The sequence below is a fragment of the Microtus oregoni genome, unplaced genomic scaffold (assembly GCF_018167655.1).
Source record: "Microtus oregoni isolate MIOR12 unplaced genomic scaffold, Mior012 000001F_ref0000356, whole genome shotgun sequence".
NCBI lineage: Eukaryota > Metazoa > Chordata > Mammalia > Rodentia > Cricetidae > Microtus > Microtus oregoni.
Genome location: NW_024543060.1, coordinates 67,271,921 through 67,329,596, shown reverse-complemented (window position 1 = coordinate 67,329,596; position 57,676 = coordinate 67,271,921). Strand labels below are relative to the sequence as shown.

Below are 57,676 nucleotides of genomic sequence, written 5' to 3'. Positions count from 1 at the left end.
TTCTCTTCCAGGCTGGAAGGCTGAGACAGCATTGACCATAAGAGAAGCACAGGTAGACAAATCTCAAACAGCTTGCCTACACACCACCTACTTACCAAGTACTGCTTCCGGGTTGCTACAGAAGAAATAAACTTTCATCTTAAACAAACTATTCTATTTGGGGGTCAGATTATAGCAGCTGGTCCTTTTTCTAACTTATGCAAAAAAAAAAAGAGAGAGAATGAAAATATTAGGAACCCGAGCTCATCTTTTATGAACCCCCTCTCTATGCTCAACTTTTGGCTTTTACTTTAAACAAGTATAAATAAGGAGCCTCAGATGGAACCGGCTGTAAACAAGACCTAAAAGCTACATGTGACTCTCACAGATTCAGTGTGCTTACCCTCTATTCCAGAGCCAACCTACAGCATACAGTTGCCTGTATACTCTTTGGGCCTAAATGGATGTAAGTAGTTCATCTAAATCATGAATATCAAATCGACAAATGAAAACTCAGGTTGATTAACATGTAGATTTCCTTTTATTCCAACACAGACATATGCCCATGGGCTCTTAAGGTTTACGTGTTCTCTATCATCAGTTAATCATAGATAATTGGATGAGGATAAAACAGACTTCGTCTCCCTCGGTGTGATGCCAAGATGATGATTTTCTCTGATTCCTGGTTTCGCCTTACCCGGTGCTTTAGAATAGTTCTGTGTTGCTAAGACAACAGGGACACTGCAACAGAAAACTGGGACTGAAGTCAAGGCACGGAAGCAGCCTCAAAGGATGTCATAAATAGTGTATCTCAGGCCTTATTCACAGTGAAACCTGTAACACCTGAATTAGAAAAAAAAAAAAAAAGATTGTATTCTTCCAGCGTTCTTCCAGAGCATCGGGTACCCTTGACAACTTCCACTCAGAAGGTAAGAGGTCAGTGAGGAGTGCACTGCCATCCGTTCACTTACTGGACAAAACCCTGTGGAAATAACAGAGGTGAGCCTGTCCTTAAATTCCAGCCTTATCCTGAGGGCAGCGTGTCTGCAGGGTGAGACCTGATGCTAAGCTGGAAGTGTGCATCATTGCACCTGAAGGAAGGCTCGATTCTGGGCGGTAAACAGGGTGGATCTGACATCTGCTGAGACTCACGATTGGTGTTTGGAATTTGAGTGTATGAACAGATGCAAAGGTGATGGGTTTTCCGGTGCGCTTTTTTTTTTTTTTATGAGACAGAGTGTCTCCGTGTACCTCTAGCTGTCCTGGAACTCACTATGTAGACCTTGCACACAGAAAAAAATCCATGTGTGCCCCCATGTCGGGCTTTGATGTACTTTTGAAGGTACCGAAAGCCCAGCAGCAGTGGGGTGAGCCAGGCTGCATCCCCAGCTCTGTCTGAGCAAATTGAACAATGGCAGGGCAAGGAAAATGAGATGCTTGAATGGACTTTGTTTAAAGTCCTAAAAGAAAAAAAAAAAAAAAAGAAGGAAAACGGCACTTGACTCTAAACTGAAGAGTGTTCTTCATGTCATGTATATTCTACTGCCAAAAGGAAAAAAAAAATGAACAATGAGGCTGGGGATATGGCTCAATGGTCTGGAGATTGTCTAACATGTGCAACGCCCTTGTTTGGATTCCTAGCACTTCAAATAAATGAATAAATTGCATGAAGAGATGAATGTGAACTCTGTGTCCCCAGAGCTTGGAAAAGCCTTCTTCAGAATAAGGTCCCTCTCTCGCAAAGTCATAGGGCTGGAAATAACAGCCACGCAAAGGCAGGCAGTGGAGGATCCTTCCTCAGTCCTCAAAGGAAAAGAAACAGAGTGGCCGGAGGCCGAGTTACCACCATAGAATTCCTTTTTCAAGTAGGAGTCAAGGTACTATTTACTCAAGGAAACTGGTAGTCGTGGAGTAAGGTCAATGGTTCTGCAGATTCGAGTGATGAATTTCACCTAGCAGAGTCAAGTGAAAACCATTAGACCCTTGTTTTAACACCCTGGTGATCTAAGTGTAAAAAAAAAAAAAAAAGAAAATAGAAAAAAACCACAGAGCACTGCATTTTAATATCTGTAAGAAGCATAAATCATAATGGTTTGTATGCTACACTATACAAATAAGATAACTGTACTTTCCAAAGAAAACCAGCTTCTTAGAGGGTTTTCCAAACAGTCACTCCATATAGCTAAGAGCTTGACCCTTTAGCTGCTGCTACAGCACGGGGGATACAGGTGATAAGTTCCCGACTCTTCCAGCTGTGCCTGTTTCTGCCACCACTGAAGAAGGGGCCTCGCGGAGGCCTGCTGCAGCCCCTTCCATCTCCTGTGCCACCAAATGTGGGCTCTGCGGGGCAGGCGAGCGCTGACCTGATGGGACAGCCTCTGGGCATGGCTTCCCACAATCCTCGTCCCCGTTAGGAGAACTTGCGCTTCTTCATGGCTTCTGCCTTGACCGCCAGGCTCTTGGCACAAATGGTCAGGACCACAATGAGCACGCCCACCACAAATGTCACCACTGGCCAGAGGAAGCAGTGCAGGAGGACGATGTCATCATGCGTGCGACGTAGGAGAACGTCCTCTGGCCTGTAAGAGTGGAGGGCAAGGAAAGAAGAGCAGTCAGACTCTCGTTACAGCATCGGAAACTCTACGACCCACATACGAACTGGATTTCTGGCCCAAGGGGATAATCACACTTGAAAGTCAAGACTCTGATTAGGAAGACACTGTACTTTATGCTTCAAACCCATTTCCAAAAGCTGTGAGCTCTTGAATCAAGCAATTGGTGCAAATCTGCATATCATTTATTATATCATTTGCATGCTGCAAAATGTCAAAGGTACAGCATTATTTTGCTGTCATTTTTTTTTTCACCCAAAATTGCTATCTTTTTCTTCCTTTCTTTTAACCTCACTGGTCAACAGGTATAGATGAAGCTGAATGTGACTGACGGGTAGGTATTCTCAGCAAACCTACACTCAGTCTTGGCATTGTGCTAGATCCCAAATGATTTTAATTTGAAGGGAAAAGATTAACACCATTGTTCAGGTGAAGGCGATAGAAGGTATATAGCCATCAGGTGTGCCTAACCTGCACCGTTGCTTAACCATGAATGCAGACCAACACCCTGAAATACTACTACATCATATCATAGCATCCAAAGCCTGGCACCCTTGGTATTTCTTAGGATAACTCAGCTGTTGCATATGAACCAAAGGTTTCACTCGTAAAACATTTATTAATAAAATAAAACAATGGACTGAATGCATCATCTATGTTTCTACGTGAAACTTAGCATCCATTTGAGCCACTGCCCACTGTCTTTCCGCTGATCCTGCAAAGCCGCAGTAATCAATTTCTCTCTTGTCAGTGGGAACATTGTTTCAGTTCCCACGTTTGTCTCTGATAGAAAGCAAAGACGAGACAAGCTCCACAAACCACGCTCTCCCACCTTTCGTGATTAGACAGATGTCTGAGAGTTCAATTTTCATACAAGAGGCTTGTATTTTATGAAATATTTGCATTCCACCCAAAGCAAAGTTGGCTCTGTTCTCCTACTACTATAGGCTATGTACCTATTCTACCTTCAGAAAAATGCTGCAAAATAATGTATCCCACTATCCCCAAGAAAAATCAAAGGCTTCAGAGCCCAACGGCAGTACCTTTAACAGGGAAATATACCCCTGGGAGCTTTCACTGGTACTAGCTCTTATTTCCCAGAGGCTGATAAAGAACACTGGATATTTCTCTTTTCTGTATCGGGAAGTTGCCACACAGCATCCACAGAGACAGCTGTGCTAGCTGGATACGAAATGTGCTTTTCTTCTTTGGTGCGTAATTTCAATTTTTGTGCACGCAGTGAGATTCTAGTTGGCATTTCAATGACAAGTTGTATTAAATGAACGCAGAATAAGTGTAGCAGCGAGGCCCAGATCACCGTCAGCTTGCACCAATCACTCTTGCAGCCCATTGTCTTCAAGACCTGGGCTACCATTCATTTAAGTTCTGATTTTTTTTTTCTTATTGCTGTAAGGTGCAACAGGGCTGTGACCTGTCATTCTACATGGATTTATTATTAAATAACTTTTTGCTTCTGCTGAAGAGCTGCCTGGGCTGCAGCCTTATTGTCCACGTACACGTGAAAGAAACTTCATGCCTGCGTTGGAAGGAGTAGAGGTCAAGGCCCCAGAATAGCCGAGGCTCAAGGCAGTCGGAGTCACTTTTAGAATCTTTACTGCCAACACTGCCTCGGCTCTCTTCCCAGCTACACAGCTGGAAGATGACCCTACCTCAGTGTGCAAGAGAAGATCCAACCTGTCTCCCAAGATGCTCTTTGAGGAACACACTATTCTACGCCTTTAAAACTACTGATACGAAGAGGAGTTCTAGATTCTTCATCAAAAAGGTCAGATACACAGCAACATGAATACATTTGATACCAGGGAAAAACAAAGAAAGAGGAGAGGGAAAGGGAATTTGGATTTTCAATTCTATAGTAACTGCACGTGTAATTTGCATAAGTAATGTGTTTTTGTGACTAATTTTCCGGTACAATGCTTCTGTGTAAATCTGCTTTGGTATGCTTTCTCCAGTCACTGTTTAGGATATTATCGAATGCCTTTATCACATATCAAACAAACGAGCCGGGGAAACAGCTCCAGGAGGGACGCCGGAACTGCCATACAGGCCGTACAGACTGTCTGAAACACAGTTTGAAGAACAAGTGTTGGAGAAGATGTGAAGGAAACGGGCAGGAGAGAAGGAAGCCACCGGAAACTGTTGGATCCGGAAGCTTGTCTTCCTCAGAAACTCTCTAGAATTCTATCTCCTTGTTCCTGGGCAACACTGCTGTTTCAAAGCTTTACGTGACAAAGTAAAATGACTCATGCGAGCTGCATTTGCACTGCTTCAACAAATCCTTCTTTAGAGCTAGAAAAAAATTATCATACACATTTCCTTCAAAACCATGCATGTCTGTCTCTACTTCAGACAGCTCTAAGGTGCCCCACAATCTCCTTGGATAGGAAAACATTATTTCTCAGGTCTCAAGTCCCATGGTTATACGATTCACTGAGATCACCTTTAAATTGCTTCTTCTGGCCTAAGTTTTTCCATTTTGACTGGGCTTATCGTACTGTAATTGAAGGTACTCTCCTGCCTCAGTTATCTATGTCCTCTGGGCTGGTTGGCCAAAAACTATTTGACTTAGAATTCACTTTTTTTTCATGGTTATATGGTCAAAATGAAGAGGAACTTCAATAAGTGTAGAAAAAGGCCAGACATGGTTACTCTCTACCCGAGGGTCCTTTTGTAGGGCGTGGGAATTGTAATGGAAACCGAGTGAGGAAGGCGTGAGCATCCCGAAAGAAGAGCAAGTATAGCCGGGAACCGTGGGAAATGCCTGCGTGCAGGTTCGAATGGACCTTGTGGTAATGAAGACAACACTTTTGTTGGCTCGCTGCTTACTTACATTTAGCATTTACTAAGCACCGTGCTCCCTGGCAAACACTATGGCAGGACATTTCATTATTTCATTATTTATTTATTTATTTATTTATTTATTTATGTTTTATGTTCCTTAGTGTTTCGCCTGCATGTATGTCTGTGTGAGGGTGTCAGATCCTCCTGGAACTGGAGTTACAGACGTTGTGAACTACCATGTGGTTGCTGGGAACTGAACTAGGGTCCTCTGGGAAGAGCAGACAGAGCTCTTAACTGCAGAGCCATCTCTCCAACCCTAGGACATTACATCTTATCTTGTCCTCAAAATAACTGTGTTCGAAATTCTTTCAAGGGAGCACTGGAAGAGATTAGGTTGCTTAAATTCACACAGCTTAAAGTGATAGCATAATAATTTGAAACCATATCGGTGTGATTTTTTTTTTAGCTGTGTTATTTATTTACCTGTAAGCCAGCTTTTCTCAAACTAGGTTCGAGTGGTACCTGTTTCAACCCCTCATTCAACTCCCTCAGAATCTGAAGTTGTGGGGCCCAGAAGTCTTGTAGGAACTCTGGGGTGACTCTACCTATACTTGTGCAAGCAGTATTACGTAGGGTTCTATAAGAAAAGAAGGCAGAGTGTACCCTAGTAAGCCATTTCTTCCACTATCCAATGCTAGTTGATACCTAGGCCCTGATGCTTGTGAGCGCTTTACTGTGTACCCTCATAGGAGCAGACAGAGCTATAGGTCAGGGCAGATACGTATGGGGCAGGGCCAGAGACTAAGAGATGGACATTCAGACCCCGGTGTGGAACTGGTCATAGGAGGCCTTCGGTTCTCCTATGAGAACCAAGAAGGATGCCTCCTAGGCCAGCCTCCATTCCAACAATTGAGATAAAACCAGAGATTTGGGATACATCATCTTAAAAACAGAAAAGCGATCCCCTTTGACTTTGTCTAATCAACTAGGAGAAGTCACAATCCATGGTACTTGTTCTGTTGACCAACGGGGAAAGAAAACGGCGATTAAAAAAATATAAAATAAAATAAGGGATTTCTTTAATCTGTTCTTATCTCAACAGGGAGTGGGGAGATGTCTCTGCTGGGATGTGTTTGCTGGGTGATAATGAGGGTCTGAGTTCATGTGCCCAGCAACCTGAACTTAGTAAAACATGAACTTAGCTGTGCACGGTTAGAATCCTACAACTAGAGGGGGTGGAGACAAGTGAATCCCTGGAGCTCACTGGGCAGCCAATCTAGCCAATCAGTGAGCTTTGGGTTCAGTAAGAGATGCTGTCTCAAAAGACATCATAGCCTAGCATGACAAACACCTTTAATCCCAGCATTCCGGAGGCAGAGTGGGGGGTCAACTCAGTGAGTTTGAGGCCAGCCACAGTATAATTAGAGGAAGAAATAAGACAAGCTAGCTAAGCAATACTGAAAGACACCTGGCATCAGCCCCTGGCCTCCACACATGTATATTATGCAGCTACACACACGTGCACACACATGCACAAATGCATACACTTTACACATGCACACACGTACTACACACATCCCATAACTATGATTGCATAATTTGTGAAGATGATACTATGAAAACTGTACCAACCATGAACCAAGAGGACCCACTTAAAAGCGCTGTCTCCATGAGATCTTACCTGGAATAGAGGCCCTTCTAGAGCATCAGAAGTCCTTTCCATGGTCTTAGCACAGGATTTTTCTGCCATCATGAAAACTGCTACAATGTTAAGATTTTGACCCATTTTAGCAAGACAATGAGACATCCTTCTGCCAGCTCCAGTCCTCTTGTCTTGTCATTTAAGTTTTGTATATTTGGAATTGACCTTGATAAACCCTCCCTTGCACACATACACCCTATTGGTACTTGGTACTGAACCTGTGGCCTTGCACAATTGTGTGCACACTCGACTCCTGAACTGTGCGCATTGCCAACTCCAGTCCTCCCAAGCAATGGAAGATGTGCAACGTTTACATATTACACTTATTGTTATAAACTGCCAAGCCTGACTCGTAACCTACTGTATCATTAGACACGTTTTCACACTTGGGGGGATTTTAAATTCTAAAATATTTCATAATTACTTTAATCAAAATAATTCCACAAGCATGGCCTAAGCCCCACCTGCCAAGGCTCTGACATGGTTGCGTTGCCAAAGGACACCAAAAAATATGAAGGTTTCATTACTCAAGCCTAGTGAACAGGTGCCATCTAGGCCTGCTTTAAACCTTATTGATTATTTATAACATGACCTAGTTTCAAGAAGAGCCTGAAAAGAACAATACAAACAGAAGATTTGAATAAAACAAAGTCCTTAATCTGACAGTTGAGAAGAAGAGTAATGTAATTAGAATGGGGGTAAAGGGAAAACGTCACCAAGAAGAGCCCCCGTTCTTAGTTTAAATAAAACTTATCTATGAGCTTCTTGGTACTCAAAGGTGGTGGGGAAGGAAATACTAGCTACCCAACTGCTATTACAGAAGAAAAGGAACAAGAGAATTTGGAATTTTGTTAGGCTAACCTAGAAAAAAAATATTCTGCATGTACATTTGTTTACCTAAATGAATACGTTTACCTAAATGAATACATGTTTACCTAAATGAATAAATGTGTTGCATTTTGAAGGACCAGGAATGCAGTTCCTCAGCGTTAATGATAAAATCACTTCAGGGCTTCTCAGCACACTGAGTCCAAAGACTCAGATCAGCAGGACTGAACAGTGTTGCAGGGTTTGGTACGTCTATCACCCTTGAGAACAAACTCAGTCCAACGATGCTTTCACAACACTGGGCCAGCATCAGCCTGGCTTTTGACATTGACTGTGCCAGACCAAAACCCTAAGGCTGGAGCTCTATGCTCTTGCCCTGGAGATAACAGAATGAAAAGCCACCAGGAGAACTAGTGATGTGTTCTCTGACAGCTTAACTCAGTCTGTGTGGGGTAGGCTTTTCAGTTGGTCTTATAAAGTTTTCTACATAAGTCTAAACATGTGAACAAATATTTAAATGACATACCACCAGTGGGTCGAGGACCTGTGTGTGACCCCTAGAATACAGGTGGAAAATGCTGGCCACAGTGGCCTGCACTTGGAATTCCAGCACTGGGGAGGCCAAAACAGGTAGATCCCTGGGGCTTGCTGGTCAGCCAACCCAGTCGGTTGGTAAGCTCCAAGCTAATGAGCTGTCTCAAGGAAAAAAGAAAAAGATTGAAGGCTGTCCTTTGGCCTCCACACATAACACACATGAGCACACAAACATACACACATGAACACATGCATACACACAAACGAGCACACATACACACATAAGCACATGCACACACGCATGAGCACGTGCACAAACACAAATGAACATATCCACACATGAGTGCACGCACACACACGAGCACATGCACACACACATGAATGCATGCATACATGCATGAGCACATGTACACACATGAACACACACAAACACATGACACACACACACAAAGCTTTACTGTGGTTAGGCATGAGAAATATGGGATCCTGGAGGTGGCAGAAAGTTAAGTTAAGCTGAAGATATTTGAGATTAAACTGACAAGACAAACTCTTTCTAGAAATTTCCTCCTCTGCATAACCATGCAACTTCTGGGATCCAAGGCTACCATGCATTTCTTCTCTGAGGGGTCCAGTTTTCACAGACCACTCATGCTTGCAGAGACAAACACTGTCACAAACTTCCAGTCTGGCCATCACTGGAGCCTTTTCTTTGCCACCCTTGTATGCATGCCCCAAATCTAACCACTTCTTCTCTTAGTTGAGGTCCTTTGCGTAAAACATATTTAACAACTACAACAAAGTCCTTGAGGTAATTCATTTATGGAGAAGAAAGATCTGTTCCGTCCTATGATAAGGCACCGTATGTATCATGCTGGCAGCACATGCCAGAGCAACGGCTCTCTTCATTCACAGGGAATAAAGGGAAACACAGACGAGGGTTCAACAATTCTTGCTGTGGGACAACGGTCTGTACCCTGTCACTTATATTTTAAATAAATGCTGATTGGCTAGTAGCCAGGCAGGAAGTATAGGCAAGGTGACCAAGCAGGAAGTAAAGGCGGGGCAACAAGAATTCTGGGAGAGGGAAGTGCAGTCTGCAGTAATGATCCAGACACAGAGCAAGCAAGATATGACTGCCTTGCTGAAAAAGGTACTGAGTCACGTGTCTAACATGGACAAGAATAATGGGCTAATATAAATTATAAGAGTTAATAAGAAGCCTGAGCTAATAGGTCAATCAGTTTATAACTAATGTAGATCTCTGTGCATTTCTTTGGGGCTAAACGGTTGTGGGACCTGGTGGGACAGAAATCCTCAGTCAACAAATGCTCTTCTACACCATGACCCCAGTAACCTAAAGACTGTCTATAATGGTTTTCACCCTTCAAAAGTTACAATACTTTCTGATACAGGAGCCAAGGGGATCACTCAGAACACAAACACTAGCAGAATATTAGTCAATGTCTTGGTTTTTAGCAATACCATATTCTGCAGCCTTCTGGATGGAGACTGGATGAAAGCATACTCCTGAAGATACCAAATTTGATCTATTGATTAATAATTTAAAAACTAATCTTTGACGTTTCTTTTCAATTTAAAGCTTGGTGAATAGAAATGCTGGGAACCAGAGTTTCACAGCTTAGCTGTAGAGAGCTTACTTAGGATGCACAAGGCCCTGGGTTTGCCCTCTAGCAAATAAGAAAGTTGAACTTGATTTTAGCATAACCGAACTATCCTACTCGAGAGTAATTAGCTGATATGTCTAGTTGCTGGGGAAACAGTCATATGACCTTGCCAATAAGGTAGAAAAAGCACACTTGTCTTCCTTGTGACTGCAGGAGGGGACTTGCTCAGCTCACTGATAGTGGTGGAGAGAGGGACAAGCCACACGGGTCCTTCACAGTGAGTGTTCTTACACTGCGCTTCTCTCCTGTGGGGACACACTTGGAACCCTGGCGTAGTATAAAGTTAGCTTAAGCTGAAGGCATCTGAGACTAAACAGACAAGACAAACTCCTTCTAGAGATTTCTTCCTCTGCCTAACCACGCAACTTCTGGGATCTGAGGCTACCATGCATTTCTTCTCTGAGAGTTCCAGTCTTCACAGAAGATCACTCATGCTTGCATAGGCAAACACTGTCACAAACTTCCCCTCCCAAAAGCCAACTTGTCCGTCACTGGGGCCTTTCCTTTGTCGTGTGCATGACCAAATCTAATTATTTCTTTTGAGGCCCTATACAAAAAACATACTTACTAACACTGATCCAGGTTTGTTTGCGTTTTCTCCTGCTAATGTATTATTTGTCAATTTCATTCCGGTCCCCAGACGTTAAATCTGAAGGAGCAGAGGGGTTTTCCTCCCCTACACCATTTGGAGCTCATTTTGACTCACACAGGCTTAGCGATGATGCTATGGTCAGGGCTTTAAAAAGCCCGGACGGCAGCTATCTCGGGAGCGTGGTGATGCTCCAGAGGGTTCCTATCTATGGATAGTATGCTCGCCACACATCTATAAATGTTAGTCACACCCTCTAGTTGTCCTCTGCCGTCTTTCCCAGGCTGACTCAGAGTGACTGCACAGGGGTTACCTCTCTTTTGTGGAAGAAGTTAAGTCAGATCCAAATCTAGGGGTATGCAGAGAAACATATGCACCTGATGGCAGCAGGAGAAGGAGTCAAGTGGCAGGGGTGTTATTTTGGAGAAACAAAGGGTCGAATTAATTATAAAGTAGACAGCGTATAACTAGGTACATGCTGAAGGAAGGACCCGATAATCTACCCGTGGAGGACTGCATTTGAGAATATGCGCTTGACTTAGACAAACCTAACCCTGAGGTAAACGTTTAATCCATTCTTCACGCCTTCGTTTTCTCATCTGTAAAAGGTGCGTTCATTTACTTTTCCCAGTTGTTGTGAAAAATATCTGATAAAAATCAGAATAAAGAAGGTTGGAAGGATCTCGTTTGCCTCATAGTTTAAGAGACATAGTTCATCGCGGTGGGGAAGATGCTGGTGGCAGATGATCATATTGTGTCATTCTCAGGAAGCAGAGTGCAGACAGGAAGTAGAGGCAGGCTATAAAACCCTTAGTCTATTGAGACTCCATCTCCTCAACCGTCTACAACCTTCTACAACCTTCCAAATCAGAGACATCAGCTGGAACCAGTGTTCAAACACATGAGTGTGGGGATGATCAAACGCATGAGTGTGTGTGTGGGGGGGGGGGGGGTTGGAGGCATGTCCTATTCAAACCACAACAGTGGGATGGCAAAAGAGCTGCCTTACTCCCGAGAACTAAATGAGATATGGAAGTGAGGTGCTTCAGTAGCTTCCTGAATGGGGAGCCCCTAAGAGACAGCAGTGAGAATAATTGTCAGTACTCAGAAAAAAACCGATTCTGGAATGGTGACCATCCTGGGTCTTCTCCGGGTACCTTCTTCACCTGGACACTGTAAGGAGGTAGTCACAGGCAGTCCCTTTGATCTCATTAAAATCCTGGCAGAGAGGACTCTGTTGCTTTTTGATCACCCGTGCCATGAACAGTGAGCTTCCATCCTGCATGGCGGGCTTACAGGGAGCAAAGGCGACCAACAGGACAGGTTCCACAAGCAAATGATGTTTTCCAATTCTACCACATACGTCAGGCAGAGGCAAGAAAACAGCCCCTAACATCAGAGCCTTCATTAGGAACATAAACAGGAGTTATGCGCTAAAACACATCCTACAAACATCCTTTCACAGAACTAGATGACGCCGAGGGTGGTCCCCAGCTACAGATGGGGCCCGTGTCAGTGACTGTCTCAACAGACAATTTCTAAGAACCCTGAGGGAGCTGCTGCCGCTCTGCACTTACACAGTGACATGCATCTTTTGGTTCGAATCATGCTAAGTGCTCACTGCTTTTCTTTCTTTCTTTCTTTCTTTCTTTCTTTCTTTCTTTTTTTTTTTTAGAACAACCTGTCTGTCTTCTCAACCTGACTCTTGAAGTGCTGGCATCAGATACTTGTTAGGTGTAACCCGTGTCTATGAAAGCTCCTAATTTCTCAGGAAAAAAAAAATGCAGGCACCACTGTCAAGATTTGCAAGCAGAAAGTATGAACTTTTGACTTAGAAAAAAATAATACTAGTTTTCATCTCTTTGCTTTTGATCTGCAGAAGCAACATGGCCAGCTGCCTCTGGCTCCAGTCATACAGCAGCAACGGCCTTCAACACTGAGGCTTCTCTGCCATACTGGCATGGACTCTCAAACTGTGAGCTGCAATACAGCTGCATGGACTCTCAAACTGTGAGCTGCAATACAGCTGCAACTCCTTGAGGTTGCTTTTGTCAGGTGTTTTCCCACAGCAACAAGAAAGTAACAATGCCTCCTAGGTCCCTCCAACACTGGGATGCTAGCAGCTTAGTGTTCAAATCCGCTTGTTTCCAGGGACAGGGGCTGACACCAGCAGAGCTAGCAGCTTAGTGTTCAAGTCCGCTTGTTTCCAGGGACAGGGGCTGATACCAGCAGAGCGACTGCACACGTAAAAAGAGACCGTGTTTGGAAGCTCACTCTAACAGCCCCATTTTCTGTCATTTCCCTAAGCTGAATCATGTTCTCAGCCCTCGCTGCAGGCTCGGAGGACACGGAATAATCGCAGATTGCACACTTGCAACGTGGGTGTGAGAAACCGTTTCCCGGGAGAAGAAGACAAACACACGGATGAACCCAAAATAAGCACACGAGCCGGGATTCCATTGGGTGCTTGGAAGGCTGGCAAGAGCTTCAACATTTTGGTTCTCAAGGAAATGAGCAGGGTAAGGAATCCCCTCAAATGTCACTGTATCTCCTTCCCATCTGAACACGAGTGGGCCCAATGCGTGCACCAGTGGGCATCTTAAAGGAGGTCAAGAAACACTTTCGTCCCCATGGTTCCCGGGAGAAAAGTCAAGATGGCAAGGGTGTCACAAGTCAGGGGTAGAAGACAGCAGGCTCAGCCACACCCAGGGGGTTTCTCACAAAAGAATGGACCTGGACCGAGCATCTGCTCAGCTCCACTTAGATGATCTCCCTGGGGTTCCCGGACCTAGAAGAGCTCTGCATTCTGCTAAGCTCAAAATGTGAGCTCGACAAATGTGAGCGGCGTGGCAAAAGGCCTCAGAGGATGGAGTAAAAAAATCTATGTCCCCGAACCGCAGCTGAGCAAATCCGGAGGGGGAAACGCGATCCTAGCCTAAAGGCCACGTCTATTTGTTGGAAACTGCAAATGCCAGAGCTGTGTTCGCCCAAACAGTCATGCGTATTTACTTGTGTTTCTACAGATTGTGCCAACTATTTTCAGATAATCTCAAAAACAAGTGATCATATTTACTCCTCTGCTTGCCTCTCTGCCTTTTTGTTTTTTATGAGTGGGTATGCCTATGTATGTTCACGTGCGTAAGGGTGTTGTGTATGAGTGCGTGGGGAGGGAAGTGTGCACACGCACGTGCGTGTAAGCCAGAAATCAACCTCGGAACATTCCTCGGGCACTACCCACACTCTTTGAGACCGGTTGTGCTGGGGTAGTTTTATGTCAATTTGACACAGCTGACGTCATCGGAGAGGAGGGAAACCTCAATTAAGAAAATGCCTCCCTAAGATCAGGCTGTGGGCAGGCCTGTACAGAATTTTCTTAATTAGTGATTCATGAGGCAGGGCACAGCCCACCGTGGGAAGCGCCCATCCCACCTGCCTGAGTTTCCTGTCCTGACATCCTTCAGTGATGGACAGTGATGTGGAAGTAGAAGCCAAATAAACCCTTTCTTCCCCATGGTGCTTTGGCCAAGGTGTTTCATCACAGCAGCAGTAACTAAGACATAGGGTCTCTCACTGACATGGGACTTACCACGAAGCTGAGGATGGCTGGCTAGAGATGCCCAGGGAGCTGCCTGTCTTGTATGCCTCCCCAGTGCTAGGACTAAAAGCATCTGTCACCACCCCGGGTGCCTCCTGGGAATCAAACTCAGGTATTGACTGAGCTATCTGCCCAGACCCCTCTCTGTTTGTTTACAAAATCCACATCTAGCCCAACCTCTCCCACTGTGGGATAGTTTCTGTTCTTCCAGCTCATCCTGCTGAAGGGCTCTGCCTGCGCGGGGACACCTCCGAACCTGCTCCTCGCGGGTACATCCCTATTCTGGCCTCGCGTGCCATGCAATGCTGCTGGCATGGGAACGGCCACATGAGAAGATACCAGGCAGGCACATGGCTATTCAGACGCACCCCACAGCAATTCGCTCCACAATTCTCTTGGCTAACCACCAGTGCTGTCTGACTAGGTTCAGTTCAGTTCTCTATCATTAGATCCTCAATGAAGAAAAGCCACTCACAGGTCCATTTCTTCACGTTTATACCCCTTGCATGTCAGTAACGCATTACTATTCTGGCAGCTGTGGGGAAAAAAAGATTTTAAAATGTGCCTTGGGTTGGAAAAGAACAGCTGAGTATCTTGTTTGTTTGCAAGTTTGAAGGAAGGGTTACCTTCTACTCGAACGCTGTCAGTTCTGCAAGGTTCCCAGTTATTAGAAGCCCTGTCTCACTACAATGTGTTGTAAAAAAGCAGCTATTTTTAAGTTAAATAATTAGAAGAGTATATATATATATATATATACATACATACATATATATGTGTGTATGTATATATGCGCTTTGGTACTGCACACAAAAAAAGAGAAGCAGGCCTAGCATTTCCACCCAGGCAACCAATGACTCACACGTCTGGACCCCCAAATTGCATCCTACAGGATACATGAATAATAATAGCTTTTACACTCAGTGTTGCTGTTGTCTGTTGTGCAACTGTGTCTCTTCGCCACAATGCATTAAGCAGATATTAAGATGTTTCTGGATTATAAAATTAGCTGAATTAGTTTTGAGGCTCTATTCCCACAGGATAAGTCTCTCCTTAACAAGCTCCTACAAAGAACATGCGACTGAGAAACATGCATGACAATTAGAGCAGTGACCAATGACTAAATAACAATACCTGTGTGTGCCAGCAGCTTAACGTCATCCCTGGAGCATATGATAGCCAGTGTTCAATAAGACAATATGCAAATAATTAACAGCAGAGTGGCCATCCGAACATGTTTTTTTAAAAAAAAAAAAATAAGAGTTTGAAGTTCACAGAAAACTTCTACGCATTGAGCAGTATGGATTCCTAGGGATATCATTTTCTTTTCTTTTGCCATCTGACCACCACTAACATTCCAGATGGGGACTACGCCGTAAAGCTGTATAAAACCCAAGACAGATGTGCATACTCCCCTTGTCATAGACTTCCAAATCTAAAGGGCACAGCTTCCAGACATATACTTGGGCATTTAAAAAGGCTTTCTTGGGATTTGGTTCTCCGACATTTGCTCAACACCTACGGCTGGCAGCCATCAGGGCCACCCTACTCGCCGGCTTGCCCATGAGCAGTAAATGTGAGGGTGAGAACAGTCTCTTCTGCCTACACTCCCACCGCCCAGCCCGACACTGGCACATGCTTGTTTGGGGTGTTCTGTGGATGCTTGCTCTCCCTTATGGCAATGATCCACTTCAAGATGCAGTGGCCATTTGCTCACAGTGCAGAGATAACAGAAAAGAAGGGGTGCTTAAGTGTGCCCAGGGGTGGGGGCGGGGAGGAAAGACCTTGTGAGCAGATATATGAAAGGACAGCAATACAGGTTTTGGGGAATAAATGCACACAGAGTTTATTGGGCGAGGGGGGCGCCATGAAAAGGCGCACATTCGGCAGGCTGGCATTTCCGATGACTTTGCCATCGGTAGTAACCACAACAAAAATGTTTATGGTAATGAGTCACTGGTCAGAATTAACAGAAACTCTTGTGTTATCATATACCAACACGGGCTAGTACTATGGTCTCTGTTAGCAACTCTTCACTGGGGAGGTTAAGAACACAGACTCTGGAAACAGAGCACAGTGGTTGGAAGACGAGGAGAGCAGAACAGTGGGTTGGGGAGGCTGATAAAGAAATAGAAATGGAGACAGGGAACAGTTACCACAATAAAGTAGACAGAAGGAATGGACTGCAGGATTCTACAGCTCAATAGGATACGTATAACATACAATAGCGTACTATATATTTTATGAAGAACCTGATGAAAGAAGTTCCCAGGCTTTAAGGAAACAATAAATGTCCGAGGAAGTGGGATTAGTACTGTTGATTTGATTGGCATCCACTGGATTAATGCGTTGAATCGCCTCACTGTCTGGACTCTAGATATGTACACTTATTATTCACCGATCCTGGCTACTCTTACCCAAGCACGTGGTTCAGATAGGCTGCTCAACCTCTGGAGGCTTCAGCTCTGCCATGTGCAGAATGAGGACAATGGACAGAACACCCTGCAGAACTACACAGAATAGGGAATTAACGTCTATGAAGCACTTGAGCAACTTTTGACACAGAGGCAGCAGGATGGATAGAAGTTGGCTCATGCTGGCTGGGATGGTACAAAATAGGTCTCTTAAGTTCCAGTGGGTTTTAGCATCTTTATTAACAGAAGTTCTCCTGACTTACAATTACCATGGTATCTAAGGGTTCGGTCAGTAAAACGCTTCACAAGTGCAAACACAAGCTCATGAATCTGATCCCTGGAACCCACACTTACAAAGACAGGCATGGTGGCACACACTTGTAATCTCAGTGCTGGGGAGGTGGAGACAGAGAGATCCCTGGGGCTCCCTAGCCAGTGAGAAATGCTTCAAAAAAACAAAACAAAACAACAACACCAACAACAACAACAATAACAACAACAACAAATGGTGGATGGTACCTGAGGAACAACACCCAAGACCATCCTCTGGCCTCCTTGTGAATGAGCACACATGGACATGCACACAAGTATACCAACACAGAGATGTGTACACACATATACACACACACATACACACACGCACACACATGTGTTGGAATAAAAGAAGTAACCAGCTCAACAGGTATTAGAATCAAGATTCAAAACAATCACAAGAGACTAAACGATCCACTACAATCAATAATATATATTTACAGAAAACTAAATTACAGTTCTTGTACTTAGGCCCAGAATGCAAGTCTTGCAAGTTTACGAACTGGGGGAAAGTTGCTTTCAGAGAAGCTATAGGGCTAGGATGAGCTCAAGAGTGCGGCTTGTGCCTAGCGTGTCAAGTCCCCGCTTTCATCACTAGCACTGAAAAAGAGCGAAGATGGGAGGTGGGGTGTGAGGCATGTATAATGCAGACACGAATGGAAGAAGCCTTATTGCCAGCTGTGTGTGCACTGACAGTTGTCACACCTACTCAGAGCTAATGGCAAAGGTGCCCTGTCCTGAACTCCGTTTTAGTGTCTAGACTCAACACTGGTGATGGAAAGTTTCTGATTTGTGATGAACAGGTTATCTCAGGTCACGGAAAGAAGGGCATCACAGCCAGGCATGGTGCATCCCTGCTATCTCAATACTCAGGAGGCAGAAGCAGGAGAATTGCTATAGTTTAAAACCAGCCAGATCTACAGAGCATGGATATATTTCAGAGAACAGACCAACAAAGAAAGAAGGGGGGAGAGCAGAAGGGAGGAAGGGAGGGAGGGAGGAAGGGAGGGAGGAAGGGAGGGAGGGAGGGAGGAAGGGAGGGAGGGAGGGAGGGAGGGAGGGAGAGGAGGAGAAGCAGGAAGAGGAGGGGCAGAGAGGGCAGGAGGAGGAACAAGAGAAGCAGCAGAAGGAGGACCAGGGGAGCAGAGGGAGGATGGAGGGGAGAAACAAGAGAAGAAGCAGGAGGAGGAGGAGGAGGAACAGAGGGAGGAGCAGGAGGAGGAGCAAAGGGAGGTGGCTCAGCAGTAGCACAAGTTGGCTCCAGCCTGCTGCTCCGTGGCCTAGAACCTGAAAGGTGTTATGTCTGCCACAAGACTCAGACAGCACAGTCTGCCTCCAGAGTGAGACACAGCACTAGCCAGGACTGTGGTAAAGCTGGCCAGTCTAAGCGCATGCTTTCAAGACGGCAAGGCGAGTGTCATCGCTGTGTGCTAACATCTGTTCGCGACTCCCCAGGGGCCCCCCTCCCCAGTTACCAATGAGTCACTCCCTTTCTGCCTCTTCTGCTTGCTTAGTGGAGATCCGGAAATTCAAAGAACTAATTAAAAACAAACAAAAACAAACAACAAAACAAAAGTTCTTATTAACTGAAAATGTGTGAAGATGGATCGGCAGGCTGAGGGGAAAGAAGAGGAGATATCCACATCTATCAGAGCTGGTCCAATACAGAAAACGATGTGGTAGAAATCTGTTTATCTGGGATTTGTCTTGCCTTGAATATGAAATCTCCCCCACGGGCCCAGCAGGCGATGCCTGTTCTCCTTTTGGGGCAGACAGAACATCACTATGTAGAGCAGAATGGCCTCAAACTCCGAGATCCCCCTGTCTTTGCATCTGCCTCCCAAGCATGGGAAATAAAGGCACGCTCCATGGTACCCACCCTTCTGTTCGTTTTGGTGGTGCTATTTGGAAGGCTACAGAAGTTTTGGGGGTTGGGAACATCCCTTGAGAGAGAGGGTCACTAAGGGAGGGCCTTGAGGTCTCACAGTCTGGCCCCACTTGCTGTCTGCTCTCCGCTCCCTCACTTCCGGAAGAATCCACCAGCTACCCAGCAGCTGATTCATGATTGACAGGCCAGCCGACGATGCCTTCCCCGGTGTGATGGACTGCATTCCCTCAAACGATAAACCAGAATAAACCCTGAAGACGCTCGCTTTTTGACAGCCAATTAGTTTCAGCCCGCATTTTATTTAACCAGGGATTGGAGTAAAGGACTGAACAGATGTCAGCCTGTGAGTCTGCGGGCTCCACATACACTCTCCGTGTGCCACAAGCGCCTTCTGGCCCCATTGTATCTGATATGAAACCGAGGCAAGAGCGCTGCTGCGGTAAGTGGTCCAAGGTCATTCACTGAGTCAAGAACAGGAGCTATGCATAGAACTGAAGTCTCCTGACGCACAGCCCTGCCCTGCATTCCACCAGCCGGTGATGCTGCACTCTGTGACCTACTTGTCCTGTGCCTCTTGTAGTTTTCCTCCCCAATTCCCCCAGGGCTCTCTTTGAAGGCTGCATAAAGCACCTTAAATGAAAAGTGATTTGATAACATCCCATTTGTGATTTCATTGCCATGACGATAAAAGCCGTTAGAGGATGAACTCGCCCGGCGCGAAGACATTCTGATTAGCCATCAGAAAAGAGAATCTCAATTGCACATTTTAAATAATGCATGGTGTTTAGACGTCAGGCGGAGAAGGAACGCTGGAATGAATTCCATACATATCCTACAGCTTGCTGGAGACAGCAAACACCACTTTTATAAAAGTACAGATTTGGAGACTAAACAGAGCCTTCAGTTCTGATGTAATGTCTCAATATGGAACTAGACACGAATGTACATGGGAAAGACTAAGATTTCAAATTCACTGTTCTCTTCTTGAAGACTCATGCTATGTCACTGAACTCAAAGTATAAAGAGAAAGCCAATATGCTTATGAAAAAAAAACTATGGTGGGGGGCTGGAGAGATAGCTCGGTGTTTGAGAGCACTGGCTGCTCTCCCAAGGACCCAGGTTCAATTCCCAGCACCCACATGGCAGCTCCCAGCTGTCTGTAGCTCTAGTTTCCAGGAGACCTGACACTGTCATACAGATGTACATGCAGGCAAAACACCAATGTACACGAGATAAAAAGAATTAAATAATTCAAAAATAAACAAACTATGAAATCAGACCCTTCTTTAATCAAAGATTAAGAAGTACCTCTCACAGAAACTAGAAAATAAAATTAGTGATGAAAATTATAACATAAAACACCAATTCAACGGTTTATTTAAAATTCAGATCTGGGCCAGAGAGACGGCACAGCAGGTAGAGGTGCCAGCTGCACAAGCCTGAGGCACTGAATTCGATTCCCAGAACCTACCTAAGAAAGCTGGATCTGTAATGCCAAGACTCTGGGGTTGAGACAGGGGATGAAACTCACAGGCCGGCTAGCCTGGGGTACACAGTACAGCAGCAGAAAGAGGGCAGCCTTGAACCCACAAGGAGGAAGGAGAACACTGCCCAGAGAGTGTCCTCTGACCTTTACATGTGGGCCACAGATGTGGGCCACGGCATGAACCACCACCACCCTCTTGCCAATGAAAATAACTAACTAAGTAAATTAAAAACCAGGTTCCCATTTTTGTATGCAAATTAATCCTAAGAAGCCCACAAGTGAGAAATCTTTTTCTTTAGAAATTTGTCCTAGAAAACATGGAAAGAAAAAAGAAGGAAAGAATATCTTCATAGCCAATGATGTACTTAAATCCCATCTATAAATACATTAAAATAAAGATATTTATTAGAACAAATCTTGTATAATGTGTTCCTGCCTGGCTCCTGGCCGCCTGGCCAGCTTATTCCCCGAAATAACAACACACAAATTGTATTCATTTAAATACTGCCTGGCCCATTATCTCCAGCTTCTTATTGGCTAATTCTCACATCTTGATTAACCCATTTCTAATAATCTGTGTAGCACCACGAGGTGATGGCTTACCAGGAAGGATCTTAACCTGCGTCCATCTTGGAGAGGAGAGCTATAGCATCTGCTTGACTCAGCTTTCTTTCTCCCAGCATTCTGTTCTGCCTACTCTGCCTATATAAGTTCTGCCCTATCAGGCCAAGAAGTTTCTTTATTAACCAATAAAAGTAACACATAGACAGATGACCCTCCTCCATCAAAATCTGTTTCTGGAATGCAAGGACCTGGTTAAAAACACAATCACAAAGGACCAAGCACTTTTCACTGTGTTGGTTATAAATGTATTCAGAAGCACATATCTACATATGTGCTTACAATACCGAATTACTGTGAGGTGGTGGCACTACCTGCTCCTCCGCTGACCGTGGACCATTTGGCTCTTTCCTAACGTTCTCTCTCTTGCACCATTAGGATTTTATAAAGCATCTTCAGCTCTTCTGAATGTACAAGACTCAGAGTCATTAAAGCCACACAGCTTGGGTACGCAAAGGAGTGGTGGAGACTGGAAAGTCGTTGGTCTATTAAAGTTTATAGGTGAGAAAGCCAAGCTCCATGTAAGTGAGCAGTACTTTTCTGACCAATTGCCTTTAATTCTCTATTTTAATGGCTTTCAAACTGTGTTCTACAGAGCTCTCTACTCATTTGAACTCAGGCTGTTATGTTCATCTGTCTTTAAAATGCTAAGGGTAAAAATACACACTACAGAATTAGAATATATCCATTCAGTGGCATAAGTATAGCATGTTTCCTTTTTTTTCTGAGCAATAGACTCTTTCTCTTGTGTGTGTGTTATATTGCTTTATCCATTAATAAAACCCCATTTATTTAATCAATCAATGCCCAAGCCTCCAATGAGAGAAGAGCCAGGCTACTTGTTACTGTTCCTTATGTGCTACAAACGGATCAAATGGAAGGAGACAAACATATATTATTACTCAGGATGCACTGCTGTGAATATGCACTCTTTATCATAATCCAAATAAAAGCAAGACTCCTCAAGGTAGATGATGTCACTCTCATTACACAGGTTAGGAAACCAAGCCGGAGAAGGTGAGCCATTCACTCAAGTTATACAGTGAATCCAAGGTAGAGAAGTATAAATTCAGATACGCGGGGGCCACGTGGCTGCTGCCTTTAAGCAACTCTCAATCTGTAAGGGGTCAATGTGAAGACTCATCTAACTCCGGGAAATATAAGGAAAGCAACTGTGGAGATGTGCGAATATAGCACGGAAGTGATTAGCGACACGAGCCAAGGTGTAGACACAAGGGAAACCGAAGCACAGATAAAGTCACCCCCAGAGTCACAGGATGAGGAAATGGCTGGGTCCATCCTAGAGCCATGGTGCTATGCCAATATCTAGTAGAGAAAATAACCAAGGTGTGCCCATATGAATGGGGTGAAAGGGGCAAAGGCATTATGGGAAACAGAGTAATGAGTGGACCAGAGCAGGCAGCGGGACAATTGCAACACTTCCTACTTCTCTCCAAGGTCAACAACACACACTCTCTCACACGCTGTACTCCAGCCTCGCTGGCTTGACAGTTACCGAGCCCCACAAAGCGTCCTTTGCCTCAGAAGCCAAGCACTCCACGGTGCCCCACTGCAACGTCGCCTTCCTCTGTCTTACTTTTACCTACCTAGTTAGGAGTTCCTGAACCACCTCTGCTTCTCCCAGCGCGATTCATTCAGGTCTGCAAGGCCCCATCCTGCCATAATATCTCAAAGCAATGCCTGTAGGTCCTCTTCATTGCATTACCTGACTTTGCAATTATACAATATATAGAGACCATGTCTGTTTTGTTGTTTCATCTGTCTGTCTGTCTGTCTGTCTGCCTATATATCTATTTTTTGATTTCATGTTGACACATAGCTCAGTAACAGAATTTGGAGCTGAATTGGAAGTAGAAAAAAAATTAATCAAAGATGATGATGATGATATCAATATCATCATCATCTATATCAAATAGTCTTAAAATCGAGACACAACCCCACCAAGGGGAGGCAGCAGAAAGAAAGAACAAAGCTAAGAAAACCAGCTTGGGTTATTGCATCCACGTAGACATCTGAACCGAAGCAGCAGCGGAAGTGGAATTCAAGGGATGATACAAGGGCTGGGGCCGGATTCATTCATTCGATGAGGGTTTGTGAACACAGAACTATGATGGGAGCTGTGAATGCCCATCCGTTCAGATGCACAGAGGGAACAAATAAACCCTCTCCAAGGAAATTCCCACCTGTTCAGGTGCTAACCAGTTAAGACAATCATGAGGACCTCTCTGCACCTGTTTGAAGCAGCTTTTGGGCAGGAGAACCCCATTCTACTGCTAGAGCATGCTTGGGAAGGGGGCCTAAGTGGGTTTTACTGCAAAAAAAATAAGCTCAAGGAACAAAAAGGAAAATGTATAGTAATCCTGCCTGAACAAAAACTGTAGATACAAAATGGACACATTAGAAAGACTGTGGGGCACCAGGGGTGAGGGAGGCAAACCGCTCAGAAGCAGTAAGAGACCGTGAATAGATGTAATCCTTAGATAAAGTTGCCCAAAGGACACGAGGACTGACCTTCCATTGCTGGTGGCTGTCCAATCGTGCAGATTCTCCTCCTGAACATAGCTCACCTCAGTAAGACTCCACTAATCCCTTAGATTTTTAAAAAATCACACCTGTTTCTTGAAAATGGAAGTTTCTGGTAACGATGCCTCGTAATTTCCTGCGATGGTGTGAAATCTAAAGGTTGCTTTAAATATAAAGTTCACCTTCTCAAGAGCATCTGGGAGTGGATGCCATGCGTCTATTTTAACTTCATGTGTGGCAGTAGTAAGACACGGGGACCTGCCATCTCACGCCTCAACGGCGCTCCTGTTTCCTCTCGCGTATGTCAGACGGAAGAGCCAGCCTGAAACCCCTGCATTCCCAGAGTCACTGGAGAATTGCATCTTGTCACCAAGCTGTGGTGAACACCCTCCCTTGTCTCTGCACTTGACAGTTTGCAGACAGGTTTGGTGACAGGAAGGGTAGAGGTATGTATCCCTGCTGATGGAGGTGCGATGGGCAGTATTAAGACTAACACAAGATCTCCTCAGAAATACTTCTTTGGTCTTGGCCCTGGATTCCGGGCAGAGCTCCTATTGTACAGGTGATAGGGGCTACCTCTTGTTCACAAGAAGCCCCTTCCTGCCCCCCTGGAGTTCATGCTGACATTAATGAGGTGGCCCTGAGAGGTGGGGGCATTGCTTACAGAGGAACCAGCTTGTGATCAAAGAGCTAAAAAAAAATTCAGGAGCTCGAAAGTTTAGCACTGCCCCCTGACCTCTAGGAAGAGATGGGAGCCGCAAGCTGACTTAGCCACTAGTTATGCCTACAAAATGGGGGTTCTAGTGAGCACAACTATGTGCCCGAAGGGTGGTATGCAGGATAGGCTGTGTAATTGTCCTGTCTACATCCCATTTGGCAGTTTCTGAGCCAGGTCTCTTGTGATCACCTGGCATAGTGAGTGAGTGTTCCCTGAGTTCTGTGAGGCGTGTCTTCCAGCATGTAACTGAGCTCATGGAGGAGGGCCATGGGGACCCCGACTTTGTGCACATCAGTCAAATGTACAGTGGAGTCTTGGGACAGAGGGTTGGTGTCAGCATCGAGGGAGCGTGGGGAGCTGGAGAGCGCACTCTAACTTGTGGGACTTGATGTTAAGTCCAGGAATGCAGTCGTCAACTTGGACTGAACTGCAGGACAGTATGGTCCTGGAAGTGAACTAAAACACGGCTTAGGCGGCAAACCCTGCATGCTTGGTACCAGAAGTACACTCGAGAGCAGTGTTTTCTGTTGAGGATATGGTACAGGGCTTGTTCCTATCTGACAGCTGTCACTACGGTGGAGGGACAGTCCTTCTGAACTGGTGCTGGGGAGATTCAGGACTCAAGCCTTCATGAGAAACCCCTTTAAAACAGAACAGAGTGGGGGATGGGGGAAGCGTTATCAGAATCATCATCAGCTAGTTAGGGCAGCGAGCAGGAGTGGGCGGTTTGTCTCCGCTGTGTTCTGAAATCAGTGCCCAGTCCAGGGCAAGGGCTTCAGCAGAAACCCTGAACGGTCCTGCAGTAGAAAAGTGTGCTGACCCCTGGGGCCTGGTCCTGTCCTGGCTCCCACTCCGCAAGAGCAGAGCTCCCTGCTTATTAAATTATTCCTTTCTTCCTGGCTCCTTCTCCTCGGGCAGTGTTCCAGTTCCACCGTCTTTACTTTACACATTTAATTTCTTTCCTTTCTCTGGCCAGTTTAACTCTGTAGTTGGCTCATTTCTCTCCATGCGTCCTTGCTGCCCTTCTAGGTATTCAGTTCCTTCCCGGACTTTTTGTTCATCGTGGTAAGAATTTTAACATGGGATCCAACAGTTCAACAAACATTTACTGGCTTTAAATTTTTTTCATATGATATATTTAGATCATATTCTTTCTCCTCCCCCAACTTCTATAGTCTGTCCACTTCCCTACCCACCCAAGCTCATGTTCTCACTCTCTCTCCCCCCCCCCCAAAAAAAAGCAACTCCCAAATCAAAACAAGCAAAAACTTCCCCAAAAAACAACATAAACAGATGAAGTCTGAAGTCAGCTCTGTGTTGGCCAACTACTTCTGAGCATGGACCCTCCCCTGGAGTGTGGCTTATATAGCCAGTGTGACTCCATTGAAGAAAACTGATTTGTTTTTTCCCAGCAGGTATCTTCTTAGTTAGGGGTGGGACTAGGCATCCGATTCCCCTTCTCAGTGCTGGGATTTTGTCTGGCTTGGACTTGCACAGGTCTCACCACACCATCACAGTCTCTGTGCAATTACAGGTCTATTGGCCCTACTGGGGCTTGACAAACTCTAAAGCATAAACTACCCTGGAGTTGGACGAGAGGTACAATGTCGTACACAGCTCTGGTGGGGTCTCATCTTTCATGAGGGAAACATACACCTGTGGATTCATAACCCCCATTTTTACCTCCCCCAGCCACTAGTAACTACCGCCATTTCACGCTGTCCTCTGTGAATTTGACTGTTTCAGGAACCTAATATCAGAGTATCTGCTTTTCTGTGCCTGGCGCATTTCAAAGAGCTCAGTATCCCCAAAGTTCATCCATGTACCACATTACAGGATGTCCTCCTTTCAAAATGTTAGTATTTATCTGTTTATTGTGAGTGTACACACATGCATGTGTGTGGGTACGCTCATCATGGCATGTGAGTGGAGGTCAAATGGCAACTCTGTTCTCTACCATGGAATTTCCATATATTGAACTCAAGTCATCAGGCTGGGTAGCACTCACATTTACCCGCTAAGCCATCTTCGCTATCCCATCCTTTTTAAAGGCAGTCCACTGCATGTATATACCATGTTTTCTTTGGTGTTTGGTTTTGTATTTTTTGTTGTTGTTGTTGTTTTAAGATGACATGGCATGAACAGTCTTACTGTGTAGCACAGGCTGGTCTTAGTTTCTCGGGATCCACCCATCCTCCTGTTTTAGGTCCCCAAGGAGCTGACATTTCTGGCATGTTCCCGAGTACTTGCCACATACCGTGTTTTCTTTACCCATTCATCTGTCCACGGACATTCGGAGTGTTTCTATATCTTGGCTACTGTGAATGTAGCAGCAACAAACACAGAAGTACTGTGAACCCTTCGATACCCTTACTTCAAATATTAGTTCTGAAATTAATATTCAGAGGTGGAATTCCTTGGTGTATGGCACTTTTAATGTTTTGGAGGGATTGCCACACTGCCTTCCTCCATGGCAGCAACAGTGTGTACGCCTACTGATAGTGCTGAGCCTCCTGTTGCCTACACTGTCACCAACAGGTGTCTTTTGAAATCTTAGTCCTTAAATGAAAATAGCTACCCTGGAAGGGTAAAGTGATAGCTCAGCGTGGTTTAGAATTGTATTTCTCGGAAGATAAACAATATAAATAGAGGTTCACAGACCTACGGCCTTTATGCGTCTATTGGGGAGATGTTTCAAGTCCTTAGCCCATTTTTAAATCGTTCTCCTGTTGTTACTGCTCTCAAGTTGTGGAACTCTTCCCACACTTTGCAGATGACCCCTTACCAGATATGTGATTAGCAAATATTTTCTCTTAACCGTATCTACCTCATCAGCCTGAGATTTCTCCGACACAGAGAGCTTTACAGTTGGGTGCCCACCCTAATTGCTCTCACGGTGTCAGCCTGGCCTAATATAAAATGATTCCCATCTCTGTCCTCGGAGGCAGGGCCTGCCGCCGCCAAAGCCTTCTGAGAAGAGTTCTGGATGGCCTCCTTCTCTTCCGAGAGGCCTTTCAGGACAGCGTTTCCTGTCAAAGTGCTGTTCTTTTGACTTTGCCCTCAACCTCTGGCCGCTCTGCCTCCCTCTCCTTGCCAAGGACTGAAATGTAGTCCCTCGACGTTTCTCTTCTGGTTGTGTTCCCAGCACAAGTCTTTCTCTTGGCCTCAGCGACAGCTAGCGTGCCCAGGAGTTCCAGTTCTGTCTAACACTGCTCCCCATGTCTTGTTCCTAGACTTTTAGTTCAAGCTCCTAACTTTTTTGGAGCCCTCTAGGGATGTCTTAGGAGTGAGCGCCTCTAGCTCAGAAGCACCATCATGGCTGGACTATACTTATCTCTCATGCAGTCAAATTTGACACTTTCCACTCCCACATGATGTACATTGCCATGAAGGTCGGCTGGTCCCCACTCTAAAATGTCTTTTGCATACAGCATCCCTGTTTGCTACATCACCACTGCTGCCACTGCCGCCACCGCCACCGCCACCGCCACCACCGCCACCGCCACCACCATCACAACTACTTGCTACAAACAACCACCACCACAACCACTACCATAACCATCGCCACTACCACCACCTACTACTACAACAACTGCTACCACAACCAGATGTGGGATTCTCCTTTGTATGCTGTGAATATGACTGGTTAATTAATAAAGAAAACTGGCTTGGGCTGATAGGGCAAAAGTATAGAGCTAGACAGGGAAAACTAAAGTGAATGCTGGGAAAAAAGAAGGGCAGAGTAAAGGAGGAGCCACGTAGCCTGGCCAGAGACAGACACCAGAACTTTACCCCAGTGATGCATTTTTTTTAAATTTATTTATTTATTAAAGATTTCTGTCTCTTCCCCGCCACCGCCTCCCATTTCCCTCCCCCTCCCGCAATCAAGTCCCCCTCCCTCGTCAGCCCAAAGAGCAATCAGGGTTCCCTGCCCCTGGATGGAGGTGGGTGGTCCAGTGATGCCTTTTTAAAAGCTCCTTAGCATGTTAGTTGAAGCAAGGGTTCCAAATCTCTGGGACAAAGTTGTACATGGTTATCTATGGGACATGGAACACAAACATGGTGGCCGGCCCTTCTGTTTGTTCTGTAGCGTCTTCCTTCTGGAATATGCTCAGAAAACATGTTTCCTCACGTCACTTAGGTGATACTGCCCTACTCCAATGGTATGCTCTGATATGATTTGTTTAGGTCTAGAAAAAGGAACTGATCATGTGACGTTTGCTAATTCCCAGAAAGATACACTCTGCAGGCAGACACTAGTGTCTGCAGCATGCTGTGAAGACTACAGCCTATCCGTAAACATGACCACAAATCATCTGCAGCGCTTTCTGGGGGGCGGGGGATGGGGGAAAACTCTGTCAATACACCATGAACCGTGCTGGCTTGGCTACTTGTTTTGGCCAATAGAAAATGTTAGAAGTGGTATTTTCTACTTCTAGAGCTGAGACCTTCCCCCCATTGAATGCAGCTGCCATGATGCAATGCAAAGGAAGATACTGCAGCTTTCTGGACACTGGGGTACAGGATTACTGATGATCTTTATCAGTAACTAATATCCACCGTAAACCACACACCTATCGTAGCCTGCACCTAGCCGCACATGAGCCCTGCCAACCCACGGCTGCTGTGAGCACGAGACTGAAGGTGCACTGCTGTGCAGCAACAGGTGCCTGACATAGAGACAATGCCAAGACGTGTAAGACTACTCTGAGAACTATCTGTGACCTGATCAGACTCCTGCGCTCCAGAGCTGGCCTGCAGCAGCACGGAGAATGGCTAGTGGTGGTGCGAGGTAAAGGTGACGGGACATACCAGACGACCACAGCAATAGAAGTGAGAAAAAAAAATCCATCACCACACAGGGAATCCACAGGATGCTGAAGACAGGGTTAAGAGTAAAGGAGGAAACCAAGGACCACTTGGATGGTTCTGGACCAGGTGAACAAGTGAATGACAGCGCCATTCACCAAGAGAGAGATTACGAGATGAAGAGGAGGATTGCCATAACTGTGAGACATCCAACAATGGATGGTGGAAATTTACTTAGTGGACCACTCTAGGTGGGCAGCCAAGTGTTCTGATTGGAGGGGTCATCTTGATACAGCGCATATGGTACAGTGAGAGCTTCCCAGGCAGGTAGAGTTTGAGTAGTGTGAACACCTTTTGCTACTTCATCGGAACCGAAAGAAGGGTTAAGAACGGATGTAGTTGCAATGCTGCATAATGCTTAGGTTGCGTGCAATAGCCTGTGAGTCTTACAGCACACTGGCAGCGCATGGTGTTCCCTAGCAACGTCACTACCACTTAGTAGTGTATCCACACTGTGTATCCAGGGTACAGGTTCTCCTCCTTCCTCCCTACCCCCCCCCCCGCTGCCTCATTTTGTTCTGTATGTTCTTCATATGCCTCCCATCCAGCAGAGCAGCAAGTGGCTCTAACACTAGAAAGAATGGAGATTACAGGCTACACAACACTCGAGATTATCTCCAAGCTACACTTTCTCCAAGTGGGCACAAACTACGATTCACCCACGTCACAAGTCACACAAGCAACCAACATTAATACTCACATACAAATATTGACGTACCTTTGCTGTTGATTAAAATAGCAAGTAAATGGCTGGGAGCCGATCTCATCTTTCCAGTACTGTTGCCAGTTCATGACACTTTCCAAATTCTTCTGGTTTTCTCTCGTACAGGGCGGGATATAGGAGCACTAACAGGACAGAACACAGAAAGCCAACCTATTAGTATACAGAAGGGTCTATGGGATCCTTCTGGTTCTCAAATACTTCATTTTATTATAGTCTGTGGCTTGGGACTGATGAGAAGGTACAGGTTCAGAGGCCGCCATTGCCTGGGTCAGCATCGAATACCCGTCCCAGTGGCTGTGAAGGTGTCACTACCATGCATCGTGGTTTTCCCCGTCACTCTGGAGCCACCATTTTGATCTCAAGACAGGAAAAGGTTCTGAACACTATAGAAACCCCATGCTCATGCCCAAACGATCACAAAGCCATCTGAAAGTGGCTGAAGGCCCTTGGCTAGGACCATCCCAGGGACCCGCAATCATTTTTCTACAGAAATGGGAATGTTAGAGGTAACAAATCTAATTTTGACACAATCTTTAAATACAATCAAATTGACACTGCTTTTCAAATTTCTAATTTGGCACAAGGGCCCCAAAAAAAATTCAGTAGCAAAATTACCTTCAGTCACTAAAGAAATGAGGTACAAGGGTATAGAAAATTAGAAGTAAAATATACCTTCTCTGCCTTTGCAAAGATCTGTCAACACAAGGAGGCGAGGGGAGGGGTAATAATTAGTATTCCCAATCCCTATCTGTGAGTCTTTGCATTTTCTTCCTCTACTTTAACTAACCAATAGCTCGCAGCCACTCTCGAGGTGCCACTTTTCTCACTGAAGTTTTCATTTCCCACATTCTCCTGGACGATGGAACGAGCAGAGATTCCTCTCAAGTGTGCAGTCAATGTCCTTTGCTAACCGATGGCTTTCCTAGCCGTTCCCGTGAAGAGACTCAAGGAAGCGGTATAGATTCAGCAACACTGAGGAGCCGCTCTTAGCTGCGGATGTTAAAGCGAGCCCTGAGCATCCTAAACCACTTCTCCCACTTCAGTCGCTTTTGATGGTGAAGATGGTGGCTTCTACCCAGTGTTAATAACAGGCAAAGATCCAATGGGCCTCAACCGGCGTGCTTCTTATACGTCTCTAATGATCTCCATTGTACAAATGAGAAAATTAAGATTCCTCTGAGCCCTGCGACTAGACTCAGCGATACCATTACTCTCTTCTGAGGTGTTAACCAAGGTGTCTGATAATAAAGAACCAAAGACAAGAACTCGAGCTTTGCAGTCTAATTTGGTTCACACTGACCTATTCATTCATTCTCTTATTCGTTTATTGTTATGGGTTATGTTTATATTGTGCTTGTGTGTGCAGCTGCATGCATGTACATGTGTGTGAAAGTGTCCTTCATTGGGTACCATCCACTTTGTATTTGAGTGAGTTTCTCTCTGGTATGCAATTTGGCCAAACAGCCTAGGGCAGCTGGCCAGAAAGCCCAGATCCAGCTCTCTCCACCTCCGATCTCACTACAACTGGGATTATAACAGTGTACCACCAGGTCCAGATTTTAACATAGGCTCTGGAGACCCAAACTTCTGTCCTCATACTTTACTGACTGAACCATCTTCCCCGACTCCCCGTCCCTTTGTCTTTGCCAGACAGGATCTTGCTATGTAGCTCTGACCGGCAGGGGACTCACTCGAGGGCTAGGATGACAGGTATGTGCCACCAAACCTGGCTCAACTGTTTCATCTGCAGCATGTTAAATTCACAAGAAAAAGAATTTCTCCCCATCGCTCTCTGTTAAAATGCAAAACCGTGTTGATGATGTGTGCAGCTCTTCACTCTCCTCCTGCCTGCCCATCCTTGCGGAGTCCTGGGAGACGGCCAAGTCGAAGCGCTTGGTCCTCAGATCTGCCACAGCTATCACAGTATCTATGCGGCACAGACTGTTACCTCCTGCTAGTGCTCTCTGTCCTTAGTCGCCTCTTTTTGAGAGTCAGCTCTAGTGTTACCCATCTGTAGGAATCTTCTTGTTCTTGTTCCAAACCAAATGTGTTGACCCAGGAATCAAACCAACGGACTCACAGCTAAAATCACACAGCAGCACACTTGTCTGCCCGTGTCAGGGCTCTATCTCTGGCTGCTGAGTTGAGAGCAAGAGCTCTCTCTCTCTCTCTCTCTCTTCTCTGTCTCCTCTCCTCTCCTCTCCTCTTCTCCCCTCCCCTCCCCTCCCCTCCCCTCCCCTCCCCCACCTCTCTCTCCTGTATGTTCACCCTGGTCCTGGTGATGATTTTAAAACAAGTCTAGAACATACAAAGACACGTTTCACTCAAGATAATGAAGTTTATCTTGAGTAAACTTCCTCAGAACACTGCTTTCCCATGTTAGACATTTTAAACTATAAATGTACATGTATTTTAAATTGTAGTAAATTTCATTATTCCCCATCCTACATAACAAACTCGTGTTACATAAATAGGTTTTTAACCACCGAATAGCTGAGTACGAACCCCATGGACACACAGCTTCCCTCTCTTTCCAAGGGAACAGCACAGTTTTGTGGCAGAGTCTGGATTATGAGTTTTTCTAAAGCTTCAGTTAAGCTTCAAAGCCACAGGAACAGTATGTGGCTTCCGTCTTATGATTTGTTTGGTGTTTGGTCTTGGGTAAATTACCTTTCTCTGGGCTCCTGTTTTTTGGTTGTTGTTTTTTTCTTTTCTCTAGTCTGTACAACCTCCAAAATAATTTTTAGCTCTGCTTCTGCCTCTCCTCTTGGAGGCACATCAAGAAACAACCCAGCCAGAAGCAGACTACAAATACTGTCAAAACATTTTCCCCCAGAAGTGATCCTGCCGCTGGGGAGATGGCAGGGAGACTTGGCTGAGCCACCGTTGCTGCGGACAAAGAGGACCAAAGAGGACCAGAGCGATGGGTGGGTCCAGCTCTGGACTGGTACTTTCTTTACATTAGCAAGACCATGAGCTGCCCACCCCATTACTCCACACAGTGTGTTGTGTATTTCCTCTCCTTCCATTAACACATCTTTCTACCCATGGTCAAAGTGAGACGAGGTGCCAGTTTATTGTGTTCTTTCAAGGAAGGAGAAAGTTCCAGTCCCGGAGGCAGATCTGTGAGGTGCAAACATCTCAGAAGTCATCAGGACCCTTCCAGGATTGGGCGTCATTGGCACAGGGCCACACCAAACATGTCAGGGGATAACCAAATGCAGTCAGAACACACTGAAGCTATTCATAACATAACTCAGCTCGAATTCTTTACTGTTTTTGGAGCAAAACAGGTTTAAAAGACATATCTCTCTACCAGATGGGAACTCTGGGATTTGATCAGGGGAATCACACCCGTGTTTCTGGAAACATCAGAGGAAAACGTTCATCAAGGTCCCTAATAGGCAAGCTGTGGTTTCACATGATGCGAGAGAAAAAGAGCCTGGCTGTAGGGAGCTTTCGGCGGGATTTAAAAGCAAACTATATTTCTGTATCAGGAAAAATAACCATGAAATTCTTTCCCCATGGACTCCATTCTTTCCACTGGTTAAATAATGAGTCTTTAGCATTGTAGCAATTTGGTAAAGTCAATATCGTTATGAAAGCAAGGAAAACGTTTAAAAGACTAAACTTGGGTTCTTAATAATCATTATTTTTCATTTTCTCAAATCTTGACTGCCCAGGTTATTTACCTCTAATGTCTTGTGAATTATCTTGGATCCTTCTAGAACCCTTTTCAGTTCTATATACAAGATCATTATGGATGGATAGAATTTTAAAGTCCATTAAAAAACAAAGACTTAAAGCAGTGTTTTGAAAGAGGATTCTAGAAAAGCTGTTATACAAAATCCCTTCTCTCTCAATCATGCCAACTGGGTGGTTTTTCTAAAACTTCAGAGCTCTGACCTGACTATTTCTTTGGGGAGGAATCATAAATGCACAAACCCACTGCTTAGCATTTGCATCCTTGCGGACAACACCACTGGCAATGTCAGCATTAGAATCTCATCTCCAGAATACCGAAGGGAAACTGAAGGGTAGTGAGATGGCTCAGCCGATAAAAGGGGCTTGCTGTGAAGCCTGATGACCTGAGTTCGATCCCCCAAAGCCCACATAAAGGTGGGACGAAAGAACCAACTCCATATGTTGTCCTCTGACCACAAGCAGGCCATAGAATTCACACGCCTGTGCCTACTCCCACCCCACCCAACATAAACAGTGTTTTACAAATGAAAAAGAACAGGAATGTTAGATTGAAAGCTCTAAGATAGGTTGTTCAAGGCCACAGTGGTAAATGGGGCATTTTGTGTAATAAGTACAGTTATTTTTGTTGTTTTTGTTCCGTTTTGGGGTTGTTTATTTTGATTTTGAGACCAGGTCTCACTCTGAATTGGAACACCCTAAGTGGCAATGAGTAGCCTCAAACTTACTATGGGTTGAAGATATCCTTGACCTTTTTGTCCTCTTGCCCCTTCCTCGTTATCACACCTGGCATACAGAGTATGAATCCCCCCACACGTTCTCCTTTTTCTACCTGTCTAGCTTTCCAGATCTCCCTCTTTGGAGCTTCTGAGTTTGGGCTAAGGAGATGCCCCATTCATGTACCGTGTCTTAGAAAACCAATGTTGCCTCTCTGGAATTATTGTACTCCTCCCCAGGACTAGTGATGAGACAGTTTGCTGCAAAGGTTTGTTACCCTGGTCAGAGAAAGGCAATTCTAAGTCTTCCTCCCACCTCATTTGGCTCAGGATCAGTTTCTAGTGGCAGTTATAATTGTCTGTAGGTGAACCGTTAGATACAATGTCTTTGGTGGCAGAAGACAATAGGATTCCCTTAGAGAAACTTCTTCCCTGTGATCCCGAACTATTTGGTTTCTGATTTTGCAAAGGCAGCATTTCCCACCCAAGGAACCTGCCCACATTCGGATCCTCATTCCTGGCACCTGAAATGGGACGAGATCCCTTTCTTTAGAAAGTAGAAAAGAAGGGAAGAGAGGGAGGCACACATTCCCAAAGGCAGTGATGATGGCACATCTATAATGTGTAGAAAAACAAAAAACAAAAACAGTGACACCAGGGAAAGAGGCCAAGATGAACTGAACACAACTCATCCCAGGGCTCCCCAGTATATGGTGACAGGGTGGAGGTGCGGGCCTTGGGTTTCCTCCAGTAGCTGAGTCAGCAGGGAAGGGGAATCCCCTTTTGTCACCCTGTCACTTGGATGGCAACGGGTGGCCTGCCAATATGTTAAAAGAGAACCTGGTCGCTTAAAATTCAGCTACTTTGGGGCTTTAAGACTAGTAACCAATCACAAGAAGGGAGCCTGAATTGGCTTTGCTATAGCTCCACAGGGAAAGACAGCACTAAGAGGCAACTGTGGAGAAGGGGGACCCATGGGGAGAGGGGACAGATCAAGCTGGCTTGGCTCCTACAGTAAAGTGCTCAGGAACCAGCAGCTCCGCTCTAGACCCTGGAGTGTGACAGCTCAGGGGCAGATCACCTTCTGGAGCCGCCTATCTACTGTCTGCGAAAGAGCCTGGAAACAATGATGCTCCGTCATCATCTACTCAACACCGCTGCTTCCATCCTCCCACCGGTGATAAACACTGAGAGAATCTTCAAAGTACAGGGCTGGGTTAGGGGCCTTTACAGCTCTCGGAGCTGTGCATGCTTCTCGTATGGCTGACACAATTGGGAGGCTTTCACCAACTAGGACATTATCCACTCCAGGGGGACAGTCTGGGGAGTCCCCGAGAACCTGCCTCAAAGCTAAGCATGGCGAGGAGAGGCCCCTGGCATGCACAGAAGGAAAACGATTATAGCAAACTCAGACATGGCAGACAGAGGACAACGTAGGCTCAACACCAGCAAACCATAGGAACCACATGAGTCCACAAGAACATCTGACGGCACCTGAGAGTGTAGCTAGCAGTCTCCAGAGCGTGAGGATCTAGAAAAGCTGCTCCAATACTTTAACTTGGTTTTTTCATTGCCTTCTTACTTTGCTACACCCCCATTTTTTTTTACTATAGTTCCATGAGCATTTTTACTTCATCAAATTAAAGTGTTTTTATATTCCCCTTCAAACACTTAAACTTTTGCATACCTTTCATTATAATGAAATGCCTTATAAGGTATTCTCTTTTTTGTTCCACACCCATTCCTTCATACTTTAAGTAATTTTTGTTACTTTGTAAAAAAAAAAATACACCGTGTTTTAATATATTTAGAATTTAAAAAAATTATTATCTGAAGATTTCATACTTGAATACAATGTATCTTGGATTATAGTCCCCTATCCAATTTTTCTGCCTCCCCCAACACTTCCCCTTCCCAGCTTCAGGTCCTCTTCTTTTTCTCCAATTTAATTTGTATTTTAATTGTGTGTATGAGTGTGTGTCTGTATGTGGCCATATGCACGTGAATGCAGATGCACATGGAAGCCAGAAGGGGGTACTAGACCTGCCAGAGCTGGAGCTACAGGTGGTTGTAACCTGCCCAATATGTGTTTGGGAGCCAAACTCTAGCCCTCTGCAGGAACAATAACCTCCTCCTCTTCCTTCCTCTGCCCCTCCTCCTCTTAAAATAACAACAGAGTCCAATTAGTGCTGTCTTACTACACGTGGATATGGGGCCATCCACAAGACCATGGACAACCCACCAGTAGCCACACTCCCAAAGGAAAGCAATATTGTCCCCCCCCCCCCAGAAGCCATCAATTACCAATAGCTCTTCAGTTAGGGGTGGAGCACCATGAGCCTATCACCCAGCCATGCTAGAATGATGACCGGCTTGATCTTGTGCCTGTCTTATGCAGATAACCATAGTCACTGTGCGTTCCTGAGTGCAATGTCCTCGTCAAGTACAGAAGACAGCATTTCAGGGCACCCCTCCCCATCTTCTAACTTTTATATTATTTCTGTCTCCTCATCCACAATGTTCTCTGAGCCGCTGAGGAGCTGAGCCATCTGGTCAACTGACATAAATGTCGCCTTTAAGACCAAGAGCTTGACAGTCACTTATTCTCAACACTTTTGCCAGTTGTGTGCCTCTGCCTTGATTTCTGCCCATGGCAAGGAGAACCTTCTCTGACCAAGACTGGAAATAGCACTAAATTTCCGGTTGTAAATATAAACATTTAGGGGGCAGTTTAACAACATGTACATTGAGCAAGACATCAGCAGCCAATTCCCTCCTAGGGCATACGACCTTCCCGGATATTGGCTTTTGACCTGGTTTACAGTATCATTTCCCACTTGTGGCTCGGGCTTCAAATCTACACTTGAAAAAAGTAATTGGTTGCCCACAAAACAGTCATCCACTACTGCACCAACAGGCACAACGTGTCTGGCAGCTCTGTACTGTGCAGTGCCCACTGCTGGCGAAGTCCACTGCTGACTTCTCTCACCCAGTGGCCTGCACTGTGCCTTCCATCACTAGGAAAGTAGCCAGCAGGGAAGATGCTTCCAGCTCAGGTCCAACTTGACTGCTCGATGCCCTGCAACACGAAGTGTGTCTCCATCACTCCCGCTCAGCACAGTGCTTGAAGCAAAGCAATGAGATAATGAATAAAAAACAGGCAGACAAGAACGGAAGAAGTCAAAGTGTCCCCATCTGCAGATGATGTGATCCTATAGGTCAGAGAACCTAAAGCCTCCACCAGAAAACTTCCGCCCGCTGAGTACCTTCAGCAAAACAGCAGAGTGCTGGCTGTGCACCTGGAGAAGAGTGAGCCTAGATCCTTATCTCTCACCCTGCACCAAAGGAAAGAAGGTGGGAGGGAGGAAGGGAGGGAAGGAGGGAGGGAGGGAGGGAGTAGGGAGGGAGGGAGGGAAAAAGGGAAGGAGGGAGGGAGAGAGTAGGGAGGGAGGAAAGGGGAGGGAAAGAAGGAGGGAGGAAGGGAGGGAGGGAGGAGAAAGGGGGAGGAAAGGAGAAAGGAAGGAAGGAGGGACGGAGGGAGGGAGGAAGAGGGAGGGAGGAAGGGAGGAATCAAAAACACAAATGCATGATCTGAACCCCTGAAAATGCTAGAAGAAAACACAGATAAAATATTTCAAATCTAGGCAGAGGGCAGGACTTTATATAGAGTCCCCCCCCCCACACACACACACAAAGAGCATGGGAAATAATCCAAACAAGTGTCAGAGGGGATGACATGACACTAAATGGATCTTCACAGCAAAGGAAGCAATTACCAAAGCGATGTGACCGCCTACAGAATGAGGAGGGGGATATTTTCCAACTATGCACCCACCAAGGCATTACTATCGAAAATACAAAGAGCTGCAAATCTTGAACACCAAAGACCAAATTCCCAAGTCAAAAACTGGGCTAGCGAACTTAAAGGGCAGATCTCAAAGAAGGACAATAAGCGGCCAATAAATACTTGAAAAAATGTTCAGCATCCTTGAGCCATCAGAGAGATACAAGCTAAGACCGTGTTGAGATTCCATCTCGCTCCCCTTAGAAGAGCTAATGTCAAGAACAAAAAGCTGGCAGGACGTGGGGGAAATTAAAGAGAGTTCCAACAGCCCTGACCCAGTGCTGGCTGGAACGTGAGGTGCTGCAGCCACTGTGTATGTCAGTGTGGAAGCGGCTCAAAATAGTAGAAGTAGGGTTGGTGTGACGGACGGCTCAGTGGGTGAAGACACTTAATGGGCAAGTCTAGTGACCTGACTCTGACCCCCCAGAACCCACATGCAGGTGTAAAGTTCACAAACTTGTCCTCTGACCTCCTCACAGTCGCTGAGGCATGCATAGCCATATTTAGTAATAACAAATACATGAAAAACGTTATGACCACTCCAAATAGAACCACTATACGATGCAGCTATACAACTCCTGAGCATATACGCAAGTTGGCATACCTCAGAGATCTGATACTTGTTTATTAATGTTGCACTGTTCATGGTATACATGCCAGCAAGCAAGCTCAGATGTCCACCAGAAGATGGATGATTGCAGCACATATAAATAGTAGAACTGTATTCATTGGGATGCAGGAAAATGGCTAGAATCGGAGATCATTATGTTATGTGAAATACAACAGACTGAGAAAGATGAATACCAAACGTTTTTTTCTTATATGTGGATTCTACAGGGGTGTGTGTGTGTGTGTGTGTGTGTGTGTGTTGAGTGAGAGGGCAAGTAGAGGTCTTAAGGAGAGGAGAAAAGAGGGAGCAAGAGAGAGCATACAATGTGAAATACAAACATGGGACTGCTTGGGTGGGGACCAGGAAGAGGGCTGTGAGGGAGACGGGAGCGGCCGGGCAGAGGCGACATGCACGTATGAAAACGCCCTAAATGGAACCCCTCGCTCTGCATGCTAATTTGACAGGCAGACTTCCTACAAGATGCAAAACAAAAGCCTGGGGAGAAATGAAGCACACAGTGACTGCATTTGTCTAATGCCCATCTTTAGTTTTGCTTTTTGCTTTTCTGCAGCTGACGCTGGCCTCAAACTCTCGATGTAGCTGAGCATGACCTTGAACTTCGGATCCTCGGCTTCTACCTTTCTAGTGCTGGCATTATAAGCATACACCGCATACCAGACTCTAACGCCCGTGACTTGGGAAAAAGGGGTTTGACTTTTACATTCATGAGCGAGGCTGATGGACTGAATGAGCTATTATAAGAAATACAACATAAAGGCTTCCAGTGAATTTATTACGAAAAGACATAATCATCACCTTTGACACAGAATGTTTGATTTTGTACTTATTTCTTATTTTCCATTGTTCTATTTTAGGGCTTACCAAGGCTTATAATAGCATCCTTTTCAGCATTCCACAAAGAATCAGTACTTTAATAGAACCTTTTTCGAGTAGGTTCTTTGTTATAGTCTTGAAGAGTGCATTTCAATCATACAGGTAAGGTAGGCAGAATTCTGTTTCATTCTTCACTGAGTCATTTTAAAAAATGATTGCATAAAACATGAAGTCTATTTAACCAAATATAGGGGTCACATTCTATGTGAAGCATTATATATAATTTAAATATATATATTTATATATATTTATATATATTTTTATATATTATATATTATATTTATATATTTTTTATATATTATATTTATTTATATATATATACTTATATATACATACACACATACCTATATATCGTTCAAAAAAGAAGTGGAGAAAAAAAATTTTACTCTGCTTTCCTTTATGATTTCACTTGATTATCTCTGAAAGACAATACTAGGATTAAGTATTTTCCAAATAAATTTGGCTAGAAAACAAGTTATTAATACATTATCTTATTTTTTTTTGAAGTTGTGGGTTGCCTTAATTAATTTTATCTTGCTGTGAAGAGATGCCATGACTAAAGCAGCTTCGAAGACAGAACATTTAACGGGGACTGGCTTAGTTTCAGAGGCTTCCCCCATGCACATCACGGGGAAGCAAGGCAGCCATCAGGCAAGCACAGTGCTGGAGCAGCAGCTGAGAGCTTACACCTAGCAGGAGGCGGAGAAATCTCAAAGTCCCCGCCCCAGTGGCACACCTCCTCCAATAAGGCCACATCCCAAATCCTTCCTACACAGTTCCAGCCCCTGGGGACCAAGCATTCAAACAGGTGACCTATAAGGGTCATTCATCTAAACCACCAGACATGCCTACTCAGATTTGCAGCTTTTAAAAATTAGTTTTAAAAATACAGTTGTGTATTGTGTATGTGTGTGTGTTTGTATAAAGGTGTGCAATTGCCAAGACACACACACGAACACTAGAGGACAACCTGCTAGTGTAGGTTCTCTCTCCACCTCAGTGGGTCCTGAGGATCACACTCATGTCATCAGATCTGAAAGTCCTTTACCCACTGAGCCATCTTACTGGCCCTCTGATCATTCTGATGACATAATCAGAAAACATCTGTGGGCAAAGTCAAGTCAATTGCAAACTCCACAACTGGAATTACCTATCAAAAAGACCCACCTCTCTCCTGTTGTACTTGCCTCACAAAGGCTAGGACTTTGCAGCTTTAACAGTCCTTCTATGTTGGAATGACAGAAAGGTTTTGTTGTTATTATTTGTTTTTTGTTTCTTGAGACAGGATTTGTCTGGGTAACACACTGTCCTGGAACTTGCTTTGTACACTAGACTGGACTCAAACTCAAACTCCGCCTGCCTCTGCCTCCCGAGTGCTGGGATTAAATTAAAGGCGCGCACCACTGCCACCTGGAATGGAATGGTGGCGTTGTAAAACTGATAATTTGCAAAACTGACACTCAGTGATTTCCCTAATCACTGAGTGGGACACAGAGACCCTCCCTCTCCTTCTCCCAGGAGCAGGCCGCACAGAGTGATTGGAGCATATCCACCCAGACATTTAAGATTTCAAAAAAGAATGAGAACATTTGAGCCATGATGGGGTGGGAGAAGGAGAGGGCTTCCCAGAAGAGGTGAATTTGGATGTGTATGACCAATGTTCCACGGGAATCTGCTTGTTAGAAAATGGGTTGGGAAGGTGACCTTCCAAAAAGAGACGTCGTGTGCCAAGACTACGTATGGATATTCCAGGAAGAATGAGTCAGCTTGTGTGCTGGATGGAGAGGAGCATGGGAGATGGCACTGAAAAATGCCCACATTTTCCTGGTATCCACCAAAGAGCTGCTGCGGAGGTCTTACTCCCGTCCAGGGAAGATTTCCACTCGACCACAAAGGATGCTTCTAGATTGGTGGGAACTGCTAATGCTGGTGGTTATTAAAATTCAGGAAAGTTCAGAATGACATTCCACCTTCAAGAGAAAAAAGTTCATCTAGCCTAAGCGTTAGAAAATAAAAACACCCCGTCTTTACTAAAAATAGATGCTGAATCTAAGTGGTAGCCAGACCAAAACAGGAGACTTCAATCTGGATGATGTTCAATAGGTTTCAGTAATAACAACCGTAAAAAATGTTCAGAAGCTTATGGTGATGAGTCCAAGTCCTTGAGGACGGTCTCAGGTGAGGCTCAGTGGCAGGGTATGAGTTCAGCATGCACAAGGCCCTGGGTTCAAGCCCAACAAGTTCCTCTGGGAGACAGCCAATCGTCTTATGACCATATAGAACAGCAACAAGAAATACAACCTTTTTAATGCTCGTGCCCACATTCAGACAGCCTTGCCGAGAGCACAGTGAATTATGAATACAGCAAGGTACATAATTCAGTGCGTGCATGGGTGGATGCATATTCCATTAAACATTAGCACCCCAACTTCTGCATGAAGGAGGCTAGCAAGTCCTAGTCCCCTTGATCAGTCCCCTAGTATGAGGATGGATCGCAATGATGAAAAATCTTGTGCTCCTATTTGTGGCAGAACGCATGTTCCCTATATATCCCCTCTCATCCACACGTTTGCAGTGTGCAGCTGGCATTCCCCTAATGCCAGACGAAGGGGTGGAGCCTGTCTCGTCTTCCTAGACTGTGGACGAGACAGTGGCTAGGACAGAAACGGTAAAGGTGCGACTTTTCTCGGCTGGCGTCTCTTCAGAACCCTTGTCCTTGGTATCAAAATACGGCTCCGTACAGAAACTCCAATTAACACAGCAGAGGGACCACTGCCAGGTCTGTTTGGAGGGACTGAGGTCTCCAGGCAACACTGAGCAACACCTGATTGGCAGGTGCTTCCACTTCCAGGCATGCGTCTCTCCACTGAGACCCCAGGTACCATGGCAGCACGCGTTACCCATTTCCTTGTGCTCTGCCTGACTTCCTGACCCACAGATTTTGTGAACACAGTCGAATCAATTCAATCTTCGTGATATTTGGCAATAACTAATGAACTAGAGGACTCAATAAGGCAAAATAGATACCCAGACTTTGGGGATAGGGATGTTGGGTTTTGTTTTGTTTTGTCTTAATCTGTATCCCTGAAGTTTTAGTAAACTGAAGCCTTATGTACCAGTGCAATGAAAGGTACACTTCCCTCATATTATCCCAGACTGGAAAGTGCTTGAATGCATGGCAATGGGATGCTTATCTTTGAGAAAAGACCCTGTGTCCAAACTTCAAGTAGCACCAGCTGAACATATCCTGACTTTCCCCAATGGACCATGCAGACATTGACCAGAATACCAACACAGCAGGGAACGGCAGGTGCTTACAGTACTGCTGGACGCAGGTTCGGTGCTGACCTCAACCCTTTCACTACGACTGCACTCAACGTGAGACTTCAGAGAGTGAAGGAATGAAGTACAGCGTGGGGTTGTGCCATGCTAAGCCCAGGAGTCCATGAACTTTGCTATGTTGCTTCTTTACATCTGAAAATACGGCTGCTGCCATATTTTCTGTGCAGATGTATGTCCAGAACCAAGAGTCACAGCCCACAGCTGCTCTATTCAGCTGATCTCCTTACCCATGGATGTGAGGACATTATGGTGGATGTCTCTCTAAGAAGACATCTCTCACCCAAACAGGAAGAGGAGAAACTACTTCTGCATCTCTTAGGCAATCACGGAAGCTAAAGGGGAGGGAGGATATTCCTGTAGCACCTGTATTCAACTTGTGTGTTTGGTTCCTGAAGAAGGCAAATTTTGGAGAGTCACTTTCTGGCTAAGCCATCCTGTGATGAGTCTGCATTCACACACAGTCTACTAGATCAAGTGAACTTACCTGGGACTATCCTATGGCTGCGGCTCATCAGGTCAATACGCCTTTCTCCATCGTTGTGGACTGAGAGCCCACAGAGATGAAGATTTTACCGTCTTGCTCAGAAGCACATCAGCCCCGCTGTGCTCTAGTCTACAGGAACCTGAACCTCCTCCACCACACACAACCTCACACTGCCTGTGCAGTCATGATGCTGTGCTGACTGGGCCTGGAAAGCAGGAAGCACCAAGTGTCCTAGATTCCCGAGGAAAGTGGAAATGTGTCAAGGGGGTAGAAATCCAGGACCTGTCACGTCAGCGTGGAGCTGGGCTCTATTGGTCTAAACGGTTTCTGGGTATCCCTCCCAAATCAGAGCTGACTGCTATGCTGTTCACACAAAGACATAAGTACAAAGCTTGCTGGGCTCCTTTATATAAATGATGAAACCTGTATCAACATTTCGGATGGCGACTCTGACCCATTTACCGAGGAAGCCATACCCTTGCCAGCTTTAGTGGCAGCACAGCAGAAAAACCTGTTCCAGGCCACAGGGCAGGAAGCGACCTCCACTTTCCCGTAAGGTCTTGAGCCTCCAAGAGCGAAGAAGAGGTTGGCGCCAGAAGCATATGCAGCCTCCACAGAGTCCTGGTGGTGTGCAGCGAACCATTCTTTCTTTGGCAAATGACCATTCTCCTTTTGAGAAACCACTGGTTTCTTACTGGGTCTCAGTAAGGCTTCCAGGGTTCCATATGGGCCATCAAGATACCACGTTATCCACTGGTTAGTAAGTAGACTAAGATCAAACCTCAGGCAGACAAGTTTCAAAACCAAACAGCTCTTTCCCCCAGTGCACATTCTCATGCACTCCTGTCTCCCTCAGCTCATCTTAACGTGCAATTGTTCACTGAAGCTCGTTTTTCTTGTATCGGGACATCCAGCCTATGGGGGTGTGTGGCGGGGGGTGGGTACATGAAGTCTATAGCCAGTTTTGATGAATGAAAAGATTCTTTTTCCATCTAAAAACTTACATTTACGTGAATATCCTTTCAGCGGAAGTTACACCCCTGCTACTTATCGACAAATAATGTACATTAGTAGCTAAAAGAAAAGGGCAAAATGGAAACCACATATAATGGAAGGAGTTTTAAATAGATAGAAAATTAGTGGTGTGGGTACGAACAGATGAAACCACAAGCATGTATGTTATATTTTACAAATATGAAACATGCTGTTTTGTAACCTACTTTTGAAAATAATATATAATAAACATTATTTAATAGAAACATATTTTTAGCAAATTTAATGTATAATATTTTACCATATAAGTGTGAATCTGTTATACATATATATACACATATACATATGTATATATACTTTATATATATTTTTATATCCGTATATATAAGTATATACTCTAGGTATGTATAAATATATACTTTATATTTACATATGTATCCATATTATATATATATATTATATGTAATTATTTTATGTGTGTGGGTGTTTCGCCTGCATGCATGTCTGTGCACTCACTACATGTGTGTGTGCCTGGTATCCAAGAGACATCGAATCCCCTAGAATTGGAGTTTCCATGTAGATGCTGGGACTCGAACCTACATCCTGTGGAAGACCAGTTAGTGCTTTTAACTGCTGACCCGTCTCTCCAGGCTCAGGGCGACAGATCATCTTGGTTGCCAACATAACTGCATCTGCTCAGCAAACCCAATCTGCTCAGCAGAGCCACAAGGGGTTTTCTTAAGCAGAGCATTCGAGGTGGGAAAGCCTACGCCGAAGCTGGCTAACACCTTCTGATGACCACCCACATAAAAGGACACAGGGAAGAGGGGTGGGGGGGGGAGGTTTTGCTTTCTTCCTGCTTGCCCTCATTCTCACGGGCCCCTGCTTCTGCAGCTGGATTCCAGTGTAGCCTAAAGCTCAGCAGCTCTCCAAGAATCCTCCCAGACTCCAGGACCAGATTGGGATGGTGGAGACATCCAGTCTCGTGGATCGAACTGGACCCTTGGCCTTTCTGTTAGGAGACAGCCATTGTTGGACCTCAGCCTGTAAGCCACCCTAATGAACCACCTTTTAATATGCATTCATTCTAGCAATTCTGTTTCTTTAGAGAACTCGGAGACTTTGAGTGACTCTCAAAGTCCCCTTGGTGACTTCACAAGCTGGCCTTGGTCACCTCCACACATAGAATTCTTATCTTCGACGCTCCAACAGAACAGTCCATTCAGCTTTGAGCGCCAATGGCTTTCCCAACCCAGAGCTCCAAATACTTCCATGATCCTCCCATACTAATCAGGATTTCTGGACAATTCTGAGATTATTCAGAATTTTCACTTGTCTGGTTACCAGTAATCCTCATCAAATTATCTATGCATATGCTCACATCTTGTTTCTATCGAAAAGACGGTCTTTTATTGCCAAGAGTGCTCATTGACCTTTGAATCATTTTCCTACAATAGCACCAATATTCCCTAAATGTGTCATTTTTGTTTATACTTCAGCATATTTTTAAAGCGTGGGTCTTTCCCTATTATGTATTCAAAGCCAACAGCGTTTTATGATTTCTGTCTTTGATGTTGTGTGTAGAAAGGTTTTCGCCCACCCCGGGAAGTTATCCAAATATTTATACTTTACCTAATGATGTCATATTTTGTTCTGTAACTCTAAAAATATATCCCACTAAAATCGTAAGTTAAATTAAATGTTTGGGTTTACTAATACAAAAAAATTTCAAAGTCAATTCTGCATTTCAATATATCATTATTGGGTATATACATGAGGTGCGGGGACTCTACATGTTATACGTGCAACATAGAAAGGTCAGAGGACAACTTCCGGGAGCCATCTCTCGCCTTCACTGAGGGACCCAAGGACCGAACCCAGATCCTCAGGCTGTGCAGCAAGCACTTTTGTCTACAGGGCCATCTCACCAGCCCCCAGTCATTTTTACTTAGAAAGTTGTTGTTTTCATTTTTTTTTTTGCCAAAATAATAGGGCGATTTTAGAATCATCTACTGAATAAAATATCCTCACAAATTATGCAAAATGCTGAAATTTGCAAAACAAAATAGTAAATCCTTTGTGTGTAATGAATGGCTTCATTAAAATGCAAACCACCTACCCTTCAATTCCCCCATTCAATGTGTTCAGTTCAATGATTGTTGGCAGATTCAGATTTAAGAACGTATTTTTATTATGATCTAAAGACACCTGTATGCATTAACTATCACAGTCAAATCTCTCATGTCTCCGCTAACTCGTTTCAGTCTTTAGAGTATAGGAATCAGTACTGGCAACAGTAATATGCCGCCTTTAGTGGTTGGATAGTTTGTTGGGGTTTTGTTGTTGTTTATTTGTTTGTCTGTTGGGGTTTTTGTTTGTTTTAGCTATCAGACTTATTTTTGAAAGAAATGATACAAATTCAAGAATTTCAGTGGCTGTACCAATACAATTTATAGAGAGGGTAAAGATAGATAATTCCAATATGCATATGTTGCCATGGAGACCCGAGAGGGCACCTATATCCTGAAGTTACCATCTCCCACTGTGAGCTGGCCAAAGAGACATTTAATCCATGCCAGCTTCAGAGGCTCACATGTCCACAAGTTGCTTCCTTGAAGGACACCACCTCTCACTAGGCACTGAGTCTTAATAAAGTCTCAGAAGTGGGGAGCATTTTTGTCTGCGGCTGGTTTGCCTAGTCCCAATAGTGACGGGATCATACTTTCCCCAAAGGTAACAAACACTCCCTGGCATTCAGCTCGCTCACTCTCGGTTGTCATGGTCTGGCTTTTTTATACTGTTCAGGAAGGTGGGGCTGCCTCATTGGCTCTGCACGTTCATCAGTTCTACCTCCTCAGGACGTTCTGAAAGGAAGGATTTGTAAAAGTCCTCCAAGGCCACATCATGCTGGTCCAAGTAGTCAGACACAGATAGAGACGGGGAGCTCTAAGCTAATCTGGTGGGTGAGGGCACCTTCCCAGTCCTGGTGGTAGTTCTGGTTTGCCTGCCCGGGGGTGGGAGGCTCAACTATCATGGAAGAGGCTCGAGAAATGCTGCAGAGGCCTTGGAGTGACCTGAGGCCACTGCCTGGAGGTGACAAAGAGCTGCTGGCTTGGAGTGGCCAGCTAGGGCGGAGAGTCAAGTGCCAGGTCCTGGTCCAGCACCGCCGAAGCCAGAGATCATGGCAAATCAAAGAACTTCAATTGGCTTCTTAAACTTGGCCTATTTTTGTGATTCGCTCAGTTCTTCATTTCCCATTCCATCAGTGGATTAATGCTTCGTAGTTCCCGCTTTGCTGCTATTATGAATTATGCTTTTAGCTGTTATTATTGATGTGGTATACATTTCCCACATCTTTACTTTCAACATCCTTTTGCTGTTTGTTTGTTTTGTTTGTTTTTAATGTGTTACTCCTAAAACCAGAACATATTTTATTTTGGCATTTCTGGATTAACAATCCCTGTCTTTTAATTGGGACAAATGGTCAATTTACATTTAATATATGTTCTTACACACACACACACACACACACACACACACGCGTGTGTGTGTTAGTTAAAAAACCATTTAGAAATTTTGTTCTACAGGCTTACGTTTCTTTTTCTCTCATTTCAATTATCTGTTATATATTAACTCTCTCTCTCTCTCTCTCTCTCTCTCTCTCTCTCTCTGCGTGTGTGTGTGTGTGTGTGAGTGTGTGTCTGTGTGTGTGTGACTCTTGGGGTTTGTTCATGTTAAGCAGGCAGCAAGCACTGAGTTACACAGCAGCCCATAAATCTTTTTTCTATACAGACTTGAACACTTGGACGGAATCTAGGCTGAGACAGAGAAGGAGCATTTCTATCAAGTTCACAGATGGTGTTGCTGCTGGAGCATTGACCACATTTTGGAAAACAGCAGTTTAGAAAATGAAACAGTCTCCATGAGGAGACTGGTGAAGACGTATTTAAAAACTGAAGTAAAAGACAACCATGTCTGGGGCTGGCAAGACAACTCAGCACTTAAGAGAGCCTCCTGTTTCCCCAGGGGACGCTGGGTAAAAAGTTTCACAGTCCAGGTGTCCCCGCTGCACTAATGAGAAGAATTCAGACCCTCTTTGCATGTCATTTGGTAACAGGTACCTTTGTAGCAACCTAATGTGGGCTGGGATCTGTAAACATATAAACTAATTGGAATTCATTTACTGACAAAAATAGTAATAAAGCAACAAATGTAATGATTTGCAATTATAACACAGGTTTTTATTTTTTATTTTTTTAAAAAAAGAATTGAAGAGGGCACTACTACAAATCAAAATTACAGTCTTTTGCACACTGGTTTATGTCCTAGAGAACACAGCAGGAGAAGAGGGTAGAAACATATGTAATCAGAAACACCATTCTGTTCAGTGTTTTCCTGTGAGTAATTATGTTAATTGTAATATAAATGTGCTGTTGATCTAGGAACTCAGCCGATTATGCAGTTCTACTAAAGGCTGGAAAATTTAAAACCCAGGGGAAACAAAACTTGACATCCTCATTCATGAATGAGAGCAAAAAACATTTTAAATAAATAAAATGTGTCAAGATCTCACAAAAAGTTTTATAGCTCTGAGGTGTTTGTGACAAAAAAAAAAGGTCATTTTCCACAAATTGCAAATAAAATTTAACATCACAAATCTCCTGAATTTTAGTTTCTGGTTATTTTTTTTTAATATATGATTTTGGGAGCACCTTATAAATATTTTTTTCATAAATAGTATCCACAAGAGGAGATTAGAGACCGAGCATGAAAAACAATTTCCAACACATAGATTAGATTGTTTCCAAAGTGTGTGGTGGTGTGCGGCTTTAATTCTAATTTAATTCACGTGGAAGGCGGAGGCTGGAGGAGCTCTGATTTGAAACCAGGTTGGTCTACACAGCAAGTTCTGGGTCAGCCAGAGTTAGATGGTGAACCTTTGTCTCAAAATAAGAAGATAGCAATTAATATATTCTTTCATTTGAGACAATGCCTTATCATGGCGGCCCTGCTGGCCTCAAACCTGTCATCCTCCTGCCTCAGCTTCAGGACCCTCAGTGCTCGAATCACAGGGTCTCACCATCATATCTAGTGTATTCTGGAGTACCTGACTGTATTAGTCACCTGCTCGAAAACATCCCTTGGCTGCTGGACAAGTTTGGCTACTGAGACACAAGCTTAGCAACAAAACAAACAAACAAACACAACAAAAACAACAACAACAAACCAATACATACATTTACCATCATTAAGAGTCTCGATTTTGGATGCAGAAATGGCTCAGTTAAGAGCATTGGTTGCTGTTCCAGAGGACCTGGGTGCAGTTCCCAGAACACACACAGTGGCTCACAACTGTCTGTTACTCCAGTTCCAGGGGATCTGATGGTCTCTTCTGGCTAACAGGCACCAGGCAAACATACAGACACTCAGACAGACTTACAGGAAAAGCACCTATACACATAAAATAATATTTTTTTAAAAAAATGATTCTGGACACTGGAAGGTCTATGGGGGTAATATCTACACTCTAGCCAAGCTTTATTCCTTTCTGGGTTTGGGGGAGGATCCATTCTCTGCCTTTTCCTTTGTCTTGGAAGTCATCTGCATTCAGAAGCTCAGGGCACAGCTAGAGTCAAAGCTACCAGCCAGGGCCAGTAGTGTGTTTGTCAAACAACATTATTCTGACTTCTCTCCTATGTTCCACTCTGAAAGACCCTAGCAATTACACCAGGACTACATACAGACTTCAAGATTATCTCCCATTAAAAAAAAAAAAAAACTAAAGTATGATTGCTTTATGTATATGGGTGTCTTGCCTGTATTTATGTCTGGTGTACAGACAGACCAGAAAAGGGTGTCGAATTCCCTAGAATACAGTTGAGATAATTGTGAGCTGCCATGTGGGTGCTAGGAATCGAACCCAGATCCTCCGGAAGAGCAGTCAATACTCTCAGCTGATGAGCCATCTTTCCAGCCCCTAATCTCCCAGTTTTAACACGAACCAATTCTCTCTATTAAGTCCCTCTGCTGGCTAACCAAGAGACACACAGATGATTAAGGCCAAGGAGGTGAGCCTCCATGGGACTCACCCATAGCTTCCCAGTGACCGCCAAGCCCTTCCTGAAGTCAAGGCCACCAGTCTATCAGGCACAAGTTCCCTTTCCACCTTCCCCACAGCGGTCAACTGCAGACCCCAGCACACACATCGCTCCCAGAGCCTAAAGCTTTGCTGGTGGCATTTTTCTCTCCCATGACCATATTTTCACTTCTCTTTCCCCCACCAAGATGAAGAAAGCTCTCTTCTCCAGGCAACTGTCTCCTTCTCCATGAAGCTTTCTACATAGCGTCCCCTCCAAATGTCCCTAACATCTATCTGTGCCTCCCTAACAGAACTTGGCATTTGGCCTTTTTTGATGGTTACCTATGTTCTGTATGGCTTTCTACTAGGCCAGTGGTTCTCAACCTGTGGGTCATGACCCCTCTGGGGTCAAATATTGGCTATTTACACTATGATTTAAATAACATATTTACATAATGTGGCAAAAGTATGGCTGGGAGTCACCATAACATGAGGAACTGTCTTAAAGAGTCGCAGCGTTAGGAAGATTGAGAACCTCTGTGTTAGGCCATAGTCCTGGGGGCAGCACTAGGAAGATTGAGAGGCACATGCGAAATGGAACCCTTGATTCTCACCCATATTCACCTATCTAAGTCCTCCTCTGGCCACAATAGATTTTGAGAAACCAAAAGATCAATTCAATCAATCAATCAATCTATCTATCTATCTATCTACCTACCTATCTATCTATCTCTCCCTCTCTATATCTCGATGTATCTATCATCTATCTATATATAATTACATATAATTAATATATTATTTAACAATAACATCAAAGAAAATAACATCCAAAGAAATCTACTTCTTTGTGAACAGATAAAGACTAGAGATGTATAGTGACATTTTGGTTACGATCTAACAAATACCACAAAATCTTCAGACTGAAAAGAGAGCGCGTTCCTGTCTCATCCCTCCTTTTTTTTTTTAAGATTTATTTATTTATTATGTATACAACTTTCTGCCTCCATGTACACCCACACGCCAGAGGAGGGTGCCAGATCTCATTACAGATGGTTTGGAGCCACCATATGGTTGCTGGGAATTGAACTCAGGACCTCTGGAAGAGCAGACAGTTCTCTTAACCACTGAGCCATCTCTCCAGCCCCTCATCCCTCCTTATACTCCTCTCCAGTGCTGGGATTCAAGGCGTGCACCACCACCAGCCGGCCTCTCTGGCTAACTAGCGTGGCTGCTGGGACTAAAGGTTTGTGCCACCACTGCCTGGCCTGGATGGCTGACTAGTGTGGCTAGCTTTGCACTCTGATCTTCAGGCAAGCTTTATCTGCTAGATCGTAAACAAAATATGGCTATAGAGACGTTGGCGTTACTCCACTTCTCTTGTCTTATGCAGCTCTGGTCTGATGAATTTCCCCTTGGAGTACATCAATCTGAACAGGCAGGTCAAAGCTCAGGGATTTCCTAAGGTGGCGCGGTGGTGTCCCTCCATGTGTGGGAACAGGGCACATGAGCGTGGGTCTGAAGGTCCTTTGCTAAGGTGACAAGCAGCCATCATGCCTTGATCTCTCTTCTACCTTCCTTGATACTCTTCAAGACAAATATTGTCTCCATCCCTGTTAAGGTTTTCTACCCTCTTTAATTTCAAAATACTGGTTTCTTAGAACCAAACTTTGTCTTTGCTTTGAGTTTTTTTTTTTGTTTTGTTTTTTTTTGTTATCATCAAAGGGGGCGGAACCTTCAAAACAAAAACTTAAACAGGAGAGTCGGTCTCTAATCACCCCCTTCTCAATACCACACAGCAGACGGCAGTCCCTAAATTCATCTTTCCTTTGCCATCCAAAGCAGGTAACTGCAAAACCAACACAGTTTGCAACTTGCACACTTGATTTCACTTAAACTAATCACTTTAAAATGAACTTTGCACACTGATTTTAAATGATTCCCTGCCTTCGCTTCTATATTTCTCTAGTCTGGTTTAATGCCACTTTCTATATTCAATGGCACCCACGTCTTTTATCTTGAAAACACGAACATTAATCACAGTGAATTCGTTCTGAAGTGCAGTGCTTTGCTTGCTGAGCAGATGAATGCGTTTCCCAAGACACTGGTTTTCATCTCTTGGGTAATAGTAGAATTATTTGCACAACTTTGAAAACTACAATACTCTGGCCCCATCCAAGATCAAGTCAATGTGCCAGAAAACCGAACCTAAGCACAAGAATTTATTTTTCAAGTTCCCAAGCAGTCAGTCCCAGGGGGCTGCCATTGTTGAGGACCAGAGAGCGTGGCGCACACCTGTGAGTCACCAAGAGCCAGCGCAATGTTGGGAGCGGCAGCAAGAAGCAGCTAACTCCGAAACTCAAGACCATGCTATGGTTAGTCCAGATAACGGGTCACATCCCTAATCAAATCCTTAGCTGACTTAAACACTACGTGACTAGACACAGCGATTCCCTCGCAAAATAAGGATGAAAATACAAATAAATGGATCAGGACTTAGGGATACTTTAAAGAAACCGTTAACGGAAGGGCAGCATTCTCCCCAGAGGTCCGCAGCTCAACGAGGTATGTATTTGTAACATCTGTCCCCTCCCCGTCCTTTGCTGTGCTGTTAGGAAACTCCAGGAAAAAGAGGTTGTTCTATTATCTGAGAAGGGATTTCCTAAGAGTTTCCTGTGATGGCTGGATTCGGAGAGAACGTGAGAAGTCGGTGAGGCATGAAAGGAATAGATTGGAAAACTAAAGGTAAGGTAGGTTAGGATAAAGCTCTGGGTAGCCAATGGGACCAGGCCACGAGGGCTACCTACTCGCAAGGACACCAGAGAAACTCTTATTACGCACCTGACTCTACCATATTTTGGGCACACTGAATTTTTCCATTACCCAATGCTTACAGAAATTTCCAAATTGAACACTTAATTGACAAAAAAGTGATGTTTGTTCTATAAATACTACAATACATCATAATTTGGACAATGGTGCATACTTGGCAGAGGAAACCATGCCTAAATTGATGGAGAGGTCATTCATCACTTTCTGGACCATAACGTATTGTCATTTTTCCCAGTTCTGACAATTTTGTGGACAGTCTAGCTTAAGATTTTGTTTGGTACCTCTTCAAAGCAACTACTGCCAAGTTCTTAACTGGCACTGAGGGGGGAAATGAGATTATTTACAAGTGGAGAGACAACAGAGAACTTTAGTATTACATAAAACTTCATGGTTGCTTCCAAGTGATTTAAGAATCAATGTCTTAATGATTCCAATTTATTTCTGTTGCCAGATCCTGCCTGGAAATTGTGGACTTGTTTTTTTGTGGTCAATTCTAATTTGTCTATGCCCAAATTAGTTATTAACCATCTACTAGTATGTATATGCCCATGTATAACTCATTGATTAAAGCACTATCTCAAGAATAATTTAGCAGTGTTTCAACAACTATGCCCACTCCTGCATGACAAACTAGAGTATCTTCTAAATCAGTAAACGACTACTTGACACCTTTCTTGGATGTTTTTTATTTAATTCTGATTTTTGAAAAACCTTCCAAATCCAAGAGAGTTCTTTTTCCATTACTAAGCACTAAGCAGATTAACTCACATCTGTCTTTGAGACCCTACCACTTGTTCAAGGGCTTGGCCATTAGTTTCTGTGCTAGAAATGTCTACTTCTATATTTACTGTGTGCCTGCATTATGGTCATTTTTTTTTAAAAAAAGGAAATGAATCTTCATACATTACCAGGAGACTTCCAATGAGGAGTCAATCATATTTTTTAAGAGTAATTACTTCTAACTTTCCAAATTAATTAGTTACTCTGGAGTTTCTCTGCACAGCGACGGTGAGCTCATTTAAACCCCTAATTCAGATTAATTTATCTTGTCACGTTCAACAGAACGCGCTCCTGTGTGTACAGGATTCCTTCCCTTTGGAACGGTTTCCTGCTCGGTCTTCAAGCATAGCCCTCACAAAGTAAAAAGTGACAGCAACAGACACACCTTTAGTTGGTGGCAGAAAAGACCGAAGGCATCAAAGAACCCTCCTGCAGAAGCAGACGCGCTGCAAAGCTCAATTAGTTCACGGGCTGAGGGCAGTGCTTTTTATAAGTGCTTTTTTTCCCCCCTGGGAACTTTTCTGAGTCTCCCTCTCTGCTCTCCAGAAGCTCACAAGTCCTAACCAGGTTTTATCTATTTTTTCCTCTTTTTTTTTTTTTTTTTTTTTCCTTGTGACAACAAAAGAAGTTGTCAGGAAAGGGCTGTGCTTGGTATATTTCACCGAGAAGCTTTCTATTTTCAGTAAGTTTTACTGTTCTCCAACTGCTCCTGGTTATCTCCACTTGGAAGTGGTTGGGACCCACCCCCACCAAACAAACAAACCGGACCTAATCAGAAATTTCTCACTGGATTCCTGTTGATCCCCTCCTCTACCTTCCCCTCCCCCAAATAGCCCATCTTTAGACCTCATGTTAAAAACCTCTGTTTAGAACTCAAAGGCAAACGGCAAAGAATATTCCAGGAGCGAAGAGACCCCTCCCTTCAAGCTCTCAAAGGTCAAGTCATTGGGAGTTCTTGAGGCCAGATGAAGCTCAGGCGCCGGTTGACCTTACACTGGAGTAGCTGGGTTCCCGCTAACCCGTGACTATGTTGGAGAAAAAGTTAACTTTCTTTACCCCTTGAGTTTAGGTAAACCCGTCCAGCGGGTGCTGCACCTGGTCTTGGAGGGAGCTCAAAAACCTAAGAACAGCTAATGTTTGTAGAGAGACTCTGGGTACCATCGCCCCGCGGGCAAACACACCCCGAGGACTGGAGCCCTGCAGCTCCACAGATGTGTGCACGCACCTAGTGTCTCCTATGTTCTTCTAATAAGGACAGTACACTCCGAATCTTCCCCTGGGGTCTATCCCCAATGCTGGCCTCGAACCTGCATCGTTAGGCGGGAGCTCCCGCGTCCTTACCTTGGGGTTGGTCAGGAGCTGGTGCTGGTCGCTGTGTAGCAGCGCCCTGGAGTTGGACTCGGAGTTGTTCACGTACACCTGGACGCAGGGGTACTGCGAGGTGCCCCTGCAGTCGGTGCCACAGGTGAAGGTGCACTCGAACAGCTCGCCGATCTGCTGCACCGACAGCACCGTGCAGTTGGCCGCCGTGGCTTGCAGATCCTGCAAGGCGGGACTGAGCCAGCAGAAGCCGAAGATGAAGAGCGACACGACGCCGGAGATGATGAGGAACAAGCCGAGCCGGATGCTCTTGTCTTCGGCTTCCGTGTACTCGTAAGCCACCCTGAGCTTCGCCATCGCCCCCCACTCTCCACGGCTGGCGCGCTCCCCGCCCCCTCCCGCCCCCGGCGCGGAGCTCAACTGCCTCGGGCGGGAGGAGCCGCCGCCGCCACCGCCGCCGCCGCCGCGCGACAGCAGGGGAGTGGGCGGCGAGGGGGCGCGCGCGAGAACAAAGGGGCCGAGGCCGGCGACGCCCCCGGCGGCGGCGCTGCCCGCGGCCCGGCTCCCGGGTGCCACGGTCGCCTTAGATCGTCCGGCACCCCGGGGCTCCCCGAGCCGGCCCCCGCCCCCGCTCGCTCCGCGCCCCGCGCCTGTTCCCCGGCGCTCGCCGCCCGCCTGCCATCGCCTCGGCCGCTCGCCCGCCGCCCCAACGCTGGGAGCGGCTGGGCTGCCGAGCCCGGGCTCCGCCGTGCGGGAGGCTGCTCCTCCCCGCCCTGGGCGCCGCCGCCCCGCCCCGCCCCGCGCCGCGCCCCGCAGCTCTCCCGTGGGCGAGCACCCCCGGGCCGCCGCGAGCTGCTCTCGGAGATCCTCGCCAGATGCAACCGGGAGAGATGGCAGAGAGGGCCGCGGCGAACGCTTGGCATCAACAGAGCGCAGCCGGGGAGAAAAGTTAAAAGAAGAAAGAAAAAAAAAATTTTTTTTTTTTTTTTATAAAGTGGGGGTAGGGTGGCGTGAGCATGCAAGGCGGGAACCCGGGTTGTGCAGCCGCAGAGAGCTGCTAGGAGGCAGGCGCACCGGGAAAGCGAGCTTAGGTGGCAGCGAGGGACAGAGGACACCGGCGCAGAGGCAAGGGGATGCCCACGGGCGAGCGGCGGAAGCTGAGGGTCCCTGCGGATGCCACGCTGTCGCCGGGCCTGTCAGGCGGAGTTTGCAAGACAACTCAGGCGGGCTGGATCGGAGGCTCAAACCTCTGTAGACTTCGCTGGGAAACTAGGTCTCAGGCAGCGGGAAGGACCCCTAGGGGTCAGACGCAAACAGGTGGCAGAGACTTGCAACCTGGGACGTGAAGCCTCTTCCCCTGGCTTTTCAGATGTAGAGAGCAGAGTCTGTTGGCCTCTTTAGGAATCTTGCCACTTTTAGCCCGCGCAGGGATTTGCATGCAGGTGAGCTTTTTCTAGAGCACAGTGCAAGGCGACCGCTGCTTGCACGCACTATAGAACTGGTCCAGCTTCTAGAGTTCTGCTACTTCCTTCGTCTTTGAGGCTTCCATATCCGCCCAGCCTCTATTCTCCTAACTTTACTTTGTAAGTTAAAACTACTTTTTATCTAAAATGGTTTTTTTAATCATAAAATCAAACTTGAGAACCGTTTCTAGCTACGTTTGGAAGAATAAATAAAAAAAATACATAAATCTCTTCGTCTTGGTTTGCCAAGTCCCAGATGAATGAACTCATGTTTCTCGTGAATACCAAATGCAGAAACATGGAAATATTAAGCCCACTCTCCCAGACGTCAAATTCTTAGCTGGTTCTGTCTGAGTATCTTCCGATAGGGTTCTGACAGGCTACGGCGACATGTATTTCCAGACAGTGGGAAGAGAGACCTTCAGTATCTGTTTTCCTTAATGAATTAAAAAGGCTGCCGGATTTGTAAAACTTTAGAAACCACAAAGATATGACGCGATAACTTCTAAGTCCTGGACCAGACAGTTCATTTTATTTTATATTTCTGCCTGGGATTTTTTTTTTCTGTTGGTGTAAAGATATTTGTTAGAGACACATTGCCTATAAACAACTATAATGAACTAGGGGGCTTTGATACAGGGGGGAGGTACCTTGCTTTGTTGACTCCAATGGGAGGACTGCCCTTTCTGGAAAGGAAACTGAGAAGGAGTAGTTGCAAGGG

General features: G+C 45.1%; 1 protein-coding gene across 2 annotated transcripts; it reads right to left on the bottom strand.

Annotated features, from left to right (window-relative positions):
- Positions 1–507: 507 nt before the first annotated feature.
- Positions 508–56,267, bottom strand: Kcnmb4 (potassium calcium-activated channel subfamily M regulatory beta subunit 4). Of its 2 annotated transcripts, XM_041677416.1 has the most exons (4): positions 55,514–56,267; positions 29,894–30,021; positions 2,343–2,558; positions 508–822 (listed from the first exon to the last, which is right to left on the bottom strand). In XM_041677416.1, exons 1-3 carry the CDS (start codon positions 55,847–55,849, stop codon positions 2,390–2,392), a joined length of 633 nt encoding a protein of 210 aa, XP_041533350.1. In that variant the 5' UTR covers positions 55,850–56,267; the 3' UTR covers positions 508–822; positions 2,343–2,389. The 2 variants fall into 2 exon arrangements, with proteins under 2 accessions (XP_041533350.1, XP_041533341.1); XM_041677407.1 differs by lacking the exon at positions 508–822 and having other exon boundaries at positions 2,024–2,558; positions 55,514–56,264.
- Positions 56,268–57,676: the final 1,409 nt, after the last annotated feature.

Coding starts and splice junctions, on each gene's coding strand:
- Kcnmb4 (XM_041677416.1), bottom strand. CDS start 55,849: ATGGCGAAGCTCAGGGTGGCTTACGAGTACACGGAAGCCGAAGACAAG. Junction 30,022..55,513: donor AGCTCCTGACCAACCCCAAG/GTAAGGACGCGG, acceptor CTGTCCTGTTAG/TGCTCCTATATCCCGCCCTG. Junction 2,559..29,893: donor TATTTTAATCAACAGCAAAG/GTACGTCAATAT, acceptor CCACTCTTACAG/GCCAGAGGACGTTCTCCTAC.